The sequence below is a fragment of the Coturnix japonica genome, chromosome 1 (assembly GCF_001577835.2).
Source record: "Coturnix japonica isolate 7356 chromosome 1, Coturnix japonica 2.1, whole genome shotgun sequence".
Lineage (NCBI taxonomy): Eukaryota > Metazoa > Chordata > Aves > Galliformes > Phasianidae > Coturnix > Coturnix japonica.
The window spans coordinates 77,146,724-77,218,812 of record NC_029516.1 but is presented as its reverse complement, the minus strand read 5'-3'; the positions used below and the strand labels follow the sequence as shown (position 1 = coordinate 77,218,812).

Sequence of the window (72,089 nt, the reverse complement as noted above, 5' to 3'; positions counted from 1 at the left end):
ATAACTTCCAAGAAACAGACTACATTCAGAAGTTCAGAAAATAAGGTTCTGGGGAGTCCTTATAGCAGCTGTGCAGTACATAAAGGGGGGCTACTGAAAACATAGAGAGGGCCACTTTATCAGAGAACATAGTGATATGGCAATTACTGTAAACTAACCGAGTGTGGATATATAATAGACATTAGAAATAAATTCTTCACTAGGATGGTGATCAAACACTGGACCAGGCGGCCCAGGGAATCTGTGGATGTGCCATACCTGGAAATGTTCAAGGCCAGGTTGGTTGGGGCTTTGTGCAGTCTGATCTAGTGGGAGGTGTCCCTACACATACCACATACACATGAAGAGGATGGTCTTCAAGGTTCCTTCCAAATAAACCATCCTGTGATTCCATTTTAACAGGATCTATTTTGACATATCCAGTCTTAGAAATAAATGGCCTAGTTACTGAGTTGTATTTCAACATTAAAATCTATTTTCCTTGAACAGTTTTCCCTACAGTCTCCTTAGCAGGCAGACAGGACCAAAACAAAGCCTCTGACAGCATACATTAGCCAAGGTGAGACTTAAGATTTCAGAAAATGCACTGGAAAAACCCTCAACAAAATAAATCCAGCTTGTGGAAAAAAATTAATTCTATAAACGTAGAATTTATCTATTCATATATATAAAAAAGTACGCTATTTTATTACATATTTATTTAGTATTGATCTGAATCAAAATAATTTAGATGAGTGTCAAAACAAAAATCAATAATCTGATTCAGGTCAACTAACATGAAATAAAATAGCAATTTTAATTTTAATTCTCTGTCAGAAAAATATGACACTTAAAAAAATGCTATCATGCTTTTTTTTCTCTTTGGAAATTACACTTCACAGTGGAATATCATTTGGGTGAAAAATTCCCAACTACCTCTAACCAAAATCCATGTCCAGGTAATTAAATATGTTTCCTGATTTCACAGAGACAGGATGCTCATACGCTTCTACCAGAATGGATTTTTTCATAACACAGTCAGAAGGTACAGTCTTATTCATTAGTCTGATGTACTGTATGGCACAGTCAATAAGAGATTCCCTGAATTATGCTTGAACTACGTAAAATAAATAAATAAAATTGCAGAGATGAAAAGTCCACTACACTTCTTGGCAAGTTTAAGATCTTCAAAAGGTTAAATATCCTCACTGCTAAATATTTATAACTGATTTCTAGTTCAATTTTATCCTGTTTCAATATCTAGACATTAGCTTTCTTACGTGCTGATCTGCTAGACTCATAAATGTTTTATTATAATATTGCTGTTCACAAACTGTGATCAAATCCCACTCAAGCCTTGTTTTAGGATAAACACTACGCACAATCTTTGACCATATCGCATGTTTCGGATTGCTTTAGTAATTCTTGTGTCAAATATTTAGTGACAGCATGCTGCTGTTAACAGACTAAGAGCAGCAGATCCATAATTTCATCACAATTTTGAGTACAAAGCCTGCAGTGCGCCCCTTCATTTTAACAGAAAGATTCCAGCAGGACAGAAGAGGCTGGATCTATACAGCAGAGTACATACTCTTTTGTGAGAGCAGAGTACCAGCTGGGATACTGACTGCTCACCTGCCTGCCTGGGTTTCACCTCACCTCCCAGCTAAAAGATTCTCTGCAGCCATTTTGATAGTTGGTGTCCCACTGAGACTTTGACCTTAGCAGCATGCCCATTAGGTACAAATAAAAGCAAAAGAAAACACGTGAACTGAGCAGTCTCCAATGTGCAATTGTGATTGTTTTTTTTCTTTCATTGCTATAATTTAAGTGGAAGAAAGATTTGGAAATCTAGACTGAGAAACTTTCTTCCCCTAATTCATTTATGCTCATTACTTAAATGCTTTTGGTGATCAAATGCTAAACATTAATGCTGGTGGAAAAAAAGAGTATTTAACACATTCCTCAGCTACTTTAAAGTCTTTATATTGGCTGTACAGTTTCTGGGAAGCAGCTACCTTTAAGAGAAAAGATTCACTTAATAAAAAATAAAACAAAAAACAACACAACAAAAAACGAGTCTTAAGCTTGTGTCACAAACATTTCATCTCCAAGTGAGTTTCACAGTTTCAGTGACTGGTTCCTTGAAATACAGACAAAGTTCATTCACATCATTTCCATTCAAAATGCTGACAGCTGTATTACTGTTTTCTTTCTGGATTTCACAGTGCCTTCTCTACAAAGGACTTTGAAGAAATTGAATTATTAGGCTGCTTGTCACTGACAAGGGTTGATTTGCTACCAGTCAGGAGACAACCTTACTGGCCGAAGGATAACAACCCGAGTCAGTCTCTAAGTGAACCATCTTCACTGCATGGAATGACTTACTGGATAGAAAATGATATTTTATACACTTTTTTTTTTCCCCCAAGTTTGTGGGGCAACCAGCTTCAATGATACAATAACAGTCAAAATATGATAATCTGAACCAAAATCTAGAATCATATCCTCTTATAACCCAAAAAGAAAACAAAGATATCGTACTCTGACTATTTGCCACTATGGTTTTGGAAAATAATTGCAGCAGCTTTTGTGCCAAGAATCACAGGGCATGCATGTGCTCAACTTCGTTAAGTCAATGAGCTATCTGAGTTAATCAGTTCCCTCGAGCCCCACTCCTGGAAACTGTGTCTTTTCCACAAGACACAGTTGTGACATCAGCACTTTCATCTGTTGGCTGTTGAAATATGCATTTTGAAGTAGAAGGAGATTATTTTAAATTCTTTCTGTTGTTTGATAGCTCTGCAGTAGTTTCACTGCTCATCATGAAGCATCATGAGGTCATCTGATATCTAACCACATTCTAAGTCCAGTACAATCATGTGACCTGCTCCCCTCTCCAGCTGCCTCTGGAAGTGCAGTCAAACATCTGATCAGGCCTCATGTTTACAATGGATTTATGACATTTGGGTAAGTTAATCTCAAAAGTGCTCATTTTACATTAATTTCTCAAGGTATCAAATTGCAAATTGCTTTATTATAGCATGCTACATTCCCACCACTTCACTGTTGGATGTTCTTATTGATCGCTTTCATTTCAAACTCACAGCAGCAACCAGCTTCTTTGAATTGCTTTTGGTGGCTAGGTTTCCTTGGTAAAGAGGTATATAGGAAAAGGAAATCGTGCCTTAGAAATTTTTCATATTTTGAAATATTTCTGCCTTCAGAAACAAGCTCTGTGAAAAGAGGCTCTGATTATCTGTCAGTAAGCGAAGTAACCCAGCTCTTATTCAAAAGCCCCAAAACTGCCAATGCAATAGCAAGTTTTTGGCAGACTGCTGAGGAGAGAAAGGCCGGCAAGAAACTACTCCTTGCTGAAACAAAACTCTACCTGTAATAGATACTGTCAGATGCAGCTACTAAGTCAACATATTGCCTCACTGAGAGTTGTATTACAATTATCATGGGATCTTTTCAGTTGGAAGGGAACCTTAAAAGTCATCTACTGTCTAGCTCCTCTCCAATGAACATCTACTTCTAGATCAGGTTGCTCAGAGCCTGCTCCAGCCTGACCTTGAATGCCTACAATGATGGGGCTTCCCCATCTCTCTGGGCATCCTGTGTCTACCACATGTACGTGTATGTGTAAATATCAGCACCAATACATTCAACATAATTTCTCTTTCTCACAAAAACTTATAAAACCTGGAAGAAAAAGAGAAGGATAATAATCCATATTCACATCAGATAGAAATGTCTTTGAATACACTTACATGTGAGAATTCAACCCTCAAAGAAGTATTCAGCCTAAAAGCTCTCATCTTGCCCTCTAGCATGGATAGAAATAAATAAATAAATAAATAAAATGACATTTTTCAATCAAATGCTGATATTCAGCATGAGGCAGAAACATTGATTTTTACCCATAAACCTGATGCAAATTGGTTAAAATCCAGGCTTATACAATAACAGAATGAAAATACCTGATGGCTATTTTTTAGCCACTTTAATATTTTTCAGCATAAGGTGTTCTGCTGTCTTACTACAGTGAATTTAAAGGATCTGAGATTGGACTCCAACGAGCCCAAATATTCTACTGTTACTTCCAAGGTTTGATAAAAACCTTGAGACTTACCTTACAATGTGGACTGAAGGCAAGGAAGGCAGGTATGAAACGGACAAGTTGTATTAATTTGGAAGATGCACAGAAGAGGATAAATACATCTGAAATAAGAATTTAAGTTAACATACACAGAAAGAAGTACATAAGGGGGGTGAGGATGGGGGAATGGATCAAAAGCAAATGAAGAATTGTGTCCATGAAAAAAAAAAAAAAAAAAAAAGGAATTTCTAGGTATCTAATTGAGCAAATAAATTTAATGTCTCAGCCTAGACAAGATATACAAACAGATGGGGCTATGTACAAAAAAAAATAACTATGAGAAAACACCTCTTTGTTAATGCTGCAGAACAGATGCAGGCCTAGCATGTGTACTGTTCCAAAGAGTACAGACTGACACCAGAAACTAAATCCATCAATATATGTTTCTAATTTAATTTTCTTCATAGTCAAGACACACAACCACAGAGAGCATGAAGATGAATGCCAGCTAGGAATGAGAGCTGCAGACTTGTGTCACTTCTCTGATGACTATCATTGCTTGCAGCAGCTCTTGAGGAAAGCAGCATGTCTAACAAAAAGATATTCTCTTTCTCCTTAAAAGTGAACTGGGTTTAGATTGATGGAGTTACTGTAGTTGGGTAAATTGAGTTTGTTCTACTCTGGAATACTGAGCCATTTTGGTGTGAGGACAAACATCAGCATTCTGTTTATTTCTGGTTTTGGAGAAGAGGGTTCCTTATTGTCAAGAACGATGCATGTCATATTAACACACAAGTGCCTTGGCTATCACCTATAAACAGTGTGCTCTATGGGAAAAAATTTAGAGTTACCCTTTGTCCAAGAGGGCTTAGCATTTAACCAGGCATAGCAAATGGAATAAAAATACATTAACTCTGTTTAAGAAAAATAGCAAAACTGAATCTTCAGCTTGCTTGTCCAAAGTTATGTCTCAGTTTTTAAACTGAGACAGAATGAGAAATAAACCTAAGTATTTAGGATTTACTCACTAACCAAACTGTCCCTCCAAAGAAAACGGACACTATACGTATACAAGAAGCAAACCCTCATCCAGGATGGACTTTTACTTATAGGCACAGCTGGGGTCTGGTTGCACATATATGACAGGAAATAGAAATGATAACGTGATGATAGAATAGAGCTGCATCCACACCATAACCTGAATTACAGATACCATTCACTTTTTCCATCTCCCTGTCTCACAAATCCTCCTCTATAGAAGTATAAACTAGAAATGGAACTAGATTCAAGATGTTCCCATTCCTGGAAAAATGTCATTACCACTAGGCTGTAGAGTTGATGCTGACTCTCACATTTTTCCCAGCAAACTTGTAGTTATGTCAAGCAATATGAAACAGCTCCAAAGAGAAAATCTGAAAGTCCCTTTACTTCACAAGGCATTTGTAAGCTGAGTTAGAGTTGTCTCCTACTAGAAATGATATACAACCTTGAACACTTAGTCAGGAAATGAAAGAGCAATACAGGCATAGAGCCACAGATCTATTGGATGACAAGCAATTGCAGAGCAGGAATTTTCTTTCCCATCTTCGGAAGAAAAGCCCAAATATTCCTCAGATTTTAGCCTGGTTTACATTGTGCCTGTGAAAATGATCTTACACATATTGTGTGCAGGTTTATCCATTTCCTTCTTCATAACTACTTCAATGAGGACAATTTCTGTCAAATTCACTAAGTTGTAAGTGATCTCAAAAGTATTGAGTTCCTACAGTTTTTATGCAGATAAGAAAAAGCACGTTTATGCTTATCATAGAGAGAGACTGCAGATTGGGCTCATTCTTTGCTGGATACCAAAGAACCCATTCTAATGGGTTCTCACCAGAAAGAGCCTACTGATGCCCAGCTGTGACAAAGGTGTACACTCGCTGTTAATTGTCAGAGTTTCTGGTCAGAAAACTGCAAGGTGGGGGAAAGACCTGTCTGCATTTTGCCCTGTAGAACTTTATGTTTCATGAAATAACTTCAATGCTCAGTTCCAACTCTCAATTCAGGCTTACAACTGAGCACACTTGGTGAAGGAAGGCACCTACCCTCAGGCAGAGGTACCTCGGAGAAGAGTGGAATTTTGCAAAAGGCTTTTCAGGAACAGATTTTTGCTACTTTTGCTTGAGAGACAGGTGGCAAGAAAGGCAAGGTAAAAGGAAAGCAGAAAGCAGGTAAACAAATTAGCTCCAGAAAAGCAGTGATGTAATCCTCATCGGACAGACTATCATAATATGTCATTAAAAACCACTGGGATGTTTAAAGGAATTAATTAGTTTACAGTTTCTATAAATATATTCTTGAGTGGCAGGTGTTCTGGCATCCATATGCAAAGCTGACTGCCCAAATACAATTGTGAAACCACCCGCCAGGAAAAAAAGCCATGTTTATCTGCTGAGAAAATAGATATGTTGCAGCAATCTGTTCTTCTCAGAGCAGCATGCTTAGCAAGTCTTTTAACCCTGCCACATCCACAGAGTCACAGAGTGAAACACGAAAGAAGAGCTAACACTCTGCAAGGCTGTTGATGACATTATTATTTTTTCACTAATATTCTTGGTGTTGAATATTTCTCAAAAAATAAAAAATCGTTATAATTTACTTGCTCATCCTAAGACCCTGTAGAGCAGATTCCATCTTTACACTCACTTAGCTTTTAACTGATGTGAAAGAAAAGTGATTCAGCTCCCCAGTTAAATTTTTGCAAGTCTTTCTGTGGATCTAATCTATCGTTATTAGTGTTTGTGTACTATTTTGATTCAGATACAATATTCTAAATTTAAACTAACACAGAATTCAAAATTCTACCCTTTAGTATTTAAGCTTGCAAACTAACGTGCAATGCAAGAGTCTGCATTCCCTTGCACTATATGACACTGTTTACTTGATTTCAGAATCACAAAATAACTGAGACTGGATGAGGTCTTTGGAGATCACCCATCCCAACTGTTATCACTCAATCAGTGTTAGACATGGCAAGCTGCTTAGGGTCATGTCCTGTCGGGCTTTGATTATATCCAAGAAAGGAGCCTCCACAACCTATCTGGGTGTTATTTTTCACTGTTTAGCTAAAATAGTTTGATTAGATCATTCTTCCTATAGTTAGAGTAAAAAATAATTGATTTTTCAATAAGAACATTAATAATCAGCAACAATTGCTGTAGTTTAGTTCTCATTAGCTGCACCTGAAGCATGTTCAGTTGCATAGCTGAATTCACACAGTGACTGAACTGTTTTTTGCCTTACTAATAAACTGTTCACAGCCCACTAACAAGTTTTGAAAAGTACAAGGATACCTGAGCAAATATGTGACAATTTGTAATGAGAACTTTCCAATCATCTGAGTGATATTTAGATTACAGGAAGTTCCAAGTGTTCCCAGAGTGGTGATCTTCACCAAAGCCAGCAGCTCCTGGATTCTGTTATTGATCTAATTACTCATGCAACACTGACAACTTGATTTTATAAGGTGTGTACATACACACACTGGGGATTGCAAGGGAGTAGGAATAATACAGATTTCAAACAATGAGAATAAACAAAACCTATTATATTTATTTAAAAGGAGAGTAATTTATCATACAAAGCAAAAGAGCATACAACCATACAACATGGATGTCTGGCTTCAAGCCAATTGAAAGCACATCTCCTTTGCATGTGGTTTGGCTCTAAAGCTTCCCTCAGGATAAACCTGAAGGGGTGAGATGGACCATCATCTCAGACACGCTATATCCTCTCTGTAGCCACATCTCTTGGTTTATGGAAATCCCATCAATTCTGCCTAAAAGATCTCTGTGCTTCTCATATGAGAACCAGTCCCTCATTTTCAAAGCAACTTAACCCTGTTCTGACAAATACCTCCCCAGGAAACAACTGTTGCTGCATACTGCTCTCTTCCATATCATGCAACCTTCTTTTCCATCCACAGAGGGCTGGAAAAAACCATCCTTGTTCTAAACATGGTGCCCTCAGCCTATCACTGAGGAACAACGCTTGGCTATGAGGCACTAGGCATTAAAGGGGTTTTTCAGAATACTGGAGATCCACCTCTGTGGGGGTAAATAAGATTAAGCTAGGCCAAGCTAATACCAATTTGTCACTCTACAGAAATCAAAATGTACATTTGACAAAAGAGTTTTTGCCTTGTTACAAACTTTCATGAACCTGTAGATGCAGCTTTGTAGCTAGGAGGCAGTGTTGTGACTACTCACTGCTTCTCTTGTCAATTACACAAACCACTGAAGAATTTACCTAGAATTAAAATGACAACCCCCCTCCCACCCCATATCTATGACTGTAGACCCCTAATAGCACCATCGTTAATTTATACAATACAGTGAAATAAAGTGGCATTAATCTAATCATTTAGGTGGGAACACAGCAATGAACAGAGATGACTTACTTTCTTATGACCACTGTGAGAAGTTGTCTCTCAGCTTTCTCCAAACACTCTCAAAACAGCTGGCTTTTACACTAGCCTGGGAAGTCAGCACAGAAAGGCGATTTTTGACACTAGAACAGGCAGTAATTTCAGTTTGCTCACAGCCATCAAAGCTGCTCCCCTCTTTCATATTGAGAAAGCTCCAGTTTAAGGATTACAGAAGCTACAGCAGGGCCCAGAGAAGACATCTCTCTGTGTATCAAGTCCCAAGTCAAAGCCAGTGACTTAATTTCAGCTCCAGCCGCCCACAGTTCCTAGATCACATTTGCCTGTACAAAATGTTCCCTCTAATGAATAGCTGCATTTCTCACTAGTTGCAGTTTCCCAATGATTTAAAGCTTCAGCACTTTTGTAAAGGATGGCGCAAACATCTTAAAATGACAAAAAGAGGGGAAACTGTGCTAAGGGCCAAATCCAAAAGGAAAAGTTGTAGTCATCTATCCAGATGAAATTGGTAGGCATAAAATGGAAGTAGAAATGGCAACATGCACAGCATAAGCATTACTGTAAAGCACATCCATTGAGTGCAAGCAGTTAGTGTTAAAATAACTACTCTTGAAAATAAACATCAGGCTAAAGGACTTGAGCACCAATTTTTTGCTTTTTGTTCAAGGAAGATTAACCTTTGCAAGGTCACTTTAACCAAGTATTATGCAAAGTCTTAAGCTGCATAAGCACTGTCATTTCCATCAGAATCTAAGCAATTTTTTTGTCCTTTTGCCTTCCAGAACTACCATTGAGAAGCTGCATTCAGAAGTCCCAAGACAGCATTTTAAACACATTGCTTGTGATTTAGGAAAAAAAATAAAATAAAAAAAATCACAAAATACATGTTTTTGGAGCACTCACAAAGCCCAGGTCCTCTCTCCTGTATATTTGCATTTAAAGATCCCACCATTGCATGCTCAGCTGAAACAAAAAATGTCATTTGAGTTCCCTTTTTCTTGCCAAAATATAAGCAGGGATGGCAGTTGGTTTCTATAGTATTACTAATTTATAGATATAAGTATGGAGTTCGAAAATACTAACTTTCTATAGCATACAGAAAAAATATCCCATTTCATTATAGCCTGACCATTGTAATGCCATCACTCCAGATACAAGAAAAATAACAACAGAAAACCCCAGTGCCATAATTGGACGCAGATTCTTCTCTTTTGTTAATAAGACAGAGCTTTATCAAAGAGACTCAGAAATGTTGCTTGTGGGCTTTTCCTACATTTTTCACTTCTCTTCCACATCCATGAAGGCAATGGACAGATAGGGGTTAAAGGATTCAAGTACTCTCTTGCTGTCTTCAAGATGTATCCCTTCTCTCTCTGTTCACCTCTTTTTTACTTTACATTTATATCTTTCTAGCTTCTACTGCGCACTAGCAGCTGTCTTTGGCAGGTAAGTTATCAAGTAGATACCATTCTGTCATAGATGAAGCCTTTCTCACAAGATCTCCTTTGGTTAAATGTAGGTCTCACAGCAAACAATGTACAATATCTTCTGAAGGACAGATCAGGCTGCCTCTAGGAACAAAGAAAGCTGGTGTGTCCATTCATATTGTTTTTTTGCCACAACATCTACAGCTAAGGAATCAAAGCTTATCCCTATTCTGTACAGTAATCTGTTTCTGTCTTAGAAATTAAAAAAAAAAAAAAAAAAAAAAAAAAAAGAGAGAGAGAAGAAAATGATATAACTTTTTTACATTTATAGGGGAACATATATTGTTTCCACAGCTTAACAAACAAAAATCTGGTTAACTAGGAGATAAGAATACAAAGACCAAGTGAGTTCTGCTCACTGTTCTAATACAGGCCTTTGGCTTATTGCTAATAAGCAATTAGCATTGCTCAGTTGTAAATATGTATGGTACAGAAGAGTAAAGTACATATTTCTGCCATTTGCATCTGCTTGAATTTTGGTGAGAATGGCCGTGGTATATTTCTCAGCAATATCCCAGCCAACGAAGCATGACAGATAAGCAAAAAGAGGACAAAAGCAAAATGGTGAAGAGGAGTAATGCATCATATCCAGACCAAATGGTAATGAAAGCCACCTTTATCTATGCCTGTTCTCCATTTGGCAGAAAGTCACGATGTCCTTGGGGCTACGGTAGCAGATGTACTTCTACATGTATGTCTGTGACTGTTCAGATTTTAGGAAATGGTTGCTGGAACTCAAGGCTTTGGAACTTGCTGATTACTAAAGGACAAAGAATAGAGATGCATAAAGAAGGTGGAGCAGATTTGGAACAGCAGCTGACTGACAGCACATACAGGGGACACCGCAGGGAAGAAGTTTCTACAGGGTTTCTATTGATGGCCTAGAATAATGCATGGGCTGCATTGAGTTGAAAGACTAATCTAAAAATAGGACTAGTCTTTCTTCTGCACTGATCAGCAGACACAGGCATAGCCAAGGATTTTAAGGAGGATGACGCATCTGGCAACAACAGAAAGAGAAAGGTTTGTTTTGTCTAAAAGAATGCAGTGGATAAACTGCTTAGGAGCAAGCAACACATTGAAAAATGGGATTGTTTGATTGGAATGTTGCTAAGATCAATACCTGTATGGGCTCTTCAATCTGTCACTCATAGTTAATTTTGGCCACATAAATTGAAGTCACCCAGGAGCTAATTGAACTAACCTTCAGTTTTCTCTTGAATATTATCTGAGGTTTTTACTCTATTCTTGCTGTTATGCATTGAGAATACCATTAGTAGTACTAGAGGAAAAAAACATATACATCATCCTCTCATTACTGATGCAGAATCATTGATAGAGGAAGCTACAACACAGAGGAGGAGGAAGAGAAGGAAGAAGGAGCCTTGGTTTCTCTGCTATCTTGTGACATGGGTCTCAAGACTTCGATTTTACCTAGGGATACTTCAGTACCTTTAGTAACCTGATAAATCAACTGCTGAGAATCCTCACTTGAAACTAAAAGTAAGTTATTTAAGAGAGCAGGACCTGATAATCTTACATGAGTCTGAAGTCCCTGTTTCACTGCATAACTGCATCCATGCTGAGAAACTGATGCTGCCCAAACATCATTTTCCTGAGAAACATGGTAATATATTATTTTCAGTACTGTGTATCTCCCAAATGGTATGCAGGGATAACATCACCCACTGCTGTGATGAAACATGGCAGCTGCTAAACAGAAGACAGCTACAGATGAGGTCAGGAAAAGAGAGTGATCCTGGGTCACGTTGGGTCTCTGTTACACCTCTGAAACACTGCAATAGCTATTCTTGATTTAAACAAATCAAAACAGGAGCGTCTTCAAAGCCACTGCATACAAAGTTACAAAAGGAAGTGTAAATAACTGGAACACAATTACCTGTGTTACAAATTGCTCTGTCTGCTTCTTCCCTAATGGATTGATAATGCTTGCATATAGCTGTTTCCAGGAGACCTCACATCAAACTTCTCAACAACCTCATGCAAGTAATCAAAGGCTAACTGGGACTTGAATAGAAATAATCTTTATGATTTAACATAAAATGCACTGACTGATTGTTTCAGTGGAAGTGTCTATGAAGGCCAGGGTTGTTAGATGCTTGGCACACCATTATTAAATTGAGAGAACAAACTGCAAACAGTGTACGAGCAGCACTGTTTATCAATGGATATGACATCTTACAGCCACAAGATAGTCCACAATCTAAAATAAGAAGAAAACCACATTATTAAACAAAACAACAACAACAAAAAAACACCCACAGATAAATTCACAGAATAAAAATCCAAGAAATACTTTTCAATACAGAAGAAAATACCTCTACACAAGAATGTCTGTCCTAGAGACAGCTGATAAATGGGAGTATATAACAGGTACAAGACCAATTTCATAGAATCATAGAATCACAAGGATGGAAAGGACCTACAAGATCATCTAGTCCGACCATCCTCCCATTATCATTGCTACCACAAGCCACTAAACCGTATCTTTTAGCCCCTCATCCAGGATGCCCCTTGAACACTGCCAGGGATGGTGACTCCACCACCTCCCTGGGCAGCCATTCCAGTGCCTGACAACCCTCTGAGAGAAAAAGCTTTTCCTTATGTCTAATCTAAACCTCTTCTGGCACATCTTGTGGCCATTTCCTTGGATCCTGTTTGCTGCCTGGGAGAAGAGGCCAAACCCCTCCTCTTCATAACCTTCCTTCAGGAAGCTGTAGAGTGCAATAAGACTTGTGCTCCAAACTCCTCACTAGTTTTGTTGCACTTCTCCAGATATGTTCCAGGGCCTCAATGTCTTTCTGGTAGCAAGAGGTCCAAAACTAAACACAATACTTAAGGTGCAGCCTCACCAGGGCTGTATACAGGGGGATGATTACCTCTCTGCTCCTGCTGCTTGGCTGAACGCAAGCCAACCATCAACCAACACCCCCAGGTCCCTTTCCCCTTCACAGTCATCCAGCTGCTCAGTCCCAAGCCTATAGCACTGCATGGGGTTATTGTGGCCAAAGTTCAGGACCTGGCACTTGGCCTTGTTGAACCTCATCCCATTCACCTCAGCCCAATGATCCAACTTATCTAGATCCTTCTGAAGGGCCTCCCTACCTTCAGGCAGGTCCACATCACCTCCCAACGTGGTGTCATCTACAAATTTACTGAAGGTACACTCAATCCCCTCATCTAGGTCATCAATAAAGATATTAAACAAGATGGGCCCCAATACTGACCCCTGGGGGACACCACTTGTAGCAGGTTGCCAGCTGGACTTAAAGTGTATCACTATCAGAGACAGCATTCTGAGCTGCATTGACTTTTGGTATGCTTATACTTCAGTTCTTCAAGAATGAGATATTTGCATTTACTGTTATTATATATAACACATTTGTTCTATACAAGTGACATAGGAGATGCAATATTGTGCAAAAGTATGCACCATTACAGGGGAAAAAAAAAACAAAAACAAAACACCCTTATCGTTGAATCAATATCTCTACAGTAATTAAATTTGCCACTGTTTTATAAGGAAAATAATATTGCAGGTCTAGTGCAGAAATGTTGTTCATTATATCTTTAACAATGCACACCACATTTCTACTGTGCTTTGTACTTTGTTGCAGTTGAAGTAAAACAACACTTTAAAAAACTTTCAAATATTGATTTCCGTTCCTCCCTCCTTCTGTGTACTGAAAAATTCTACACTGCTTTAGAATTAAACCACTGCCTTAACTCAGCAAAAGGCAGAAATGCTTCAGACGGCACTGAAGCTTCAGACTTTCCCTCCCAGCATCTGACAATGAGGAGGTCCAAAGCAATTACAGATTTTTTGCTTCTTGGATATTTTTACTGTAAACTGTAACTACAAGTTGTTCATATCATCCTTTTTATTTTCAATATACAGAAAGATTAATTGTATACAAACTTTTGAGTAGATTTTATATTTTATAATTTCTAGCTAGCATACTGAAAAGCTTACAAGCAATTGCTAGCTCAGTAGTTCTATGATTCACTCGTAGAAGAAGGCCCAAACTCTAACCTTTCAGTTAATTACACATGGAAGGCCTTACTCATACATATATCCACACTGTATTTATGAAAATTATCTTCATTAGTGTTAGTCAGTCTGCATTTAACCAGTCAGATGAACAGTGCTTAAACTTACCATATATAAACCCAGTACCCTGTTACATTTCCTATTCTGAGTAAATAATACAAGGCAAGAAACTACCTATATTAAAAAGTACACGTAATAGACTTTTAACTAGTCCTCTAAAAAAATAATTAAAAAAATAATCAATTTTATGACTTCTGAAAATTTATCTGTATTAGTTATGAGTCTTATGTGGTTTCTACAATTGCTCTCTGTGAAATTTGCCAAGTATTTTTTTAACTGAAGCTGTGTATTTTATGTTAAAATTAGAAACTTCTTCCTTTGTGGCCTTTTCAACTTAATTATACCTCACAATTGTTCCTGATTTTAAAGCTATCACAGATTTAACCTCAAAGCTCTCTCTATTACTAGCTAACTCTTTACTGTCTAGCATAATAATGAAAATGTTAACAAAGAAACAGCAGAGGCAACTCAAAAGTTTCCAGCTCAAAAGCATTAAAGACAATCTTTTCTTCTTAAAATACCTTGCTAGACTTAACAGCGAAGATCAGGATTTCAGCATTGCAGCCCCTTTTGAGATAGAATTGAACATCTAACTGATCAGTCTTATTTGCACCTAATTGTATTGTCTCAATTTATGCAAACCTTGAATGAATCCAATGAAGTCAAAGTGGTTATAGAATAAAGCTGGTATAAGACAGGAACAGTCCATTCTTGTCCCTCCCTAAACATGCTATACTTTCAAAGATAGATTTGACCCTTCCCCAGAGCATAGCAGCTCACCACGCAACTAACAGCAGCACTGGTGCTTCTTGCTGGCGTTTACCTAACACATCTTGAACCAGAAGGACCACAGCTATGTCTGAAAGTCAAACCGTAGCCTAAAGAGTGAGTCATCTGGAATGTACATTTCAATAACATAAATAAGTGCCAGGTGGAAAGGTTACCAGCCAAATGGTTACCAGTCCAGCTGCATCCGTTGTACCTGTCAGGAAAACAAATGCATTAACAGAATTTTCCTTCTAGTGGCTGCTAGGGAGTTACCGAGGGCACTGGTGTCAGCGTGACCTTTCATTCTAGATGACAAATGAGAAGTAGCATGTCACTGAAAATTATACAGAATAGCTACAGAAGAACAATCCTCTTCCACTGTGCCAGAAATGTTCTTTATCATGCCCAAGTTGCAAGCCCTTTCCTTCAATCTACTGAGCGTATCACCTACTATTAGGTTTGCCTCCTGGGAAGCTGTAGACGAGGATTTGAATGGATGACTGCACATGGTAACCTCCTAGACCCTGTGTTTGTAACTATAACTCAGTTACACAAAGGTAAACATCACAAGGGGCAGGGTGTTTTGCTCGTATTTTTTTTTTTTTTTAAAAAAAGGAGCATATACCATTTCCTGCTTTTTCCTTTCCAAAAAAATTGTACAACATGTATCTTGGGAAACAAGGCACCACTGTAGTGGCTTTATGCCTTTTCATACAGGCCACCAGCCCTCTGCTGAGTCTTCCCCTCTAATATCAGGCAGCTGCTAAGCAAGCAGGAGCTGCAGATTGGACACATCTGCCTGTAACAGACAAGGAGCCAAGACATCAGACTTTCATGTTCTCATCTACTTGCCTAGGTGCTTACATCTAGGCTGAACATATCTGTACTAATTTCATGGTGCCTTCAAGAATAGAGACCAACATATTACATAGGAGCAAGCATAACACAGATATTAAAGGTCTTCTGTTACCTGGCAGCAATCTCAGTAGCATTACCTTGACCCTTCTCAACTAGAAATATAACTCTTACAGAAAACACTTTACTCCAGCAAAACTACCAGGTATAATACATCTGCAATCTCTCTTCCCACATAGGAAAGGATGGCTTGCAGGAGTTTCCCTACAAAACCCTCTCAAACATGAAATAGCCTAGATTTATATATTTATATATAAATTGGATCCAGTGTGATCCAAATATCTGATATAATTAGCAAAACCAGGTATGTTTCCATGTACTCCAACAATTCTTCAGGTCTGAAACAGGATCTACGAGAGAGAATGAAATTTGCCATCCTCCTGGGTCAGTCAGGTTTCTGTTTACTTTTCTCCTAATACTGCCTGTTGTTGTACTGAATGTTAATGCTACTTATAATGTTTCTGTAGTAAAACCTTTTTGAGCATCTCTGTTGAAGTCAGTGTGCAAACCTTGGACAGTGAAGAGAATAAGTTACTGGTTGGACAACTGGCATGGATTCTAAAACTACTGACATAATTGCAATTTATCTTCTACATAATTAATCATGCTAGGATATCAAAATCAATGATTCTAAATAAAACGTATTACTAAGTACAGTCTAATCCAAGTGAGGTTTGAAATCAGACTATCCAAGATGAAGCAACAAGTCTTTCAAATCTTTCCTTTCCAAGATATGCAAATGTTTGTTGTTTAGGAATGGACAGTGATTGATGACCACTCTACAAAGCTGTTCTTTCTTCTAGGGTCATTTTTTTATTTATTTTTTTTTTTTTTGCACATGGAACTAAAAAGATTTATCTCTGATTCATTCAGTTCAGAAAGTCAGGGGGTGGACATCCTGTTGAGAGAATCTTCTTGCTACTCTGCTGTTTTAACCTACATCTGAGTACTCTTCCGGAAAACTAGAGAAGGAAATATTTTTCTGGCTGACATACATTTCTATGAACAATCAACAAACATTTTGTTCTGAGCCTTGGTGATTAATAGTCCCAAGGCACTCTTCATAACATCAGGGGTTTCTTCTAAATGTTCTTGGGCAAAAGGTAGCTCAAATGTTTTTTCAGAAACGCTGGTGACACTCTGAGTTCTTTGGTTGCTAACCACTGCCTGAATAGTTGCTCTTCCCTTGTGGTGGGCACAGTGACTCTGAGAAACAGCCTACAGAGTAAGAAAGCTATGCAGAAATGTCAGATCCAACTTTTTTGCTTTGTTTTCCTTCTGTTTTTTTCAACAATTTTTACAGAAAAACAAACAAGTAGAACAGTAGAAGCAGCTCTGGATCATGATCATATTCTGGAGAACAAAATACACATCACCTTCATATTCTTTTGACAGTTCAATATCAAAAAGTCAGGTCTGGCTTGAAAAAAATACAGCATCTGCTGTGATGCTCTGAAGCTGCTGGGCAGCAGAGATGTCTGTGAATGAGTTCATACAAACAAGCTCCTACTACTCCAGCAACTTGCCATTAATCCTTCAGTGCTGTCACAGAAAGAGTTCACACAGCAAGGCTATGCTCTGAGCCTCTGTTTGGAGGGTGTCTGAGGCAGAGAGGAAAAACAACAAACAAAAACCTAGGAATAATTCAGGCTATCAACACCAGGTAACTGTAGTTCAAGAGCAACTCTTCTAAGGACTTGAACAATTGTTTTTCAGTTCTCTCTTTTCACCTCTCTGGTTTCTAAAACACCTTATTTCTCATAATCTCTCACATAATTTTCTTTCCAGAGAAGCAGAAATCTACTGTTATCTACTCTGAACAAATGCAGAATTGAGAAGCTAAGCAACCTTCTCAAAATCCAGCACCAGCCTTGATATGGAAGAAATAATTGAACTCATATCTCTAGAATCACAATTTTTTTATCCAGACCCCCCTTCCATCATTCCTCTGCTTACCATTATAGTCTCTGGGTAGATGTTATGTGTGCTTTTCTAATGAAGTAAAGCCAAGCAGCAGCATATCTTCCCACAGTCTCCCACAAGCCTATCTGTAGTGATAGCATCCAACATCAAGACAGAAGGAAGGCTAAGTTTGAAATTGGGAGCATTACATACCTCCCTTCCATTTATCCCAAGTGCACTGAAATACAGAGCAAAATAAATGGCACTTTCAGCCAATGGTGATTTCTTTTCCTAGTTTATACTCTGAGGAAGAGTGCACAATTGGAAAGCCCACATGGCCTTAAGAAGCCAGTTAATTCTAACTTTCTGAAACCTCTTTATTTTCTTTCTATGCTTATTTCAGTAATCACACTTCACTCTAGGGCATAGATTTGGAGTGTGCAATTCAAGCTGTGCTATACTGCATTATGCTACATTCTGAGGGACACTACTGCCAACACATGACTAAATTAAGATTCTGAAACAAATAATGATAAAGTCATAAAATCAGATGGTACTGATGTGAACATCACTAAGAAAATGGCAGAAAAATAAAACAACAATCAAACCAACAAAAGGCCCCAGAAGAATGAAGGGCAAAGCAGAAGTTATAAACGCTGTTGACAATTCTATAATACAAATCTTTTTGAAAGGCATTTCTTGAACTTCCTTCAAATTTTATTGCTGATAATCCTAAAGAGAAAATAAAGTCTTTTTCCCCTGCCTACCCTGCTATTTCTGCTCAGTATCTAATTTCAGTATCTCTAACAAAGGCATAATCAGAGTCCTGATTACAGATGTGGGACATCTACTCCCACTATATTTCAAGTTGAAACTTTAAGACCCACTTTTCACACACTAATGTAACTACTTTTATTCTGTATATATCTTTCTCTGTTCAAGATCTTCCATTGCTTATAAATGTTTAACTATAACGTGGGAAAAAAAAAAAAAGCTGGATAATAAGCTATCTAAAAATGAAAGTCACAGACAAAATAAAGCAACAGGTTCTAAGACAATAAAAATAATAATAAAAAACCCAACACCACAACTAACTGCACTCCCAGTTGGCTACTGGTAATTAAATCACTTTAAAATAGGTCTCAGTGAACAGAGATATCTGTTGGACCTTTTATAACCTTTCCCTCAATGGAGAAATTGGTGGATGGAATCACTGCTAAGACAGGTGGTATATATTGTTCCCCCATACCCATGTAGCCAAGCATGCAGCGGGTAATTGGCTTCTGTCACATTACTACATTTTAGCTCCAAAAACCTGCGTTGTCCTAATAGGAATAAATGAATAGCAGGTACTGAGAATAAACATTGCTACTATCTAAGAAAACTGTTCAAAATTGGACCAGCCTGGATCAACAAATTCAGGGAGACACAGAGTTTGGGTTTGACTAATTCCTTTGTATGGTTTAATTTGAGGCTGTCACCTACAGTACATTGAAATCATTGTATCTGCAGTTCCCACAGAGGAAATTCTGGCATAGGTTATATCTCAGCCAGAGACCTGTCAATCTCCCAGCTTCTTGCTGAACACTTGAAGACTGAAAATATAGAAGGAAGGGAGGCATTCATTAGCAAACACAGGCAGCTGTAAGATTAGCCCCAGAATGCTCACCAAGTCTCTGACTCTTACACTTAACTGACTACACAGGTATAATACCTACTGACGTACTGCTTAGCTGCTACCACATTGATGCATCACTTTGTGGAAATGAGCTAATTCCTTAACCTGCCACAGGTTGTATATTCAATAAAACATCTTATAACAGACAAGTCAGAAAGCAGTTTTGGACCAGCCTGGTTCCTACTGCGTGCAACTCTGAAGGAGTGATTTTCAGATTAGTATTGTTGCAAGCCTTAGTGGTATTTTTTTGGATCATCTAATTGACATCACATGCTGCAGGGAAATGATATACCCAGAAATGGATCAAAGATTGAGGACATGCAAATGCCTTCCATTTTACTCTCCTGCTGTGTCTCAGAAGCAGAGCAAAAATGATTTGTCCCATTTCTGTCTACAATATCTAGCTTGCTTAGCAATCATACTCGCATGCAAACTGTCTACTCTGAATTTGCTTGCAACTTTTCAGCTCTTAAACAATTAAACACTGGATTTAATGAGACTGATATGCAAAGAATGAAGAAGTGCTAAACTATACTCTTGGTCCTTGGAGGGACACGGAGTAGCGATCAGAGTGTGTGGGTGAAGAGAAAACTATATTACATAATCCAGTAGCAAATTAATGAATTCCTATCACACAAAAACTGTACAAGGTGCACATCGCTTCTGGATGTAGTGTTGAAATGGTCACTTTTTCCATCCAAAGACTGACCATCACAAGAAGCCAAATCCTGTGTTTTGCAAGCTGGCTGGGTTACTGAATGTATTGGCTAAAGGAAAACTTATTATGTCAAAATCTGTAAACTTCATAGTATCTACCTCAAATCTAGCTGGACCAGAATTTCTGAAATACCTTCTCATAACTATGTGAATGTAACACATGCAGTAAGAAAAAACAGCTTCTCTATATAAAATGAACAGATAGAAAAATATCCACTATCATTTTATATTCATGCGCAACTTGATTAGTTCCCATGTGAACAGTCAGGACAAGACATTTAAGAAAGATCAAATACCATGTTCTTTTTTTTTTTCCCCTGGCAAATGACATGGTCTCTCTAATTCACTCCAAGGTTTTGACCAAGTTGCTTAATTGCTTTGCCTTATTATTTTCATGTGCTGAATGAGAATAGTGCAAAGCTTTCTGTAATTTATAATAAAAGTATTTAGGAAATTCTGCATTATATTAAATTCCCAAAATGTCTATATGAATTCTTTGAAATTAAAAGCTAGTTCTTACTATCATTTCCACCACTTCTCCTCATTTACATTGTAATTTTAGATAAGGACGTGTACTCTAATTTACTTGCTGTTTACCATTTGCATAGACGCTTAATCTTTATCTTTTGATCACCAAAGATTTATCATCTCTGAAATTCAGAAGTAATCACAGATCTTAAGATTAAAGAAGGCTTCTGACACTAGTGGAATACTCTACAGTATTTTAGATGCCTCCCATTACTCATGTTTCACATACATAGTCCTTCTGGAGAAGCTTACAGAAGTGGATGTATTAGGTAACTAATCAGACATCACCATCAGTCATTGGTAAACCTTGGAGATACCAGACTGAGCTGAAAGGGGTTACTATCAGAATGAGCAGAATTTGATTTATTTTTATTTTTTTAGAGGATTTACAGAATGATGAATGCTATGTGGATGCTTAATATCACTCACAGTAATAGGAAAGCTTAGCAGCCCTAGTATTACTTGAGTACATGCTTAAATCTAGGCATGTTCTTTGGGCATATGGGCGATTATGGACCCCAAATAGCTGTGCAGTCCTGTATAAGCATGGAGGGAAAATATCCTTCCTGACCCCCTGTGGGCAATCATCTCACCTCCTGAAGCATGAAATTAGAGCAGCCTTATCTTTGCTTGCACACTGTAACTACAAATGTTATTAGTGATCATAAATTTAACAAGTCCTATTTTAAAATCCATCCACAGCACTATTACATGACTTTTGAAGAGAGTCGTTTTTGAGCACTTAGAACTTTTTCCTTTCCATCTTTTAACTTCATTTGGGTGAACTGAGGAAGGAAGGTCACCATCAAACCCGCTGAAAGGCAAATATTAACAGTAGTGCTTAGCTCCATTTCAGCTGCCTTAGAACAGCCACTTCCCGGTGTGTAGAAATAACAAAAATGAACACTGCTCTGTCCTTTCCTGTAGTCAATGCAAAAACTTCAGACCTTTCCACTCAGAGCAAAGGGAACTTTAGCTTCCAAATTATGAAATACTCTGGTCTTGCTGAAGTTGCCACCTAGCCAACTCAGGATCAGTCAATCCCATAAACAAGGTTTCTTTGTTTCTTCTTTAGTGGGAAAACCAACTGCATCTCAGCAGAAATGATTAACCCCCCAATACAGGTGAAATTACAGGCAAAGATGATTTCTCTTCAGAGCAGGATTCTTTGCAGGCATTACCACTATTTTGGAGAAAGAAGGCAAATGGCCGTGCTACCTCCCACACATGGTGTATCCATCTCTCATGCACAATAAACAACATGTGTTTTTCAGTCCAGATGATTTTGTACTTCAGCTTGAGGAAAAATAACAAAGATGGAATGAAAATATGCCTTCCACAACCTGGGGTGGAGTAGAGTATATTTCTCACTTGACCTTATTTGAAACCCTTCCCCTTGGCAGATGAGTTCCCACTGAGATTTAAACCACGAACTGCAAATAAACAGATGTTAATAGTATCTTTGATGAAACACCGTGCTGGCCCCGAACTCCTGCTGAAAATGCTACTGGGCTTTGTCCTCCCATACATAGGCAGCTATGCTAAATGAGGTACTGTGAAAATATTGCAATTTGGCTGCAGGCTCATGAAATAGGAAAAGCAGAGTTGAGGGGGAAAGCCTTTCAAACAAGCCTACATAATAGTCATGTGGAAGAAGAATGATCTGTTTACCTTCTAGCTTCCAAGCCTTTTCCAGGGTGAATACACCAAGATTTACATCTTATTCAAACCTTCCTCACCGAGACCACAATTTATCCTCCTAGCTACACCTTAGTTTCATTCTGTTCCTGATCTGAGTCCTTGGTAACACTACCTTAAGTTAAACCTTAATATCAGAAAGCCACTCAAGTAGTTGACAAAGATCCTATTTGTGCTTCTGAGTATTTTCAACAGTAAAAATAATCCTAGGGTACAAAGTACCTGATATGATATCTTCACAGAAACCTCTGTGGAGCAGCCACTTGTCCAAGACATGAAGTAGGGACTTTTAGAAGCAAGTACAGGGTGCTTAAACAAATAAGTACTGTAACGCATTCATTTTGTCTGCAGAGCAATCACAGAGGAAATTACATAAATATGTCACAGTTACTATGCCAAAATTTACATTCATACCTTTGTTCTGAAAAAAAAATAAATAAATAAAAAATCAAGGAGAACATTATAGCATCTGGGTACTCAGTAGGTGGAACTATTTTTTGTTTTAAGATTTAGGTTCTGGTTATGAGATCTTAGGTCAAAGAAAAGAATCACAAGTTGTTTCTTTTTAGTTGGATGCTATTTGCATGTATTCATGAATACAGTGAGGACTTGAAAGTTTTCTAGAAAACTAGATGTAAAAATATTTCTCAGCCAGCTCAGAATACAAGCAAAGCAAAAGGACCTCATGGGGTTTCTCTGATCTAACTGGCAGACTTTGGTCTAAAAACAGAAGAAAAAAAATAGTCATACAAGAAAGTGACACTAAAAGGTATGTAAAGAGAACAGGAAACCTAAACAAAATGTAATTTCTGAGGTTTCTAATTCCTTTGGATTGTAGAAAGTTAATAGATTTGAAGAAAATGAGGATGTGCACATAAATAACATCAAAATTAACCGTTACACCATAGAAAGAAAAGGACACAGAAGAACAGAGGCAACTTCACTCCATTCCCAATGGATTAACTTCCACATCAAACAAAATGGAATGACCCTGAATATATCTAGATTTTCTATACCTTGGGGTAGGTGTACAATGCGATCTCCTTTTGAAAAAAATAAAAAAGTCTACGTTTTTTTCTCTTTGAGACAGTATGTTTTCCTTCCTAACATGGTTGCAATGGAGGTGCAATAATGGATCCTAAATTTGCTAAAAAGAGGTCAACAGTAAGCAAGTAAATGTTTCTTGTATTTCCCTCCCTTTCCTCCCCCCACCTTTGCTGGTGTTTCTGGGCATAATTAAAAAACAAATGCAAAGAGCTATCACATCTCCTTATTCTTCTGTTGTCCTTCCTTTCTCCTAATAAGACCAAAAATAAGAAAAAAAAAAAAAAAAAGATATCTTTTATCTGTAGGACACTTACGTTAATGGAAGTTCCCATTCAGCTGAATTCAAAACCCTCTTCGCTTTGAATACCAAAAGAGAATACAGCCAACATTAACAGTCCCTGGGTGGTTTCTTTTTTTCAGGCATCAGTGACATTAAAACATTTAAGCACGTGAAATAATTTCTTACACACCTGAAAGAAAGAGAGCTGGGGTCAAGAGAGATAAGACATCAGCTGGTTAGAAAGAAAAAGTGAGAGGATTTCCACTGCTTTGTAAGAAGCACTATACTGAAAGGACAACAGGTCGGCCAATCTAAAACCTATGCAGACTCCACAGTGGCTTCCAAGTTTCAAAATCTTTCAAAAAAGATTTAAATCCACATCAAGAACTTTATTTGATGATTCAGGAGGTTCACAACACTTTCTGGAATTATCTAAATTGCTGTGATTATTATTATTATTACTACTACCACCATTTTTAAGTCTGAAAGGGCTGCTCTAAAAGTAATGTTTTGTGTTTTATTACGTTTGCTCACAACCACAGAGGCAGACAGTGGTGGTATGGCAGCAGAGATGTAACCCTGCAGAAAATACTCCCTCGCATTTTGTTGCTGTGTGACAGATGACAGCAGAGGGGCAGTCTGATAACATGGCATCTGACAGAGAAGCACAGATGAAACAAAGGTGTTTCACTGAATTCCTCCATGCAGAATAAACAGCACCCACTGATATTCACTGACACTTCCTGAATGTTTCTGGAGTCCAAACAGTGGATATAAGAACAGACGGTTGATGGGTGATCTGATAGCAGGTCACTTCCACCCGTACAGATTTTTATGAGTGCAGCATGCAAGCACTTACGCGTCACTAACAAAAAAGCACAGCTAATGGTGGGGACCAGGTTGAAAAACAGTGTTTTTAGCTGAGAATTTGTTCCATCAAATACCATTATTGCACTTACTCTATCTGTTGTAGTTTCCATAGAAATAAATGGGAGGCATTACTTCAGGAGTAACTTACGTAATAACAAAACTTGTCATTCCATGTGAGCAAAGAGACTGAAAGAGTGGAAATCACTTCAAAGCCAAAGACCTGCACCTAAAGATGAGAAAGTGTCAAAAACATGCTGTTTTGCCCAAGTGGAACTCATTTAACAGTACCTTGGGACTGAGAGTGTTGATGCACAGCGTGACAGGTAGTGATGGGAGTCCATCTATTACTAGCAAAATAGACTGATCAGAAAGCTGTAGGTCTGATATTTGGTAGAAGTTCAAAGTCTGAATTAGATCTTGAGGGAGTACTTCTATCGTGTTATAAAATGGGATAGTAAACTTCTTTAATTTGAAGATTAAGTGTTAAGGTTATTTGGTTTTTGGTCAAATATATATTCCTGCGTAAAATGGAGTATATTTAGGAAATACCTTCAAAAACTGAATAAGCTGAGAAGTATTGCTACTTTGCTTTTAAACGTATATCATGCAACAGTGTAAAAATAAAACTTCAGAAAACAAAAAATGGCAAAAAAGGAATAGAGCAGAAACACTACGCTCACAGAACATGAAACTCCAACTCAACAAAGTACCTGTGATAAAACTCTTTCAGGTAGGATATGACAAAGATAACTTATAGTTTATAAAATAAGTAGTCACTAATCTCGTTGCTGCACCTATACCTAAGTAGCCACTAGACTAAAAATCATACTCCCCTCATTTTCTGGACATAAGTAAATTTTGATGGCAGGAAACCTCATAGATGCATCGCAAAAATCAGTAGAAAGCCTCTTCCATGGCATGACGCACCAGGAAGGGAAGCCACAGAAAAAAACTAGAGAAAACCTTATATAAGCAATCTGTCCAACAGATCATTACTCATTAGACTGTTATACTGGCATCTTCACATTTAGAAGAAAGTAAACTAGAGCATCTGTAATGCTGAATAGCAGTTTCAAGGTACTTTCTGTGACCAGTACTGAGTGGAGAGACCACACTACATTGAAATTTCTATGCACCATCCTCTTATGAGCATAACCTGATTATAATGCAATGGAAAGCACAATAAGACAGCAGAGCAGCAAGATCCCAAGCTACAGAAAGCAAGGATCTGCTCAGACACAACAGCAGCAAACACGGCAGTAAGAGGAAAAAAAAACCACATACCCTCAGAAAGACTCAGCTACAAAGAAGTCTCCAGAAAGATTACCCTTACCTCCCTTACTGCCAACCCTTAAATGAGATCTGGGGAGGGTTGGATCCTTTCTCCACTCCTTCCAGTCAATCAGGTGCATTGCATGCACCTGAGCTCACCTGTGTTGGCTCTGCCTTCCTACCAGGTGCTCAATCACTGATTCAAGCCACGACTAGCTATTCCACTACAGTGAGAAACACACTTCTACAGTTTATAATTACATATTCTATATTAAAATGCTATATTAAAAAAAAAAAAAAAAACACCAAAAAACTTTTGTTGAATTTTAGCTTTATATGACTACATATTTACCTATGGGAAAACACTCATTTCCTATTGACCACAACCAATACTCAGTAGAATAGACCAGTAATATGCATACAGTGGAACATAGTAATACCTTTAGTAAGGACATGGGTAAGGTAGAATAAATTCTCAAGATGTATTCCACATATGAATACCAGTGGGCAAGAAAAATCCTAGTGCAGAGAATGTTAGGATGGATCAAAGCATAGTATGTAAACTAAACCAGTAACACAATAATAAATCACATCTCTGCTACCTGAAACAACTGATGATATCTGTCTTAGGCTCAAGTGTATGAAATCAGAAGATAATGCTTCACGGGTCTATATTATAATGTATTTACACACATACACACTTTGATGGTGCCACTGCCTCTTATGAGGCTCAAAGAAGGCCAGTGCAACAAAAGAAGGCCGAAGAAATAGGAATTTCCCCTTGTTTTTGCCTATGGATGGGACTACACTAGACTTAGCTTGTTCTCTGACCTCTGAAAGAGAGCAGGTGCTGGCCAAAGAGAAACTTCTACGTGAAAGGAGGTGACACTGCATGAAGGGAGGATAAAATATGCTTTCTCGCCCCTTCTCCTGCATAGTTTCCATAAGATGTGACTCCTGAGGAACACTGAGGTCTACCTGACCCATTACCATTTGACTTTCCAAATGCTTGTCCTTCTCTGTTGTGCCACACACAAGCTGATCACATTTCAAACAACCATGTCCAAAAAGGCATAATGTATGGGACAACAGGAGTACTTCTCTAGTTCCTTCTTTTTCTAAGTCTTTCTTGTTTAACATGAAGACAATGAATCCCTCCACACATGCTTCTAGAACTAACTTGTAATTCCTTTATATCATTAAAAGGATTAACAACCTTGGAAATGAACAAGTGAATAGAAGAAAGTTACACCCTGCTCTGAAACTCTACTCTGATTAAGGTAGAGAACACCTACACAGCTGTATGTATGTATGACATTTGGAAGCATCATCGACAGGACAACAGGTGATGTTGTCCTTTTGGCTCCATCACATTAAAGCAAAGTTACCTGGAAGTTTTCAGAAAAAAAAAAAAAAAGGTTGTTGTTGACCCTGATCTATTTTGTTTGCAACAAGTGTGATAGAAATTTCTGCCAGAGCAAAGCAGCATTTGAAAGATCCCAGATAGATTTGTCCCTGCTTCTGAGTCACTGTGGACCCTGCTTGCCAACTTCTGTCATCAGCTGCAGAATAACAGCATTCTGATTGCCTTTATTTATTTATTTATTTTAAATTGGCCTTGGAGTGCCAAGAACTGACAGGGGAAAAAAAAATCTCATTCTCCAAAGCAACCAACCTACACCCTCACGTACATATGGTCAAAGCTAAACTTTTTATTGCGAGCCGACCTTGATTTCTTCATCTCTCAGCAGGGAAGTATGACTGCACTGTCAGTTTTGGATGTTACTGATCTGAGATCACTTGGGCTTCTTCTACATAAGGAATTTACGCATGTTTTCCCACTGAGTGGTAAGTAGCAGAAGTAACAATAGCTGTTGCAGTGAATAAACTCCAGAGGCAAGATCTATGTTTTATTTGTCTTTCCAAATGATTTATCAGCTTCCTCAGCTGCTTGAATTCTTTTCTCATGAAAGAAAAGGGAGGACAAATCACTGATACTGCTACCTCCACTAAATCCAGCCCAATCTCTCACTTGGGATAAATTGGCACAAACACATTGAAAGCAATGAATTAATATTTATTCACAACCAACCTGGGGATCTGCATTTTCATACATGAATACAAGCCCATAGAGAAAGTAGAACCAGGCAACAACTGATGCTAGATTGATTTTCTCATTTTCTGAATTTGGCAGTATGTTACACATCCCAGAAGCAGATTTGCCACTGGCCTAATGCTTTCCTACATATGTAATATTTCAGATGATGCTGCTAAAGTCTGTGCCTTTACTAATTTAAATATTTGCTCATTTCACAAAGCTCTTGCTTCGTTTCCCTACCATTCTATGGCACACAGTGGCTTACTGCAAATGAAAAATTCCAACCATGCAAACTGGCAGATGCAGAAAAAAAAGCTACATTAAATTGTTTTTCTTAAAATTGAGTTCACCCACCCACATTCATGTTCATTTAACTCCAAGTTTTACAGCACTTTTAATGGCATCTCTCCTTCCTGGAAACCAGCAGCTGCCACACTGTTTTCCTACAGCGTGCACAAACGTGAGCATCTTTTCTCTGACAACACTTGCATTATTCCAATATGCTCCTGGACAACCCACTGATACAATGCAATATAAAAATACCAGTGAAATTAGTGGACGTGTCCTAAGAAACCTAAGCTTCCTTTCATGCGTTGCCCAAAAGGAAACCTTTTCTATTTGCAAATGACATGAAGAAACAGGGTTGAGCTACTTGTTTACTAAGTACATGCTGCTCCAGTGTGCTTGAAGGATAATAATTCAACTTAAACACATATATGAGAAGCACACGTTACAGCTTTTAATTGACTAAACAACTAGGTTTACAGAGAGGAGGTGAAACCCTTGTTGAGATATTCACTCAATATAGAATGACACAACACCACATACTGTCAGTTATCCCAAATGAATCACTTGTACAGTGCCTTTCTCAGTGTTCTTTTCTAAGTCAATCTATTCCCCTTGCTCTCGTATCCATCCTGTCAAGTACTAAAGGAAGCAAACTTATCCCATGGGATTTCACAGCATGTCACAAAAGCTTAAAAATAAATAAAAAGCAGAAGACATCATTCATTTCTGACATTTACCACAACTTCTGTTCCCAAAGCACACTATTACTGAACTTTTTCAGAAATTTTTTATCAACCATTTTATGTCTGTCATAATTCAGTCATCATCAATAACAGTACTACAGCCATGCTTGTTATCTCACTAATCTGGCATTACTTACCCTCCTTCTCTTGCAGTGTGCAAAACTGTTCTTATAACCTTGTTGCTTTTTTAGTTGCTATCAAAAAGCATGAAAATAAGAGTTCTCTCACCGTTCTGGCACCAGTTTCTGAGCTTCCTATCTGAGTGCTTTCTACCTGGTTTCACTTCAGGGTTCATAATTTCCCTCTTGCTGGCAATACCAATGGTTGCAGCTACATTTCTTCTGGGGTAACATGTGTGGACATTCTCACACTGGGATGACTTGGTCAGACCATTATGTCTTTCTTTCTTCCCCTTCACAGCTCATGTCTTTCTAGGAAATGTACAGCAGCAGAATACAGAATATGCATAAGCTGGGCACGCTGCATTCTAAGTGCCTTCCGAAACACATTTATTTTTTCTTGCAGTGAGATGTTTGAAGTTGTGGGAAGTGATGGAAGTCCCACCAGCCATTCAGGATCTTCTTTTTGGAAGTAAAAGTAGAAAAATGTGGCATCAGCATCTTGCATTACTCCCTCAGGACAGCAGAGTCGGTGATCCATTAAGCCTTACCCATCTTATAAAATCTTTGAGCAGCAAGTTAGTCTTGGTTTTGTGCTTTCTCTTCATCAAGCTCAATACACTTGATGGCTAAAGGAAAAATAACACCCCCAAAGCCTCAATATACTTATTTAGTGAATTTAAAATAATGTTGGAAACACACCAGTGTTTCAGTTGTTACTGAGCAGCGATGTACGGAACGAAGATGTTCCTGTTTCTCAGCTTTTCTTACTGTCCTGTCAGTGAGGGAAGCTGGGATGACAAAGAATCAGGAGAGCTGACCTGAACTGTCCAAAGGGATACTCCATACCATATGATATCAGGTGAAAAAACTATAAAATTGAGGGGAGATGGCCAAGGGGTGACTGTTGCTGTCTGGGTACTGGCTGGGCATTGGTCTGCCAGTGGTGAGTAATAGCTCTGTGCATTAGTCATTTTGTATGTATATATATGCATTTCTATATAATTGTTAATTCTCTCTTCCTTTTCTTTCCTAGTAAATAGTTTTTATTTTGACCTATGATTTCTACTTTTTAATCAATGATCTCTCACATGCTGCTGGGAGACAGGTACTGAACAACAGGATGTGTGATGTTCATCTGCCTGCTGGGTTAAACCATAGCATGAACTATGGTGCGATCCTATGTTGTACCCTCTAAACTGTGTGGTAAGTAGAAGATTTGAATTGCAATTAGTAAGACAGTATTGTAAACATCAGCATAAATTACTTCAAAATGTTCAAGGGTTTTTGCAATAGCAAATCAGAGTTCATGTTTTTCTCTGGAAATGCAGATACAATGGCTTTATATGGCAATACTTACCTACCTTTGAATTATAAATCAAAGAACCTTGAAACTTACAACAATGGTCCTGAGAAGAAACTTTGTAGTAGATGTAGCAATGAGATGCTTTGTGAGATATGGCTGCAAACCATTTCCCTAGATCTAAATACTGAAGGTAAAGAGAACTTGGTAATCATAGTCTAAATCTGTATCTGAAAAAACATAACAGATAATATGGTGGAGGAAGCCATTCCAAATAACTGAACAAAAATTCCCTTGGATCATTAGGAGTCCATGCTCCCCACTTTTCATATTTTCTAAGATGTTCTGTAGGCATACAATTATTTCAAAGGAAGATAGAAGTGTTGAGCTCTGAAAAATCACATCAAAAACTGTACAGAAAGCATAGCAATAAAGGTGCAGATATTATTACTCTCTGCCTTAGGGGTTTTAAGAAAGACAATTCACAATCTGTTTCAGATTCCAGCCAACATTTCAGATTCCATACAGCACAATCACATTAGTTATGTAAGCCACTTTCTCAAAAAACATTAGTAGTTAATAATTTTAGTAGTTAAAGATGCAGACCTTCTACTGTTTTAAAGTGTTATTAGGGGAATTGTGGGAGCTCAAGCAGGAAAAGTAGTTTCCAGCATTTTACACATGAAAAAATATTAGATAAAATAGAGAAATATTAAAGTTTAATGCTGAACATTCATCACTGTATTTTCATGATTTTACTCGTTTTCTCAATTCATTTGTTGCCATCAGTTAAAAGCTAACTTGTACATTTTCCTCAATCAAAGAATGTGCCTGCAGAGCTTCCCAGTTGATACATGTAGATTGCCAGCATTGTCATAAGTTGCATCATCTGAATGACTACAATTACTTGCAAAGCCATTTCCTTATTTAACAGTCCTTTGTGAGATGATAGCAATGATTCCTAAACCATCTTTAGAATGGATGATTTTCAATGAAAAACAACCGTGCAAAGTTAGAAAGGTGGGGAATGGAGCAACTGGCCTCCAGTGGGAGATTCTTCCCAAACATACATGAAAACAGAAAATCCAAGTTTCTTAGTGGAATCATCCTTAGGCTTCTGTACATCTCTGGATGACCTAGTAGCTCCTTCTCAATGATCTCTTCTCACTGGTGACAGGACGAGGGGAAATGACCTCAAGTTGTGCCAGGGTAAGTTCAGTTGGATATCGGGAAGAACTTTAGAGAAAGGGTAGTTAAACACTGGAATAGGCTCCCCAGGGAGGTTATTGAGTCACCACCCCTGGATGTGTGTAAAAACCGTCCGGAGGTGGTGCTCAGGGACATGATTTAGCAGGGGGTTGTTAGAGTTAGGGTAGTATGGGTAGGTTTTGGTTGGACTCGATGATCTTTAAGGTCTTTTCCAACCTGAGCAATTCTATGATTCTATCATAATTCAGGCATGCCAGAAAAGTGTCTAAATTCAAGGAAAAGAAAAATGCACCCACTCACAGATTAATGGAGGTGGCACAATGCAGCCAGGCCCAAGAACCTTTTTCCTTTTCCTTCCTACCAGATATTCCTCTGAACATCTGTGTCAGACATATTTTGCCAGATTTTACTATCTTTTCATTTTCATCAAACTGACCATAGGAATATGTGTTATGAAGAAATACAAAGGGTTGTGGATTTCACTCAAAGCAGTATTTATTTATTTTTTTTTTAATATGATCATGAATCTGTCCTGCAGTAACAGATCACAGGTCCATTTTAAACACCTAGGTTTCTTACTTGAAGGACTGATTATATCAGCATTTTGCATCATCATTTCCCTTTATCAGAGTCACTTGCATTACATCATTTTCTTCCCCATCATCTGAGCTTTACTATTTTATCTAAATAAATAATTTACATTTCTTGTCACCTATAGTCCTATTTTCTCTCCTTCATGTGATGAGAAGGTCTCCTGACCTAGATAAAAACAGTTAATAGAGTGCTGCTTTCTCCTCAACTAGCTAGGCAAATATTTGCATTTCTTTATATGAGTGGTATTAAGGAACAAAATGTTTTGGGAAGGATGACTGTCAGTCCTACTCCAGTGTCTGCCAGTAGCTATGCATACCACATCATGTATTTAGCTTGCCATGTCTACCCTTCAGCCCTTTTTTACACTATGTGTGGGTTCCCAATCATGCCAATACTTTCCATTAATTCTCATTTAGCAACATGTTGAAATCAACTGAATGTTCCAGAAATACCGGAGCCTGAGCTGCCTTATCCAAATACAAGATTGACATTTAAATGGAAATCATACCGCAGCCTTAATTACATGGCCCACTTGGCACAACCATTAATAATGAGTTCTTGCTTAGTTACCCATAGAAATTATTGTTCAAACAAGAGGCTTCTGCTACTGTGAAGTAATTTTTTTAAAAAAGAAACCCATCTTAACTGGTTTCTTGTTTTTTTTTAACTCAAAATTAACAGCCCAAGTCACCACATGTTTACACGATGGCAATTTTATCCTTTGGAAAAAAACAAAAACATATATATATGTATGTATTTCAAACAATTCAATGTAATTGTGAAACTCAGGACTGGAGTTCATTTGAAACACTTAAAAGCTGACTTGAAAAGTACCTTCCTACTTGCACATAATATGGATGTAATACCTGAAGCTATGAGCTTTCTTTACTTGTTTAAAATTTAAAATAAAAGAAACACAACACATTTGTAGATATTTCCAATGAGGTTAGAATACTGTATAGAATACAAAGCATAATAAGTTATACAGCATGATGAAAAATGCTTTCATTGAGCACATGGCCTTTTAGTGCCTAGACCATAATCAGCTTTTGATTTTAGATGTGGATACAACCTTTCTTTTCTGCATGATATGATCCAAATATCATGTTGTATTGAAAAGGAGAAATATACTGGTATTGCCTTGTAACTTTAAAGATACATTTCATTATGTAGGTTGCTATTACCTTATGGGTTTTAAAGCAAGGTTATCAGAAATCTTTAGAAACATAAGACCTTCTTTCAGCTTTTTAAATTTTTGGCTTATTTCTTGACTCAGGAATAGGCAATACTAATACAGGTACAAGGGAAACTGCAGTCTGCTGCACACCTTATACTCAAGCAAATACATAGCGTGACTCCAGCTTTTTACTGTTATGATTTGGATTTCATAACAGCAATAAGGCATTTCAGATGTAATACTCTTTAGGTGTTATTACTGAACATCCTGTGTGGTTACAGTTGCTCAGCCTCTAGGGCTCTGCTGGTCTACACAGACTAAGCAGCACTATGCAGTATTCTTAATAAGTATTTCTTTATGCTGATTGCAGCAAATAGTGTCGGGCAATGTGGACAGTCCACAAAAACAGGTTTCCTATCCTACCCCAAGAAGATGCTGGCTGCATATTTCTGGCATCTCATCTTGTCATCCAGCTTCCTCCCATCCCACAGTGGGATCAATTCAAAACCACATCAATTGAAAAGCTGTTAGTCTCAAAGGACTTTTTTTTTTTCTCCTGTGCTTAGAGATAGTTCTCTCTATTTATAAGAGAATATGAATATAAGTGTTTCAAAAAGTAAACCAGGATGATTTATCACATGAATACAGTTTGTGTGTTAGCAATTGAAACAGATGGAAAATATTGCTCAAGATATTTCCACGCAAAGTAATTTCACTTTGTTTTAGGCAGTGAGAACTGAATAATTCCAGATTGTATGATGCTAAATTGGAATTGCCACATGGTCGAAGTTCTTTTCTGAGACGAAAGGTACTCAAACCTTAGGCTCGTGCAAATTTGCCTCCATTCCTATCTCAAGGTGAAAGGCAGCTTAAGCATAGTCTGAACCACGCTCAAAACAACACAGTAATTGCATTTTTTATTATCCTTCTCCTCTTTTACAAGGCTCATTTATATGACTTTTCTCAACTGACACGTGTTTAAAAAGTCTCCCAGATTTAAGTATCGATAGTTGTTTACCAGGAGGATTCCTCAATTGGTTCCTCCATTACAGGGCATTTCTAGTCATTTTGCTCCCATCTGTGAAAATCTAAATGCATTTTGTCAAAATCTCAGAGTTAACTATTCCAGCCAGGTCACCTGGAGGTCATGCAGCAACAGGATAACATTAAAAGGGCATTTGTTTATCACTGTGAGTGGCCCATACCTTTATAAAATGATTACAAGCTCTGATTCATGACAGTTGCAGGCAGCTGGGTTAATTTTCTCCCTTTCTCAGCTTGATTGTGCCCAAGTGAAAGAATTTCTTTCTTGCATTCTCTTATCTTCACATAAATAAGATGAGATATTTCTCAGTCAGAACAAAGAATTACATGTCTCTGCAAGAAGACATGCTACCGCAGCCAGGTTGAGCCCGTGCCCTTTCTAAAATTCCTAATTAATATTGCCTATTTCAGAGACTCTCCCATCTTTTTCCTTTATTTTGTCTTCAGTCAGAAGGGAACTTTTCTTGGCATTTTAAGAATGTGAGATAGTTTAAGTGAGAATATCAGGAACACGTATCTCTTTCAATCACCCAGAATCATTGCTGTAATTTCCAGAATGCCAAATAGAATACAAATTAAATTGCTTGTAGCAGGACACTCTGAATTCTATACTTTAATTAACAGCTTCATTGTGGGTTTTCAAATCTGTACATCAACAAGTCAGTGTTTAAAGGTAGATACTACAGATACTACAAGTTAGACGAATTCCAATCACTAGTGTCTATCTGGAAATGCTAACCACACAGATAGCAAAATGGAGAAATACCATCCTAATGTTTATAGGAATTATCTTTTAAGCCACTAGTTCAGCATCAGCACCATGTGCCCATAACATGATTTTCAGGCAGCTCAGTCAGGAAAAAAAAAAAAAAAAAAGGAAATTCTCAGTTGTTTGTTTTTTTTTTTTTTCAGAAAAGTTGAAAATCAAATTGGGAAAAGCTTTCTGGAAAACATTTTCAAGCTCATGACTGGAAGTGAAGAAACTGATCAATAATAATACCATAAATGTAATGTGTTTTGTTTAGAAAAGCGTCTTGAAAAGATACAGTTGTCATAGATTTGTTGTATAAATCCAAATTGATATAAGCCAGTGAATCCTACACACTTGCAAATGGCAGGAAAAAAAAATAAATGTGGGGAAAAAAAGACTGAAACAATATTTGTGCCAAGCTCCCCCATAAGCAGACAGAATTTCAGATCTGAGATTTCATTGTATTTCAGACGTCTATATATAATTCCATTTTATTTGAAGTATGTTCAAATAACCACTATTCTTCTCAGTAACAAGGAGGAAAACAGAGAGAACTTCCCAGAAAACAAAACAAATCACATTAGACCTGCTTCCGAATTCTAATTTCTTAATGCTTCTGTCTCTATTTTGAAAAAGACAAAGGCCTGGATTTATACCACCGCTAAATCCCAGGAGCCCGCTTGTACTGGATTTTTTCTTTAACAGATGGAGACAAAGAGTTACCTTCAGAAGGTGACACAGCTTACCTACAAGTAGAAAAACTCTCCAGTTAAATGATTTAGACAGATGGAACGATACTTCATCAAAATGCCCCTGTTCTCTGATCCTGAACACAGATACACAACAGGCAGGTCTTTCCTATGAGAGGTGTGCATGCGCACATAAGCCACAGAATATCCTTCTGAAGGACTACCTTAGCATTTTCAAGACAGATCACATCACTCAGGACAGGGCACAGCCACTCAGATCTGACAGTCCCAAGGAACATGACAAAGGCAGCACACTGAGGGAAGAATACAAACTAAGCTGGACCCTTCAAATAAGCACCTTCAAATCTTACTTTCACCCCACTCTTCCTCCTCATGCAACACAGATGCAGATTTATTTAATCCATATTCATATTTCATAAGACTTAGCAGTAAAAGTGCTGTTAATTTTAAGAAAAGGTAACGTTTAGAGAAGTAGATTCTAAGTTGAATCAAATAATTTTTGGGAGTCTTTTGGCATTTTTGGTTCAGATTATTTTTGTTAAAGAATGCAGATTCAGCAAAGAGGAAGGTTTTCAGTCTGAAGAGAAATACATATCACAAGTTTCAGTTTCTGCAACAAACTTGGGGAGGTGTTTTGCAATTGAAATGGACTGCAGAAAACTAATTTCATTCATTTCTGTTTTATAAACATACACTGGAAACAGACTCTCTCGCATGACAGGACTCTCCTCCAAATACTGTTGCAGACAGAAGCATACTAAACCAATGAATTTGCAAGTGGCACATTCACACATAGGACAACATAGACCTCATATTCTAATTTGACCTGAGCGTATATGACTGGGCAGGGAATGAATGAATAACAGAAAACATCCTCCACATCCTAAATCTGTAATTGTTCTATAAGTTGCTTTACAGTTACCTTGAATCAAATCTACAAATGTTCAGGACACCTAAGAATAAATTAAGCCAGAACCCAGAAAACAATAATACCTCAGTAATAGTACTTAGCTACCTTCATTTTCACCAACTTTAGTTTCTGTAAGATCCCTCTCTGATGCTCTGCTCATTTTTGGTAGGGACTAGTTTTAGAATTGAGATTACAGAAAATGAGGAAGATTACTCATGCATACACCTCGCAGCACCACTGGGTGATAGATCTGAACAGGAATGCTTCTGTCCACAAAGGCCCCATTTCTAATCAGGCAGAATTCCAAGGCAGTGGGAGATCCTGCAAAACAAGAGCTCACCACAGATACAGAAGAGGGCTTTATCCTGGAAAAGTAAAGCTGCAGCGATACCCAGACTACTTTAGACAAGCAGCCAGAGACTGAGCAGCAACACCTGCGGAGTGATACAATACTGAGACAGCAGTGGGAGGGAAATAAAAAAAAAATAAAATGGAGCTCTCTCTTCTACTCCACATCTCCCTTAAGCTCAAGAGACCTTTCTTGAATGCAGATGCTCAAAGGCAATTGCCACCCATGACTAAGCAAGTGACAGCGAAGAGATGAGGCTGCTGGGAATGGGCAATCAGATCCTGAAACTGGCAGGAGCATCTGCTGGAGCTGCGACAATATACTAAGGCTCTTTTGTCCCTTTATCTGTGAGCATTTTCCATCATGATCATCTATTTGTTCCAGACTCCCCTTCAGAGCATTTCTTCCCTTTTCTTTCTCCTGCTGTTTCACCAACAACTACTTTATATACTTCATGCAAATTATACCCTTTTGGCAAACATCCACCTCAAATATTCCCTGGATCATTCGTCTCTTCCCCTCCTTCTGTATGAAACCTCTGCAGGCCACTGTGCAAATCACTCACTGTCCTCATTTGTATGCTGATTCTCCTTAAGCTTTACCTACTCTAAGGCAAAGCACTGGCTCTGCAGTACCAGCCCCATGAAATTCCACTGATCTGGTGGTTTCACTCTACTTCTGTATTTGGTGATGTTACAAAACAATTGCAATTACCACAACTACCCAGCCCATGGGTACCAGAGTATATGTAAATAACACTAAAAAGACTCTTTTCTGATGAAACGAGCAAAACCCTGTTTTCTTTTTTACACACATACAGACATTCACCTGCTTGTGCAGTAAGGAGCATCATTTTGTCAATTTCACACGCTGTCTTTAACCATTATAAACAGCTCTCAAAACAGCAACTAATGCAACCAAGTGGAATGGCTTGATAACAAAAGACGGGGAAAAAGAACGAGAGCAAAAAAATTCACATAGAGAGTTACATTGGCACCTACACTTATGTGATATGAAGTCTTTCTAAATATAGCTTTATAATGCATTTAAGAATGGTACTGGCATGGGTTAGAGAAAAGACTGTAGACCACAGAATGGAATCCTCAAGTTCTCTGCCACTGATGCTGGAGTAACAAGGAAGGAGGTATACACATATACAACACTAGGTAAAAACTAGGTTTAGGGTCCTGTTAAGTTTCAGCACCAACCACCTCCACACAGCCCATCAGAGTACAAAATGTTGGGCAGACCCCAAAGATGGACCACAGCCCACAGAGCGGATGTAACACATCCAGGAATCTTTTTCTCCTGATGCCCACAAGCCACAAAACTCCAGGCTAGCCAAACCATTCTGTAAGTGCATGAAACTTGCAGTGACGGTGCTGTGAGCTTTTCTCAACGCTTTCAGCTAGGATGGATCACATCTCATTTTCTGTAGCACGTAGCACTTCTAAGTATATTTCATTTTCTGAAATCACACTAGAGACTGGGACCCAGGTGAGTTTAATCTCTCTGGAAAATATTTGGCCTTTATATGAGCGCTCAGATTATAAACACAGCCTCATGAAGCAATTCAGTTTTGCATGTAAGTGAACTTATTGCTCCACAGTTATGCTGTGCAGTGACTTTGTAATGAATGTCTAATATTCCAGAGAACTGGCAAATGTTTTTGATTGCTCTTCTGTAGCTATTTCAGCTGGGCTTTGATGGTTTTCTTTATCTATCCTATTTATTAGTACCTTTGGTTTGCACAAAGGCATCTATTAGAAGCATTAAAAAGTTAGGACAAGGGATCTAACCACATATAAGTCTACAAAAAATAATTTTTCCTTGAGCTGGAAATTCTTTGAACTCAGTATGATTTCTAATCATCTGCTGGAACAAGGAACAGCAGTCAACACGATCTACTTATGCACTGAGAATTATCTACAGGAAACTTACAAATACTAATGAAGATTATGCTTAACTGTAAAAATTATATCACATAATAAAAAATAATGTTATTCTTAGGTAGTATTTTTATTCAAAATATATTTAAATAATATCAACAAAGTTCTTCAAATATTAGTAGCAAATTTAAAACAATCATGAAAAAAAACACCAAGGGCTCTCATAGGAGATGCTCTGAGGGTATCTTCAATGGACTTTAAACACTTATGCTACTAGCTACTTATTTAAATCCTTTCTAAATCACAATGACTGAAATGAATTATCTACTGCTATCAATACCAGCACTTTTTCTATTTATGAGCTCTCTGTAAATCATTATTCATCACATATGAATCATAATTAAATCATATAGAAATCCATGTTTTATGCATTGTATTGGCTTATGAAATGTTTGCAAATTATTTGTTGTTCCTTCTTTGTTTTTCTTCTGCAAGTTTCCTCACAGCCAAACACAGCAAAACACAACACTATTTTTCTCATGTGTTCTGTGGTCTGTTCTTTGATTTAAAATTAAATAGATGACTTCTACAAACAAATTAAAGGAAAAAAAAAGCAGTCACATTGAAAGTTGTTTGCAGCTACTGTACGAAAACTATTCAGTCTGAAGAGAAATACATATCAGGATAGAGATAATTTTGATATTAAGTGCCTAGCTTTCAAGCTACACAGAAAGAGCACCTAGATCTATTCTTATACTAAGATAATAAGGAATCTATTGTTCAATGCAATATACCATATGACTGAAATTCAGCAAAAAGACAGACATATTTGATGAGATTTTCCTGGAGAAGTAAGTGCTGTAGATTGAAAAGTATACTGTGTGGGCTTAAAAGCAGAACAGTCATGAAGAAGTAACTGTGACACAAGATGTAGCTTCTCAAATTCAAGAGATAGTAGAGAAAAAGGTGTATGAATCTCCAAACTAAAGGACAGCATGTGACACTGAGTTCAAGAGAACCTGTCTTTTTGTATATAATTAGACCAGTCCCCTCGCTCCTTCTTTGCCAAAATCTTTCTGGAGGCATTTACTTCTCATCTGCGTTCATGACAGACACTGGAAATTCATTCATGCAATCTGTCCTACACTGAATCCAACACTTCCACAACCAACAAGTCACCAACCTCATGGGGGGAAACCGATAGCAGGAGAGAGGTCATATGTAAACTACATCAACTTCTTAAAAATCACTCTGAAAACTGAAACAGCTTTATATAAGTTTTATGGATGTTTCCAAGGTATTCTCTTTCTATGAGCATACTAGTAAATCATTTATATGAAGGGGGGATCAGAAAAGGCCAAAGAGATAGCAGAGGATTTCAAAGAGAATTTCAAGTTTCTATCTGACTGGGCAGCTAGCTGGGTATACTTTTTCTATTAGTTGCCTGTTCATCATAGAAGAATTATCATAGAATCACAGAATATCCTGAGCTAGAACTGACCACACAAGGATCACCAAATTCAACTCCTGGCTCCACAGAGGACCACTCAAAATTCAAATCAAATAGTTCTCATCTAATTGCAACTAATAAAGATTACTGAAATCAGTTCAGCCAGAAATACAGTCCAATGGCTTAGCAGCATCTGAAATTTATTCACTGTTCTGATTCAAGTACAAGAGAGTAGGTGAGAAAAGCATTGCAACAAATCAAAACCATTCTGAAATTCAAGGCTCTTAACATTTCATTAAAAATTCAAAAATTGGTCTATTTTTTCCTAGATAAATGGGACAGGTGTCCAGCAAAAATAGATTTATTTGCTGAGATAACATGGTTTTACTATCAAAAACATAGCAATTTCCATTCAGGCATTTTTCTCTGTGAAAATAGCTATCCTAATGAAACTGTGAATGAAGCCTGATTTAGAAGAAGAGTTGGAAATGAAGGAAAAAGAAAAAAGAAACTCACAAGCAAACAAAACCAAAAAACAACAGCAAGCCTAATGTTAAAGTCTGCAGAAATACCTAAATTTTGCAAAGCACCATATAGGACAAAGCCACCATTAAAATGTTATTTATTCTAGCAATTTCCAGGAATTACTGGAAAAAATCCAGTTTACATAAGTGATACACCAGGTCCCAATAACTTTGGGATATTAATCATGTTTTGACAAAGAAGTAAATCTTCATCAAACGATAGATACGTGTTTGTCAGTTTCTGAAAGCTTGCACATTTGTTGCTTGGATTGTATTTAAAGGAAGAAGCTTATTTATTTCCCCCACTTAGTTTTCTTAAAAGAACCTGAAGATCTATCTTTAAAAGGAAAAACTGCTACATAAAGTTCCTTTAAATGCACCTCACTACACCATTCTTCATCATGAAATCTTCTAATAGGTGATAGAAGGCATAGGTAACCCTAAAGCTACACTCAGGTGGAAAAAGTGATTTCAGTGCTTGAAACATGAAAGAATGTGACAAATTAGATCTAGTCAGGTAGTACAAAAAGTCATTTATTAGCATATGCACAAAAAGAAAGTATGAAGTTAGCTCTGTCATTATTCAAGGAGGACAAAATTAGTCTTTTATGTACATTCATTTCAGTGATTTTTTTGCAAGAACTGCGAATCTTAAGAAATGCAGTAATTTTAGTGTAAGTGATTATCTTGAGGAACTCTACAAAATCCATATTTTTTCTTCACTCCTTAGCCCTTTTTATTTTTCTTCTACTCCAAAGAGAAAATACTCCATGCTAGGAATTCAGTGGTTTCACAACGGTAGAGATGACCAATGGCTAGACAAAGGCATAAAATATAGTCTTAGTTATTTGCATTTTTCTCAGTGATCACTAGACATCATATCTGAATTACCTGTTTGTATTACAGATGAAGAAAGGTCTGTTTGGCTAAAATTGTTAGACAGTATTTATGTGACTAAGACAGAAGAGTTTGCACACTGGATTTAACAACTGATCTAATTGATAACCCAGTTTTGACAGGTACCACTACCAAAATGATCCTCAAATTTAAGTTTCAAAAGGATTACCACAGATGGAATTCTGCAGTTAGTTTGGACAACTTGTGCCCTGGTAAGTGCTTTTCTGCATTATAATAAAAAAAATAAATTATTACTATTTTTTTCTTGCTTAATATATGTATAGAAGCACTCATGATCCTTAAGGAAATCTACTACATAAAGATAAGTGGACTTTGAAAACAGCAAAACATCTGAATAAAGTGAAAGTTGTTTGGTTTTGTTTTAGCAACAAGCAAACATTAGCAAGCTAAAGAGATAAATTAATCTGATAATATAGGCACAGTTTAGTCATATCTACTTCAATTGTATGGTGTAGCTAAAGGACTATAGTCTGCTTATCAGCAGGAAATAACTCAAACACAGAGATAACCCTGGATTCCAGAGAAGAGAGGATGAGAAACATGGGTGACTGGACAAAAAAAAAAAAAAAAAAAAGGCTGTTCTAAATCAAACTGAATCTGAATTAAAAAGGAAAAAGAAAAACTGCAGAGTAGGGAACAAAAAATAAAGGTAGTTATGCAATCACTGTAAATGCATGTCAATCAATACTGTTAATTTACTTACTGAATGGACAAGACTGAGAATTCAGAGACTACAGCCTCCTCCTATAAAACATGATAAATACATCTCACGAGGTGAGAAGTAGGAGAAAGAGGTAATAGACAATAGACAATAAGAGATAGTCCTACAAACATCTGGAATATACTTCTGAAATCTGGCCTGCAGTGAACCTCCAAACCCAGGAACAGTAACAGAGAACTGAACAGTTTTAATTCAGAGCTTAGATCCTACCTAAGCTACCGATGCCTTCCTCACATGAGTCATCCATTCTGCCTATAGTGGCAGTGGATTAGACAAATTAAATTAATATTTATGATCTAAAGGTAAATAAGTAGCACAAAATTGCTTTAGTTATGCTTTCACAAAAATGAAGATAACAAAGGATAACCCACCTAAGATTTTCTTAGGATACTAAGATCATGTACTAAAAGAGTCATGTCAGCCAAGACTCATGCAAAAGAATCTTGCAGTCAGCACATGTAAGACATTTATTATTGATTATATTTTATATTATTTGTATTTTTTATTAAAGATTATTTAATCATATAGTCCCTCTTTTTTTTTTTTTTTGTTTGCTTGTTTAAGCAGGTTGATTCCTGATGGAATCAAGGCTTGACAGGCATGGGACATGATTCGCATCAGGACAGCTCCATCAGAATGACTTTATCCCACACGATAGCCAGCCATAACAAGCCCCATACACTATGGAGAAATATCTAGGTTGTCTTTGTGAGAAAACTCAGGAACCCCCAAGGCTCACCACTAAATGATATAAATCTTTTAAAAGACACTGGAGTTTTATGAGGGAGTAAGGACATTCTTCAATCTTCAAAAAAAAAGGAAAAGATAATTGAAAAGCATGTGCAAGAAAACTGCTGAAGGAGAACAAACAAAAACACCATCAAATACCACTCTACAAAGCTTTTCTATGTGAGGAATTTACCATACTGGCTATTAGCATAGGGTCCATTCCTTCTAGAATTTATTTTCTAGGCTGGATATTGAAACTGCATTATTTCACCTTACTGCTTCTTTGAGCTGTGGGTGTTCTGCATGATTAACAAAGACAAATATCATCTTTCATCAAGGTTTATTCCTATCTAGACAATTGGATCTTGTCCTTAACAGAGAAAATCAAACACGGGATTAGGAAATACCATTTTTTCCACAAGTACAAGCTTGTCAATATATGGAATTTGTGTAGAAATATATTCAGATAAACATCTGTAGAACTTCGAACACTGAATGGCAACTTTTATTTATTTGGAAGTACATTACTTCTCAGAGAAAGTAGCTAATAGAGTTGGCAGAAGGCAGCGTGTACAAGCAGTCACTGAACTGTTTAATAAAGATACCTTAGTCTCAACCACATCTTTCTCAAAGTTACATTACCCCAGGTTCTTTTAAAGGGACTCAAAATTGCCTTTCTCAGTAGATGAGTGCTGACCTGTAATTCTGAAAAGTAATCCAAGGGACAGAGCCCCTCAAAATGATAACAGGGGATTTTCATACAACTGTCAATGATATTACTTGCAGAAAGATGTTCACCTAACATGGAACTTTGGCCATAAGCTGCTCACAAATTACAAGATCTTACCAATACATTACTGAACAGTGGAATCAAAACTTGTAAGTAGCTGGGTTTTCTGGCATTGTTTGCCTAAAACTCAACTTTTGGCACACCCAAATCTGCTGTAGCCTTTTAGCCCATCTTATATCTCCTAAGCTTCCTAGAGCACTTATTGGACTAGCACCTCGTGAAAGGCAGATGTGATAGATATTTTGCCACAGCCTAACATCACAGGAGGATGTAGGATTTATCCATTACTCCTTTGGTCTGAATCCATTACAACATATTAGTTACTGCTAAAACTCATAATGAAAGTGCCTGAAGTTGGCTGTAAACACTCCTCTTCCTTCTTTTCTATCAGAAAACCACATTTCCAGTATTTGTGGGTTTGAGTACAGCTTTAAAGATGGAATCCTTTGCTATAGTAAACAAGTAAAATTCAACTGCTCTAACCACAAGACAGTACTGAGCATTTAGCATTTTGTTTTACATGCTGGCACAGTTAGCATGCCAGCCAGGAACAGATTCCAGCCTTTATCCAGACTATCTTAACACCTAGTGAGTCAAAGACTCTCCTGGTGGGAGTTGAGAGCTAAGTTTGAATTCCATCAAGATTAAGAGGGAGGGAAGCAAGCTTAAGTCTCCAGATCCTGTGTGAGTTTGCTAACAAAAAGGCTAAGGAAAGAGGGATTGGAAAGAGGTGTGGGCAGCACCATCTGTTCCTGTTTTTAAATGAAAAACATTCTCTGCTCTAAGCTGCAAGGAAAGGACGTGAGAGCCTACTTCACAGAGATGTTTTCATTTGTCACTTCTAATGGAGAAAGGATCCCATTTTTCTCCATGCAACTCAAATCCCAGCTCCCTCTCAGTGCTCTGAATCTTCCATCAGCTCAGCCTAAGTGATTTCTCATCTGAGCATCACAACATCGTAGTATTTGTGTCCTACCCATGAGACATTTGCCTCTCCACGCACAAAGGAAGAACCCTCCTCCACAGAAAGAGCTGTGATGCCTCAAACAATACTCCTCTGTTCAGTTTCTGGCATGGCCATAGCCCTGGCATTTTCTGTGATCCCACACAAAATATTCGCTTTTGGTGAGCTATTGACTTGTTTCCACCAAGCAACTTTCTGCAAAGCACTCAGTTAGCAGCCAGCTAACTACTGCTGAATTCTAATTACACACAGCCCCTGCTGGAGCTCTGCGGGAAGTCTGTCTATCCATCACAGAGTAACAGGAAGACTTGCCTTTTCTCATTGAAGTGACACTATTAGATGTGCCCATCCATATCACCGGCTGCAGGACCACGCTCTTGATTAGGCAGTTAGGAGAGCGTTTGTTTTGTTTTTCAGACATTCCCCTGTTGGTGTAAACATCTGCTGTCCTCAGTTATGACAGCAGAGAAGCGGCTGTTACAAATCCAACCACGTAAATTGTCAACAGTTAAGATGTCTGTGCCTCTAACCAGTTACAAAATAACAGCAAGAGCTGCAGCATATTTTACTATCATATGCCAACTACTACACAGTTGTAGTTTCCACACTTCTCTCTAACCTCTTCAAGAGGATGAGAAGGCAAAGGATGGTCTGCCTCTCAATGATAACGGTTTTATTTTATACACACTGACAAAAAGAACGAAGTTTCAATAAAAAGCAGCTGCAATGCCGTATCAATTAGTTACTCACTAGTCACTAGTCCTGTTAGTTAACAAATACTCCGTGTTTCATTAGACCCTTTGACTGCTGCTCCTGTGAATAATTTTCCTTTGAGGGTGAAACAGCGAAGCTGGCATTTCTGCTTGTTCCGCTCTATGCTACCAAAGGGCTTAAAAAAAAAAAAAAAAAAAAGCCCAAGCTCCCACCAGAACAAGCCTGAAATCTCTGGCTTTTGTCTGAAAAGAGTTAAATACTTCACAGAGAGATTAGAAATTGTTAACATCAGTCGTTAGCATTCCATAGGTATCAGCAGCAATCACACTCCCCAGAAGTCAGTGTATATTTTATCGTATACCAAGGCACCACTGTAAACGTTATTTAAGTTTTGGCTAAGAAAAGAAACAAGCACAGATTCCAAGAGGGAGGCGATAGAGCTCAACTTTCACATATGACACTACAGTAATTTCTTAAAAAACAAGACAATCTGCTCTGCTCCCTCTCCCGATATCTAACATGCAACACAAAAGCATAAAACAGAAGCTAGTCTCAACTACTATTTGTATAAACTGATATTAACCAGTAGATGTCCATGTTTGAGGTGTGTTAATCTCTCTTACAAAGGTGTTATTTTCTCTACTGTTTCCATTTTGTGCCACTATGACTTAAAGAATCAGATAAATTCTTTTCTTCTGTGCTTCACTACTTTATTTTTTTTCCCCATTCAGTAGCATTAATTTAATGACTTTATGGTTCTTTTGTGACAAAAAGAAACTTTAATCTTACAAAACCTTTAAAAGCTTTGCATTCATTCAATAACGTTTCCCTTTATTTATCTGAAATGCTGTTCTAACTGTCTCTAGTCAAACACCATTGCCAGAAACGCAGTTATGATGCATATCCTTTTGAGCTGAACTAAAGAATAAAATTGTTCTTCATATGTATTTTAATGTACTGGTATAAAGACTAGAGACCCCACAATTTATCAGTCTCTGGAGTTAAGAAAGTGATGAAATGAGAATTAGAAAATACCTTAATTTTTTAAATTCTAGAAAGACCCTCTCAGCATTCTAGGCTTTTACTTTTACATTACAGCTACTGTACCTGCCTGTTTTAAAGAATCATCCATAATTGCTCCCTCTCAGGCACATAACTAGGCAGAGAAAATATACATACTGAGAGTGAAGGAGATATACATATGGTGCACATTCTTACTGAAAGACTTGACTCTAGACTTTTTAGAGGCAGGATGAGAGCACAAGTCTTATGAGGAGCAGCTAAAGGAAACTGCTCAGTCTGCATAAGAGGGGGCTCAGAAGATACACCCTAAAAGGAGGTTGTAGCAAGGTGAGGGTCAGCCTCTTCTCCCAGGTAACAGCAATGGGACAAGAGGTAATGGCCTTAAATTGTGCCTGGGAAGGTTTATGTTGGATATGAAGAAAACATTATTTTCAGAAAGAGCAGTGAGGCTTTGGCACAGGCTGCTCAGGGAGGTGGTAGAGTCATTACCCCTGGAGGTGTTCAAGAACCATGAAAGAGTGGCACTGAGGGATGTGGATTAGTGGGCATAAGATGGTGACCAGCACATGGTTGGACTAGATGACATTAAAGGTCTTTTTCAACCTTAACAATGCTATGATTCATTTAATTTAGCTGAAAAAGATTAAATCCTGAATTAAAAGAACTCGTACAAGTTGTTAAATAATGATATCTGACTTCTATCATTTTCATTTCATTTTCGGATGATGTGAAAGAAAGACCATCAGACAGATATTAGTTTTGTTCTTTTTTCATGAATGTGACCAGAAGGAAAACCAAAAACAGGTAGGGAAAGGGACAGGAAAATTGGTCACTAAAAATAAGGTGGGTATTTACTAAGGACAGGATACACGACAGCTAGCAGAAAAGTAAATTCATGTAGGCTCTAAGTAGAACTCAAGAAGGAATGTTTAAAGTAAATGAGTACAGTGGGGATATGGAGGTTGTGGTATGCCCCTTGGGAGGTTTTCGAGCCTTCGGTAACATCTCATTCTGGAAAGCAAATAGATGGACTAGATAATTTCCTAAGACCCCTGAGCTCCTTTTTTAGGACTTCATGTAGAGTCACTGAGTGCCTGGAGAACAAGACCTTGAGAGTCACAGTTTTAGCTCTCTACACCACTCACTCAATTCACAAACAGAAATTGGATGTGATCCGAAATATTAGGGGATTATTCCACTTAATTTATCCTTCACCAAATACAAAACTTTTTCACAAGTTTTCCATAGAAGACATTATATCCAGCAAAATTCTCTCTCATGTATCCAGTGTTATTGTTAAGGACTACAACAAAAGACAAAGTATTTTTGGCTCAGCAATCAAATTGCTGTATGTTAATGAGCAAATCAGTTTATCTACCCACATCTACAAAGTGAGGAATGCACTGTTTACCTCATTCATACAATAGATGGAAGAATTTCGTGAAACAAACTTACATTCTAGCATGATCTAAGATCATTGATGGACAGGAAAGTACAAAAAAGCACACTGACATAGAAGACATCTTCAATATGGACATAGCTATGAGAATGGTTTGCACATAAAAAGCAAACTGTATAACTGGAAATATTAATGCAATGCTGCATGTTAGTTTCCTGTGCTTAAGACTTTATTTTCATGAATATGTAAATTTCATTAACAACTATTCAGATAGCACTTTGGGGTGGGGAAGGGAGATGGAGAAAGAGAGGAACACCACATGCAAATCTTCCAGATGCCCTGCAGTGTGCAAAGAGAGGTGAGATCAGGTCAGTGATTATTTACACAAGATAGAAAAAAAAAATAGAGGAAATACTGGATCAGCAGGTGATTAAAGGACACAAAGGAAAACAGTATAAAAGCACTGGGACCATTGTATGCCTGTCAATAGCAAATTATGCCTGCAGAGAAAAAGCCAAAACATTTATCCTGAATTAAACCCAACTAGATTGAAGTTTACATTAAACAGTAAAATCTATTCTTTCCAAAGGAGATTTAAAAACAATAACTTCACATGCAGATCAAGGAAAGGTCTCCTCCCTTGTCTGCTCAAACTATTATTGTAAAGCTGTCCTCCTGAAATTGGGACTAAAATTCTTTTAATCTTTGCCCAGATGTCATCTGTAGTACATTTAACAGACTCAGACATTAAAAGTGACTCACTAAGAAATTAGGCTTCTTAACAGAGAACTCTTTGAATTCAAATGCAGCAAGAAATGTTTTGGGGATGCTCTTTCTTGTGAGAAATATTTCACCAAAGAAAAACAAAATAATCATTCAGGTGGTAAAAAATGATGTTTAAACTTCAAGTATAGAGAGAAATGATGTTCTTTACAAAATGTCAAAAGCAGCATCCTTGCACAATTAAACTGGAACAGGGAATTGTATGCAACCTAATTATATTAACAATCTTGCAAAAATCCAGAAGCATAACAGCTGCTTCGTATCTGAGCTGTGGTAAACAGAGCCTCAGCAATCTCTGCCTGAACCATTCAAACACCAGACAAAATTCAAAGCTGCTTTAGATGCTTATGTGGTAAATACACTAAGAAAGTTAAAAATACGGATCTGCTCAGCTGCTTTTCCCTACCTAATTAAATATGCAGTAAAAGATAAATGCTTATGTCCCTTCTCTGGTGCTATACTTCCCATAAAACTATCTCCACTTCCTCCCAAGGTGCTGTGCTGATCCTAACCCCACACACGACAAGCAAGTTTTCAACAGCTGGATAGGGTGCACTTTGTGAAGAGCCAGCCTACACCAGTATAGCTGGGTCAGGATTTGTCCCCCAGGCTGCCACTGCTGCCAGGATTACCTGCATGTCCTTACCATTCTGCCAGCCCTACTAGAATGGGATGAGGTATAAGAAACACACTTGTTCAGTGCTTCTCAGCAGTTACCCAAAGTACCTAAAAATACCTTGCTGAGAGTACAGATTTGTGCAAAGTTTGAGTCTTCTCTGGAAAAGAACAACAAAAACAAAGAAAACCCCATGAGCATCCTCCACTGGCTCCAGCCCTAAGCCTAGTGTTAAATTCAGTTCTGTTGAACAATACAAGGGATTTATGTGTTAGTGTATTTCAGCTCCAAAGATTCCCAAAGGAAAAGCTTCCTCAAGAGCTTTCAGTTGTCTGAGAACATGGGTAGACAAGGGCTGGAAACAAGAGCAAAGATAACAACCAGAACTTCCCAACTCAAGGTCAGGTGGAACACCCAAGCACCTCTCTGCCAAACTCAGCACTGGGAGCAGATGCTCCCCAGCTTTCCCAGAAGCGCTGCCTTTCCAGACTCATTGGAAATTGAGGAAATGATTACAGAAACCAGGAAATGTTTACAGATCTCCTGTTCTGAATTGCTGCAATTCTTCATAAAATAATTAGTTTTTTTGCTACTGAGGTTACTGTTTTGAAGCTATACATTTTTTAACCACAGGGAACAGCAGAAGGTCCATGATTAATAAAATAGGATTAAATGTTATGATATTCTCTTCCCTTTGTGTGTTTTATATATTCCCATAGTTAAATTGAACACTTTCCAGCTGTCTTGAAAAAGTTTCTTACGCTTCACTGATTTGCATTCCCAAAAGCCCCTTTCCTATGTCTTTGCTCCTCTGTTTTCCTCACTTCCCATTGGTTTAATTTGTGTTTCTTCCTTGAGCTCAAAACTTTTTTGAGACAAGAGAACTCATCTACCAATAGTAGGTGCTGATGCTTAATAAGAAGCATTTTTTTTCCTCTTTACTATAGCATTAGTAAATACAGAGTCCAACTAAAAAAATAACAGTCTTTAAGCTTTCCACCAACAAAAATTGAATACATGCAAAAGCAACTTTAATTTTTGTAAACATGGTGTGCTTTAGTTAAGCTTCAGTTCACCTAACACTATGCAACTAGCTAAGACGAGGAGAAAAATAGGGAGGCAAGGGGATGGCTTTCTATGATTTTTTCCCCCCCTCTAAGATTACTTTCTAGCAACTTATAAACTTCTGATTTCTGTGAAATTCAGGAAAATATTGAACAACCCTTATAGAATATAAAACTCAACTCAAACTTCTAGCAAACATGACAAGAAGATAAAAGTTTGCCCCAATTTTATGCACAGAACAAACGTAGAACAAGATTTCCAATATCCTACCTACAAAAAAACTGAGGCAATGGCCTTGAGCTAACCTATAATTAGTATAAATCAAATACATGTTCATAATACTTTTACTCATGTATCATTTATTCCCTAGGACCTATTACTTGTCTGTTTCCTCCCACCCCCAGAAATCTTGAGGTTCAATCCCATGCCCCAGCCCTGCTGCATGCCAGGACTGACTCTGACTTACAGTGACTGCTGTAATGTATTATTCCCCAGCACAGTCTGGCCCAGGCACTCTTTTGACCTTTGGAGGTCTCAGAGAACAGTACTGGAGCCCTGGACACAGCAGACATGCTGAAGCCCATGATAAATTTGCCTTTGCTGCAAAGGAATTGAACAGCTCTGCATTTATCACTGCAGTGAAGGGAAAGACATCCACATGCATAAAATAATAAATGTTTGTGAACCTATGGAAATTGGTGAACATAAGTGGAAAAACAAAAACAAACACAACGAAAAAAAGCACACATTAAAGCTGTTCAAATGAGAGTCACCTTTCCTCCCCTTCAGTACTTTATGATAAGCTGATGTAGATGATTCAAACATTCCAGTCTGGAGACCTCATATAACAATATCCAACACCACAAGATTATATGTACAACTGATAAGATGGATATTCATTCACTCCAGAACATTTGAGGAAGTCCATTTCTAAGCAAAGCTCCCATTCCTAAAAAGCTTTCTGTGCAAAAGAAAACCACCAAGAAACAATTTTAACTATGTGCATCCAACTCTGGCCAGGTGATTACACTTCTGATCAGTCCCATGTGATATCAACATTTCCAAAATAACATGACAAAGTCAGTAATTGGGAAACTTAATGAACAATCCACTCCCGCTCCTTCCATCAACAGGCTTTCTTCTACTGCTCTGGTAGAGCATCTACTGCATCTTTGAGCATGGCCCATGACAATTATAATCTGTTCAGGCAGTAATCAGAGACTGCCAGTTTCTACTCCAGTGCCTCATTAAGTCCTATAGAAATTGCAGAAATATACTAAGAGAGAATGTCCTTCACTGCCAGGCAATACAGCACTGAATCTGATGTTTCTTCACACAGGGAGCCCAACATGCTACAGAATGATGTGCTTTCACATTTTCTGCAATCACTTAATTAAGATTGAAATATTTAACTCCCAACTATCTATTGTTTACGAGGAGAAAGAAATCACCCTGGATTGACGATTGGTGCCAAAACACACATCACCACACTTTTCTTGGAAGGACATTATAGTATAATTGCTATACCTCAATAACATTGGCAGCTCTACAAGCACAAAGTTTTGCTTTTGCAGAGCTGGAAAATACTCATCCTATGCTGAGAAAGCACAGGAATTAATACAAACCATAAGCAGGCATGCTGAAATAGACAGAAGGAAATGCCTACCAGAACATTTTCCAATTAGTCAACAAATATTTTTTAATAAATCAGAAGTCTGCTCCAGTTCAGGCAAATATTTACTGTGAATCCAGACAGCACAGCTGGCTCACATATTCACATTGTTCCAGAAACGTTTAACATACCATTATTTGTAGCCACTCCTCAACAGATTCACAAAGCGATGAACAGAAGTAAATAATTTGCACAGAGCACAAACCACCTTTGTGGCAAAAAGAAAACACAATCTACCCTCTGCTCCTGTTTCAAGTGATCTAGGTTTGCTTAGATACTGCAGGAACGTAATGTCTTCTGACTTCCTTATATCCCTCAGGGCATTCAGTGTGCTACAGACAAGAGGTACTTTTTTCTGGTGAGTATTTTCAGAGTCAAATAGCTGATACAACTAGACAGTTGATATTTCAGTATTTTAAAAGAACACTTTTTTCCCCTCCCATCATTATAAATACGTGTTAGTGATTATTAATATTAATTACAGTCCTAATTCTTATTAGCATTTATGCCATGGTTAATAACAACATTATGTTCTCTCTGTCTTCTTCATTTCTGTTACCACTATTTCCATTTCTGAACTAAACGGTGCCTTCAGACACCGCATGAGAGTAAAAGGGCGATGCACAAACTGCTACTGAAGACACAGCCCTCAGAGGAGCTGTCACTCAAGAAATACTCACATTTCCTCTGTAAAAAACTGCTAGAAGCAGGGGACCTAACAGCAGGGCAGCTTTCTTGGCTCCAAGCTTCTTTCTGGTTTACACTGGGGTTGATGTGTAGACAGAGAAAGGGTACTACATTCTCCCCTCTTAAGTACTTCTCTGCATACTTGCCTATAAGCATATATTTAATTCCCACCTATTAAACAGGACTTAGTTTTGTTTTATGTGGCTGTGTGGATTCATGGAAGAAACCTTACTTCTCCATCTAACCTACATGGCTGAGCTAGCACGAGACACTTCCTTGCCAAATTAATCAGTTATTATTATTATTATTAAAAAGAACTTAGGATGTTTCCTTACTCAGAGAGAAGACTGGCAGTACAAGTTGCACCTCAAGAAATATTTGTACAGGGCTGGGTGTAACAGCTCAACAGTGACACATGCCTGCTGGGGGCTCTCCTGGTAAATAACACAGAGGTGGTATCAAACACAGTAGTACAGTTTTACAAGTACAGACTACATTGTGCTCAACACACGCTGCTTTGGCTACATTACTTTAGATATAAAATAGCTTTCTATTTCTTGCCATTTACAGATCACTTCTAAAATACAAGGGTTGCTCCAAAAATACTATCTCCTGTTATACTGTGCTGCTCACTTCGTCACGGGTAGATGTTAGTGGCATGGTGGTAGAGGTTGAACCTTCCCACCAATATTCGCTTACATATTGTTGCTGTATGTATAACCAACAAACATACACAGTGGTGTGGCTCAGCTGTCATCAACAGACAGTATAACTAGAAAGATCATCACAGTGGAAAAGAATAATTGAAAATGAATGAAATTGCTCACCTGCATCCTGGGCTCACAGAAAATCTACAAAGGAAACAATCTCCAGAAAGAGACCCTTCTTAAGGGCAGTCAGCCCTTAAATGGGGTTAGGAGAGGTGCAGCCATGCTCCACCCCTTCTAGTCACACAGCTGAATTGTCTTCACCTGTGCTATCACAGCTGACTCAGTGCTTGCCTCAAGTGGTCAATCAGATGTTCGGGCCATGACTCAACAGTTTCCATGCACTGTGTGACAGACAGCAGCAGAGGGGTATTCTGGCAGAATGGTGTCTGACATGAAAGTGCACATAGAGCAAATGTGTATCTCTGAATTCCTCCATGCAGAAAACAATGGGACATACTGACATTCACTGATACTTGTTGAACTCTGACAGAGACCAAACAGTGGATGTGAGCACAGCGAGGAGGTGGGGATGTGGTTCAGCAGTGGCAACAGTGACAGTGGGTCACCTTTGGTGGTGCCGATTTTCATAAGTGCAGCATGTAGGCTCTTGTTCATCGCTGGTAAAAATGCACAGCTAATGGTGGTGCTCTATCAAACAGTGTAATTGTGTTCTTTGTATCTGTTGTATTTTCAGTATAAATAAACTTTCAGAGCAACCTAACTAGATTCCCACATCACCTTTAAAATAAATTCCTAGCTGCTTTCCCAAATCACCTGAAAACAAGTACGTACATAATTTTTAAATAAACACAATTCCAGAACAGAATAGTAAAGTTATTCCAAAATTGGATTTGCTTTTGTCCCACAGCATCAATAAGACTGAACAACAAATAAGACAGCTTGACACTTTACTGCTCCAGCTTTCCAAATACTTTTCCATGTGGCCTAAAACTTGTCACAAACCTGACTTAAAAAAAATTCTTGGCAGTATACGAGTTAAATTAGTAATGCAAATTGGGCATGGAGGTGAGAATCTAGGAGAAGATATAGCTGTGGATATAAAGAACAAAAAAGGAACAAAAAGCAACCCTGTTCTCAGTCTAGAAGGAGCAAATGATTTCCAAGAAAATGGGTCATTTGGAGTTGCTGTGAATGGAATCAGCTGTGACTGATTCATTAGGATCCAGCTAATCCAGTCACTTACAAGCAATGACAAGAATTCACAGAAATAACAAAAAACTTCTGTTCATTAAAATCAAATGACCTGTAGAGGCTGAAGGATTAATCAGCAGGACTTATTAATAGCTAAAAGCCACTCACTTTTAAATGTGGCATCTCCATCAGATTTCTGCCCACCAGACTTCCTGATAAATGAAAACTACCACACGTGTTAGCTAGAGGTGTCGCAACACTGCCCTGAATTTAGGAGCTCTTTCACAAAGAAAAAAATTAATCTAACCATATTTTCTTTTCAAAAAGGTTTAGCTGGTGAGCTCAAAGCACCCTACACATTTTCTGATGGGAGGATGAAAAGAGGTACCTTTTTCAATCTCTGCTTCAACAGATCTTCCTTCAGCCAGAAAGAGTAGTCAACAGCTTCATTAGGAAGCTGTAAGACAGCAGAACGATATCACAAACCACATAGAATATTTTTTGATCCAGCCCACAATTTCAAGACTATCTCCAATAGAAAATTCATTGTATTATACCTATGTTACAAACTACACAGCACTATAGAAAGAAATTTCTTGCTTGATCTTCTTGTTTAGGGATACCAAGTCAGATACAACCTATATTATGACAACTGGGCTAACAGTAGCCAAGGACTACAATTCATAGCTCTCTGTGAGATATCCCGGGCTTTAACCAAATCCCCTCAATCAATGAAGTTAGAGAAACTCAGCATTTTAAATCTGGTTATCTGTTCTTTTCAACAGATCTTGTGGTTGCACAGTATTGATGATATATCACATATTTGTAGTGTGACATCCCAACAGTGGTCATTTAAATCATCATTAGGTCTGAGAAAATTATTTCTGAGTGGGGCATTGACATTTCTTTGTTAAAGCCTCTCACCCTTAGGGGAGTTTCTGTCACCATAGATGTTAAAAGTGATCTGGACCTAAATACTATGCTGTATTATCTGCATCTAGATGTCATAAAAATGGAAATTTCTATAAGATTCAGTCTTGACCTTTGGATGAAAACCATTCTTTTCCTAGCTACTGCCTGCGGTACTCTGAGGTGTTCCTTCTCAAGCATAAAGGCAAAATGATGATTTATGATTAGCATAAGAGAAAAATATCTTGCCCACAAGTTTATGACAGGGTAAGTCTATTTCTATGTCATTATTCTAATAAATCACGATACTGCTACCTACTCATCCTTTCATAGTTAACATATCTGGTTGTTACTCCTGCACTAGCATTTCATTCTCCTTCTCTCCCTAATTTTTTTCTTGATGTATACATATGTATATGATGTGTATAATGTGTATTTTACATGAATTATTATACACATTCTGCAATTCTAAAATGCACACACAGTAGTAAAGGTAACCTCTTTGTGGTTTAAATATTTAATTTTTGATGTAGAAGTAAAGTTTCTGTTACATATTTAGTACAAATTGCTAGGAAGGTAAAACTCACCCTTTAAAATGAAGCACAAAGTATACGTGTCACTTCATTACTACTTCAATATCCACTTTTGAGGGCTAATCTGTAGCTCAAGTTTTATTTGCAGCACTCTTCTCACAGGGTAAAAATGACAGGGACACATTATAAAAGCAGTTAGCTTTTCTTGCAACCCTCAGTCTTGCTGTCTCAGGCTGTGTTTCAGTTTCCCTTGTGGTCTGACTTGCAAGTGAATTTGTCTTTGTGGAGTGACTAAGAGAATAAAGATATAAATAAGGTTGTATTCCTTTGGTAAGCAGAAACATCTGTTATATCTAGAAAACAAGTGTTTTTATGGAAGCCTTTTGATTGATGTCATAAAATGTATTCTCATCATAATACTAAAATTCATACAACCATGTTGTATGTTGTATGAATACTGTAGGTCAACACAACCAGGTTTGGGCTGGAATTTGAAGAGGTACTGGTTTTATTTGAAGTGGGAGAAGAGGGTCCTTGCACACTGTTGCTCATCATGAACTTGTTCCAGCTCTCATTGGAAGTCCTACAAATCTTATCAAGGGTACCAAGAGTAAAAGTCTAGTCCAAGTTCAACATGTTCAATAGGAGTCTTTCTTGCAAGAAGAATACAGGGGTAATCTTCTGCTGATGCTGCCACTATTATGGCTATGTTGAAGCTACGCAAAAGACATTAAAAGTACATACAGATATCATCCAAGATTCAGTATCATCCACAGGACATAGATCTTGCTTGGTATGTACCTTCTAACAATTTCTATGTATTTCTAGTTTTCACAGTGTATCTCAAGTAAGCAAAATAGTAAAGTATATGCTAATATTATAAATATTCTGTTTTGCCCAATTTGATAAATGTGCATGCTTTAATATCTTGTTGAAGTCACTTCTTGGAGGTAGGGATCATCTAACTAAAGAAAAGAAACCTTTTTTTATTACTGTAAGCACCTTGTGTAAGTAACTGTATATGAAGTTTTAATACACGCTGTATGATGAAATCACTTTTCTTTCGCAGCCATTACATGTCTCAGTTTTATAAAGGAAATTCAAATGAATAAAAATATGACCTATTCTATTTAAACTACTTCTGTTGTATACTAGTTCATGCTTGTTTTCTATACATTTTATTAATTTTGGTCCTATCCACTTATAACTCAGTTAATTTTCTCACTAGTGGATTTTGCCAAACATCCTTTTCTATTCGGAATCATCACAACTATGACTGTGACTACCTAGGAATAAAAACAAAGTTTTAATTAATCATTGTAGAAAAAAAAAATCAACACATAAAATGTAACACTTACTGACAATCCCTTACTTTATTGTAGAGATTCATGAAAATTCAATTTAATGTATTTAGACTATTTACCTAGTTAATGTCATCCTCAGAGATCATTTGGTCTGTGTTATAATATATAATCAATACAGCCTGTAAGAGCAAGTTGAAGGTCTATAACACATAAACCAGGAGGTCACAGAGATACACAAGTATTCATTTGATTTGATTTAGTTTTTAATGATACACATCAGCACAGAGCTAGCTTGAAGTCAACTTCAAAAGAAAATACTGCTTCAAAAGAAAGTACTGAAAATAACACCTATGACTTCTAATGGATTCAAGGGCTCACACGTTTAAGTAAAATCTGTTTTATTTAGAAAGCTGGATAAGAACTTGAAAGAAGACATATCCTTACTAGAAACAATGAATAATATTAATGCATGACTTTCCAAAAACCTAGAGACAATATTTTGAAAAGAATTCTTGTCTTCTTTTTTAGAAACAGAGAAGATGGCATTAAGAGGGCTTAAACCACCTCTTTCATATGAAGAGTTACAGAATCACAGAATCACAGAATTATCAAGGTTGGAAAAGACCTAGAAGATCATCTAGTCCAACCATTACCAATACTTCCTGGCTAAATCATATTCCTCAGCACCACATCCAAGCGTTTCTTGAACACTCCCATGGTCGGTGACTCCACCACCTCCCTGGGCAGTGCATTCCAATGCCTGACTACTCTTTCCGAAAAGTAATACTTCCTAATGTCCAGCCTGAATCTCCCCTGACGCAGCTTAAAACCATTCCCTCTAGTTCTATCACTGATTACACGAGAGAAGAGGCCAACCCCCAGCTCACTACAAACCCCCTTCAGGAAGTTATAAGAGAGAGCTATAAGCCTCCTCTTCTCCAGGCTGAACAATCCTAGCTCCCTCAGCCGCTCCTCATAAGGTCTGTGCTCCAGACCCCTCACCAGCTTTGTAGCCCTCCTCTGAACACGTTCCAGGGCCACAATGTCTTTCTTGTTAATTTCTTGAGTTAATAACAAATCTAGAGATTCATGGTCAAAATCAAGAGTAATGTATACAGTATATTCTTGCAAGAGAAAAGTGATTCTCCCTAGAGAATCTACAGTTTTACAATGGGTTACCTATCTGGCTGTTTTAAACATATTAGCCTCATCCCTTTTCTTAATTATTTGTAGCATTTTAGCACAGCACCCTACCCCACTGGGCAATAATAATAACAATAATAGTAAGACACTTGTTGTAAAACCAAATCTTTTTGAAAATAACTTTGTTAGAAAGGAAATACCTGCTGAAATGTAAAGTCTGAACAACATCTTCTGCTGGATTGTATTAAATAAAGACATTTGCCAATAGGGTGGAGTAGACTGATGTAGTGTCATGATCATTAATGCTGGAGTAGCACTGAAGATGGATATCATCATGTTCAACCTTGTATTAGCAGCATCCATTATTCAATAAATTATTAAATTGACAGACGGTAACAATGGGCGTATGTCCTCATTTAATTAATTAATGAGAAGGAACTCAACTTATGGTCATCTTGTGCCTATAGATTTAATAATTTATGGAATAATAATTTATTGATTCCCCACGATTTCTACAGGAGATAGAATTCTATTTCAATAATCATCCATTCTTGTCGGAAGCTGTTATTACCAATCTCTCTGGTGGCTATATACACACTAATTGCAAGATGGACTAATCCTTCTGGAACTTCATTCTAAATGCTTGGACTGGAACACGTTTAAAGAAAAAAATCCAATACTGAAATAGCCCTAGAGCAGCACAGTGACAAAACTGACCTCTAAAGAAATGAATGGATGAAAGGAGTAAACGGTGTTATGTTTCATTAGTTTGAACAGAACTAATTTGGTTCTTGTTGATTAACTGAGCTTTTCTAATTGAATGAAGTGCAGATTTTAAAAAAGTATAGTTTTGATAGACATTATTGAAAGTGGAATGAAAGCTTTTTTTTTTTTTTTAATTAAAAATATTCTTTTTATATTAAATCCTGTGGCTTACATTGCAATATATTTTGATATAGCATCAAATATCCAAATTGGGAAATATTCAGTGCAATTACTCATATATAATAGCCATTTTCTTTCTTCTGAATTTTATTATTCAAGAAATCATAAGTTCTCTGAAGACAAATGACACCTTCTCCCATCCTTCACTTTACAGAAAGATCTGAAAAAGCTAGCTAAAATTGATGATGTTTTTGATTTAATTATACACACTGTCTGAACTAGTTTAGGATGCATAAAATGATAAGATATTGCTGGTTGCCCATTTCAGGGTATTTTTCTGAATCCATAGTGATTCATACAAGTGGAGAAGTGAATGAAAATGTTGTTTTCCTCTCCAAAGAAACAGAACATCCAGAAATCACATTCATAGCATGTCTCTAAAGTAAAGTTCCCTCATTTTGAAACATTCAAAGAGAAAATGATTTCCCCAAAGAAAGAAGAAAGCATGTATCAGCCAACTACAACAACTTAGGGACAGGTGTACTACTATTAAAGGCAGAAAAGCACAAAATGGTTAAGAAAGACTGAAGAACACATTTTTGCTTAGACTGACCCTTGCTGTTATTTTCCTTGAGGAGGTTAATGAAAACTTTCGAGGATTTTATAAGGCTTGGCCTAAATAATTTGAACAGTGATCTATAATATGCAGACTTATGTGTGCAACAATGCAGGTCAGTTAGAAAGAAGCTAACAATAGAAGAAGCCTTATTAAGTTTTTTTCCCCACTGTAACCAATTTCTGAAGAAATGTTGCTTCAGCTGAAGTAAACTACAGAAAACTCCACAAATAGAGAAGCTGAAGGCTCCAGTAGAAGCAAAACTCTCCAGAAGCAGGGGAGGCAACTGAGGAGGATTTAAATGTTTCTCCCTTTGTCGGTGAGCAGTAGGTGAAAATAGAAGAGTTGCCTTATTTCTGACAATAGTTGATTCTGAGGCACTTGATGATTTTAATAGTTTCCAGTTAACTCGGCAGAAGAAACTGTATTGAAACTGTATAACAGAAATTTGAAGAAAACTGCAATCCATATAAACAGAAAGGTGAGAGACGTGTTTTTAAATGGAAAATACAAAAGGTACAGAAGCCTATTTTGCTGTTTTAGAACTGTTTACTGAGTTCTTTATGAGAAATTCTGTTGCTGTTGGGATAGAAGCAGGATAAAGCCTTCAAATATGATGGACGGCTCAGAATTACACTTTGAAACAGCCAACTGAAATTAGCTTTGTAATAGCAGGCATTTAAAGCAAACTGAAGTTTCCATATTACTTTAGTCAACGTGCTCTGACACAATGTTTTGACACCTTCACTGTGATGAAGAATTCAAAATAGATGGAAAATTCAAAATAGTAGAGGAAGATATCCTAAGGAAGAGTAACAGAGAGCACTAAATCAGCTCTGGACAAAGAAAACCTTCCCTCCAATAGCTTATGAATGGCAGGCAGTGGCAAAAAGCAGAAAACAAAATAATACTACATATCAGAAAAAAAACACAACCTCAATAAATAATAAAACTTTTCAACTGTTTTGAAAATTAGCAAGTAAGTGGACAGCTATCACAAAAGATATTTGCTAGAGCAAATATCATGATTCAGCAGGAGACAAGTAATTAATAAGGAATTCATTAGTTGCAAATCAAGATGCGTTTCCAATGGAAATAATGTGGCAAAATAAACAGTGTTTGTAAAAGCTATAGGAGCACAAGCACAGGAGAGAGATCTTACTTCCATGTGTTCATAGGTGGATGAAGTAGAAGAGCATATAACAACCACTATTCCACCCCCATGGAAAAACACAACAGCACTGACTACATCCAATATTTGATTATACTATATTATGTCTTTCATTTCCTGAAGAGTCTGAAACACTGTAGGGGAAGGTAGCTAAAACCCCTGAGAATTTTAAGGCCATATTTTTCCATAACATGGAAGACTTCTGCAGAAAAACGGATAGAGGTGAAAGTGCCTAGATTTCCAGGTCTCCAAGAGAATTCATTTTTATCAGAAGACTCATATGGGGAAAAGAAATTAAAGATTTGATCACGTGATATCTTAACAGTGTTAATGCTTTTTACTTAGTAGGTTCAAATTTATTGAGAGGTAGCTAACTTTTATCAAAACACATCCTAAAAATACCACTCTTTTTTCCATTGTTATTGCCTAAAAGGCTTAAAAAGATATGAGATGAAGTTGTGAGAGTTCTGTGTTAAGCAAAACACCCATAGCACAGAAACAAACCAACAAAAACTGAAGAAAAACTGAACAGAAGTAGGTGTAGATTTGTCACTGATGTTAATTGGAAGTAAATAAATAAATAAATGAAACCCAGCCTGCCCTCGTTATTCCCAGCTCTTCTATCCCCACAGTGTAAACAAAATAAGCAAAAACTAAGCAACAGGCAAAAAGAAGAAGTTTAACCAACTACTTAAATAAACATCATAAGAGTTTCTCTAGCATGATTTAAGACCCGCCTGGACGCCTTCCTGTGTGACATGGTGTAGGGAGCTTGCTTTGGCAGGGGGGTTGGACTCGATGATCTCTAGAGGTCCCTTCCAACCCCTACAATTCTGTGATTCTGTGATTCTGTGATGATATTATCCTTCTCGGGAAAGAGGTAGATGTTACAGAAATTACTGTCCATCTCAAATGTGCTTTCACTCTTAATGTTACAACTATCTCCATATACTTGGCCACAACTCAGTTTAACATGCATGACTATGACCAGAATGAAGGTTTAGACATGTCACCACCATTATCCATCTAAAGCATTGACAGAAACTAGCTTCAAAATGCATGGAAGTTTTGCACAGGCTGCAGAAACAAACTGTAACAGATATTTAGGTCACATATTTACAGAACAATTAAAAAAAAAATAATTGTGAGTTGGCCTCTGCTGACATTCTGTTCCCCAGGACTGGTTGTATTGTTAGATGTTCACACCACAGTCCCTAAAGATAAGAAGCAGAAAATACCCAGTTGGATTTGGGGAAATGGCCACAGGTTTTTCAGCAACGTTGTACAAAGTCATAGCCAAAAATATAAGTGGAAGCAAAAAGGAAAGGCTGTGGGTGCTGTGAGATCTTCATCCCAGCCTTATGATAGCAAAACACATTTTTCTTCAAATTCCAAAAACACAGAAGAAATCAGGCAAGAGCTGATTGTCTTTGGCAAACAGCAATCACAGCAGGCTGGATGAGAATCCCGTGACAAAAGCACTCCCACAAAGAATGCTTAATGCTTCCTCACAATACAATCTCTCTTAAGAGAGATCCACAAGCTTGGAACCTCAGAAATTAATAAAACTTTCATCATGAGTTTGATGAATACAGAGGTTACAAGCATTACAAATTCTGTATTATATTGTGTTTAACTGGCAAAGAAAAACTTCAGTTTTTGTGAGTGCAGTTGTTAGAAACGGACTAAGTGATTATGATTTCAAATCAACTTAAAGCAAAACTTAAATCATTTCTGTTCTGAGAATAGAAAAAAAAACTGTCAAAAATCATTATATGTGCCCAGCGCTACACATTCTCAAGTGACAGAGTAACAGCACATCGCTTTTTCTTTTCTCCTGGGGTCTCACTCCCTTGAAGAGCTGAAAATGTACACGCTAATGGTCAGGGGTGATTGCTGTGACATTCCTTTCTCTGTTGTTGTTCTGAGTGTCTATATCATTACTACACATACAAATTTAAATGTTTTTAAAGGAAACAGAAACATATTCAGAACCGTTTCAAGTGCATTTAAATTAGTGTTATTATAAAACTTCTTTTTACTTAAAGTTGTTAGCTCTAACATAAAAATAAAAAATAAAACAATAAAAAAACCCAACACTAACAACAAACATGAACAAATTTTGAAGCATTTAGCCAGGTGGCTAAAAATAAATAAATAAATAAATAGGCTAATTAATTAATTTTCTTTGTAAGACATGGTGTACATCTTGCATTATTAAGTATGCAATTACTATGTAATGCAGCACAGCTGTAATGCTTAAACTGCTTTTCCACTAATTTAGTTTGGCAAAACTGCAAGGTTTCTGATAATTCTAGCATTGTTAACATGATGGGGTAATTCTCCAACATTTGGAAAGGATCCTCACACAATTACCAAAAACTTTCCTTCTCCTTTTCTTGATGAGACAGGCTAAATTTCCAGAAGTGCCCATACTAGTTAGGAGTATGAATCTTACTTTGAAAGACAGATTAGCTGCTAGTAAACTTAAGGTTATGCTGATAATCAAAAGTTTATTTCCTGACAAACAGTTTATTGACATTTTCTGTCAACTTCTTTCTCTATATCCAGTTGTTTCAGCAGTCAACTCTGTCTGCATATCACAAGAATTTCTATGCCACATTCATCAGAAAAGAATATGCACATAGGACTCGGATACTCCTGTAGCCACTTGAGCACCAGCCATGTGCTCAGTCTTGGTTTATGCCAAGAAGCAATTAAACAAACAAGCATGTTGAAAATATAAGGGGGAATGTCTTTCAGATGAGGAGGGTAATTAGCTGCCAGTGCATTTAGCCACTTAAATAAATCAGCCATAGTCAGATTTATCCTACGCTTCTGTACTGCTTTCACTGTGTCTTGACTACTTTACAAACAGAAGATCAGCCACAAATATCCTTAGTGTAGATTCCAGCCCAAGGACCAGCCCATATAATCCACTGTCATTCTCCCCAGTAGAATAAAGTAAGTTACTTCAGTTTTGCCAGAGTAAAGTCACTTACATAACTTTTTTAGCCAGATAATTAAAATCTTCCAAGCATCAGCGTGTGGATGTAGGAGTTTCCTCCCTCCTGCTAGCTACATCTATTTAGTGCAAATATCACTAAACAAGGATGAAAAGACACATCCCCTATTCTCTAAACAGCAAGGATAAATTATTACCAAACACTACATCATCCTATCAGTATAAGGGCATACACAGTGCATACAACAGGCCAGGCCATTCTCTGGCAATTTGAATACTGGTCTGTAGTTACTTTGCACACAGTTCAAAGGCAGAATCACTCCATTGGCTGCACTAATATGCACTCCCTTCTAAAAAACAAACAACCATACAAAAAAAATCATCGTTAAAACAAAAAATGTTTTTAACAGGCATTTTTCAAGCAGAAACAGCAAAAAACTTAAAGTTCACCAGCAGTTTCATCTGACTACTGGCTGCTATATCAGCATTCTAATCCAACTTTTAGTCTGAAAATCTATATATACATTAACAAATTGTTAGAAAAATGTAATGCATCCTTCTTTTGCACAAACTGTGTAAGCACACAATACAAATTTCTGCCATATAGATTCAATATTTTATTTCTTTTCTAACACCAACAGTATTAACACATAGATCTAATTTCTGGCTGTGTTTCCTGACATATTAAATTCCTCCCCTCCCCACACTCCCGCACCCCCAAATAGCAAGTATGAGAAAAGAAAGATGTCTAATTATCTGAATTTTATCTACATTCTTTTCCGAGTCAGAGTTTAGAGAAAAAGTATAAACAGGGAAGATAAAGGAAGCAAACATGAGCATAAAGCTCAGAGAGAAATATAGAGAAGCTCAGTCAGAACTAGAAGCACAAAGTTCAACAGGCAAAGCAATTTATATGCACACAAAGTCAGGTGTTCCTGCATTAGATATGTGTGTGGAGTAGACTTGCTTCACACATTGCTACAAAAGAAAGAAGGGAAAAAACCATATTGCTCATTAGTGTCCCTTCCAGCAGCCGGAAGGACATTCATAGTCTTTGAAGATATTTGCATTTAGTCACTCAAGAAAATAAGCAGTAGCCACTTTGCAATAACCTGAAAGTAAATGAAGAAGACATTTAGAAGGGAGGACTGGAACAGCATGTCAGGAACATGAGGTGATGAGAACTGTGAAGAAGATCTAATAGACTTCCTGTAAAATACAGAACAACTCTGAGATAAAAGTCTCTAAAGTGAATTTGAAGTTCTTTAGTTTCTCAGCAGCTATATGATGCACAGGTTGTTCTGAAAGTGATGCCTCCTATTTATTGCTTTGGAAACTACAGCAGACACAAAGAACACAACACTATTTCATAAAGCAAATTCTCAGCTACAAAACAGTATCATGTTGAAAGGAAAGGTTAGGTATTCTTCTCTGGCCTACGTTTGAGCCATCGGGTTAGGCAGCATTATGGTATTGCAGTTAGAGTTGATGATTTGTCCAGGTTTCAGGAAATCTAGAAGGACTGCCCTTTCTAATCACATCATTATACACATCATTATACCCACTGAGGGTGGCACTTTGAACTTCTTCAATGGGGAATTTATGTCATCTCTCCATGAACTGCCTTTTACTTTTGCCTACTGACATCACTCCTTGTCACCAGTAATGATGGGATCCAGGATACTCTCACCATCCGCGTTGTTGTGGATCTGTATGTCCTGACAAACTTGTATATGGTGTTCTGTTCTCACATGAGGATTTGTGGGACCCACCTGGCACAGACTTTGTGATATTCTAATGTTTTCACTCTAATTTCCAATGCACTGAAGCTGATAATCAGCTCTGTACACAGTTCCCTGTTGAAATCTGTAAATTTGAGTGGATCTGTTGATCAAGACACTCTATATCTTGTGGTGTGACACCTGTGCATGGTCACCCGGAACATGGCTTGTATTTTACATTGCAGTCACCTCTGCTGAAACACACTACCCACCACCTCACTGTGCTCACACCCACTGTTTGGTCTCCAGAAACACTGAATGTCAATTGGTGCCATTTTTTCTGCATGAAGGAATACAGTGACACACATTTTCTTCATGTGCGCTTCCGTGTTGGACATCATGCTGTCAGACTGCCCCTTTGCTGCCATCTGTCTCACGGCAACAACATGTAAAGGGAATATTGATGGGAAGGTTCAGCCTCTACTGCTATTACACCAGCATCCACCTCTGATGTCATGAGCCAGCATAGTACAATAGGAGACATTACTTTTAGAGCAACCTCAGATAATATCTGAAGAGAAAAATCTTCCCCATTGTATTCTGCACGTCACACAGTCCATAACTGTTGGTGACATCTGAATTAAGCGCATCAAAAGCATAGTCAGCAATTCAGTATAATCTAGGCTGAAAAAAAACCCCAAACAGCACTCTCCAGCTATTGTAAAGACACAAAGGATTATTATTCTTCTTTAAATACAAAAAAGAGCTGGAGTCTGGGGGATTGGTCAAGATCTCATTCTCTCACCCTACAAACCAAATGTATCCTTCCTTTGCTTGCTGTGACACAGGCAATATACACATATAATGTAAAACTTAGATGACAGAGGCATACAAAAGAGATGCAACATACCCTGACATGCTATTACAAAAATGTGGAAAACTCTTTGGTGTAGAAAAATCATGATTAAGAAAAATGAGAAACCTGAGAGAAGCCACCCACAGAATGGGTTGTTTTTTCACTCTGCAATGTCCATCCCACCCATCCTCCAGCCTCTATCACTTTCAAGAGATCTCAAAGATACAAAGCAAAACTTGAAGAATTACCTCTTCAGTAGTCTACTTGTAGAAACAGGGTTCTTTAAACTAACTTACAACAGCTACTGCAAACCTCTCTTCCTTCACATGAAAAAGAACAACAACATTGCTAGTGACTGCTTGTTGGACAATGCACATTATGTTTCCATAATGTCTTTACATGATTTTTAATAATGGAAACTGCTGAGTCATATCAGCAGAGGAAGATGCTAATGATTTGCTACAGAGAAGAGATATTGTAGGCTGCACATTTCTGAGGCTGAGATTCCCTTTGTTTACTATCTACAAAAAGGAATAGGAAGGGATTTTGTTGTCCCTCTGTACCTTGTTAACAGGACCAGTGTTTAAATAACTTCAAAATTGCTTCTGGTAGTTTGCAGTAGGCATTTCAGTATGACACCACTTCTTTCTTTCTTTTTTAATAAAAAAATATACTTTATGTAGAGAAAAAGAAAAATCACAGCAAAATATCATATAGAGAATTTACCATGGAAGTAATGTCTGTCCTTCCTCACCAGTGGCTGGTGAATGATGGAGACTGGATCCTGAGCTGGTCAGACTGTTTGCCTAAGAAAATATGATCACTAGTAGCATTACAAGAAAAGTGGAAGCTGATTGAACATTTATCACTTTGCTTTTGTTGTTATTGTTGTTGTTGCTATTTCTACCTCATAGCAGAATATACAGATAGCCAAAACCCAACAAATGACCAATGAGAAAGTCAGAAAATGAGGATTTATTGTCTCTGAGGAGATGGCAATAGTTTTTATGATGTGACACAAACGCTTCCCTACTCTTACACAAGCTCCTGAATGCTTAGAGAAGCCCAGTCATAAAGAGAGAACAAACATTAATCAGAATAAATGTTTATTAAGCATATCCTAGTCCCTGTATTAAAAAAGAAAAATCATTTATGTTTCCATTTCAGTTCTGTTATTCTCTCCAAACAATTCTTTCCAACAACTGCATATATATTGCTTGCCAGCTTGGTCTTATTTAGAATACATCACTTGTTGCTTCATATATTCTTATACCAATAATTGGCATGCTCTCAGGTTACTAGTATATTCTTGGAGCAGAGTTTAATCTTTCTTACAGGCTTGGCTTTTATTACTGTTTAATTTCCTAATTTCAAGACAGCTAGTGGCAACCTGATCTAATAGGTGGCATCCTTGCCCATGGCAGGGAAGTTGGAACTGGATAATCTTTAAGGTCCCTTCTAAACCAAGCCATTCTATGATTCTGTGATTCATTCTGTGGTTCTACACAAAACTGTTTAGAAAATAAATGGGGATGCTCAGAGCACATTATACTAGACCTGCAGAACAATCTCAAAGAAGATCTTCAAAAATTAGAAATCTCAAAAGCTCATATGATTTTGATTTTTAGACCAGCAGTTTTCAAAATGCCTAAACGTATTTTTTATTGCTACAGAAGCACAGGAGAGATGACACATACTGTGCCTAAGTAAAGCTTTATTGATTTTTGCAGACTTAAATAGATGCAGCATTACAAGCAGCTTCTTTTGTCGCTCATTTCCCTGCATGTATGTGTAGTAAAAAAAAACAGCATATAAATGTAATATTCACAAACATCAGTGGCTCATTTAATGAGCAGGTGGTTGTTGCTCTATTCTGGGGATCCTGGGGAAATACATGTTGACCTTTACAAAATTAAATAAGTCAGGACAAGATATTAGTTTAAATACAAACCAGGGCTAAAGTCACATAGGTTGTTCTGAAGGTATTGAGTTCTAGCTGGATAAAGGAAGCTCTCTTACTTTGTTTCATGCTGGAGATTATTGTTGTTGGATTTAGGTAAGTGATTGGCAGCACAGATTATCCAAAGAGCACATGATTACAAAGCAAGGTGAAGGCAAGTTACCTAACTAATCCTCTGAGCAGTGCTTAGCAAGGATGCCATTCAACAGTCAGACAAGACATGGCATTTCCAAGAAGAAATGTATGGAAGGGCATATACATAGGCATACACCTTAGTATAGTTAAGAAAATAAAGCAGCTTTCTCATCTGCTGCAGACAAGGCCTGCTTGTACAATAACATTAACAGAACAACAGACACCAATGGGATTCAAATATTACTTAGGGATATGAATGGAAGACATCAAGTCTCCATGAATCAGTTTTTCTGGCTGCCTGAAGACTTTCATAGAATCGTAGAGTCATTTATGTTGGAAAAGATCCGTAAGATCATAAAATCCAACTGTCCACCTAATACTCTCAAGTCCATTGCTAAAATGTGGCCATAAGCACCACATCCCCAAGTTTCTTAAATACCTCCCTCGATGGAGATTCCACTACTTCTCTGGGCAGCCCCTTGCAAAGCTTGAACACACCTTCCATGAAGAGATTCTTCCTAACGTTTCATCTAAGCATCTCCTAGCACAGCTTGAGGCTTTTTCCTCACATCTTATCCCTTGTTACCTGAGAAAAGAAACTGATACCCATCAGGCTACAACCTACTTTCAAGTAGTTGTAGAGGGCAATAAAGTCTCCACTAAGCATCCTCTTGTCCAGACTAAACAACCATGGTTCTCTCAGCCACTCTTCACATGCCTTGTTTCCTAATTCTGTCATCAGTTTCATTGCTCTTCTCTGAACACACTCCAGCACCTCAGTGTCCTTCTCGTAGTGAGAGACCCAAATGTGAACAGAGTATTGGAAGTGCAGTCTTCACCAGTGCTGTGTACAGAGGGACAATCACTTCCCTGTCATGCTGGTCTGCTGGAGACTCTTCTTAACCCTTCTTTTGTTGTTCATATATTTATAAAAATATTTTTTATTGTCTTTTAGTGCAGAAGCAACATTAATATCTAGCTGGACTTTGACCCTTCAAATTTTCTTCCTGCATAACCTCAAGCCTTTGTAGCCCTTCTGAGTTGTTTACCCCTTCTTCCAAAGGCCATAAACTATTTTTCTTCCAGGGATCCAGAAAAAGCTCTCTATTCAGCTCAGCTGGTTTTCTTCCCTGCCAGATCATTATTCAGCACACAGAGATGGTCTGCTACTGTGCTTTCAAGATTTCCTTCTTGAAGAATGCCCAGACTTCATAGACTCCTTAGTCCTTTAAAACTTCATCCCAAGGGACTCTGTCAACAGGTCTCTAAATAGACCAAAATGTGCACTCTGAAAGTCCTGAGTAGCCATTCTTCTGACTACCTTCCTTGCTTTCCCAAAGAAAACCTTAGCATCCTCTGATTGCTGTGACAGAGATGGCCTTCAACTATTACATCACCTATGAGACTTTCCCTGTTAACAAACAAGTGAGGCACCTTCCGCATTTGATTTCCTTACTACCTATGTCAGCAAATTACCCTCCACATGTTCCGAGAATCTCTTAGTCTGTTCCTTCTTGGCTCTTCTCTTTCTTTGGAGAACTTCCTTTCACCTTATTCTTCATCTCTACAGTGGGACAGGCTTTAAGCACTTGGTAAAAGCTGAGATACTGGCATGTCAGCTATACACAGAGCCCTTAACTGAAGTGATTACTATAACCAGCACTTCCCTCAATCTTAAGCTTAATGAGGCCTCAGTGTGTGTAATTCTAGCTATTAAACTGATAACTTGTAAAAGGATAGCTTGTAAAAGTTTATAATAAAATATGGAAGACACTTCCCTACACGTTTACATTCAATAGGATCTACTGTAAATATACCTTGTTTTAATCTTTTAAAACGATACCAAATTCCATGAAATCTCTTACAAACATATCGCCTTTGCCTTTCTATTACATACGTAAGAATATAAGGAGCATAAAATCCAGATAAACAGAATTAGAGACAGCTGACTAGTAAGTTCATATCTGAATTACCAAATTCTTTCTACACAAGGGGGAGAAAAAGAAAAGAAAATGAAAAACAAACAAAAAACACTAATAACATGGTAGTGAGAAAGACTGGAACTCTGGAACTTACAAGGCACTGCTCTTTAACTCAAGGTAAAAAACATTACAATCATATTGGGTGTCTAAAAGATTTTTCCTAATGGAGTGTGCAATTTGCAGATAGAATCAGGATAAATCCAAGCTTGTTACATACCTGAACCTGAGATTTATTTTGGCACTGGAAGGTAGCCACTGACTTTGGAAGTGTGTGCTAAGGGATTAGTGAAAAATAATTTCTCGTGGGAAACAGCTCATCTGTTGAAGCAATGTTATTTAGACAAGCAAAATACAAGCATCTTATTCTCCTCTTTCTGTATCTGTAGTTCTGTAGAGCACAGGGCGAGCATACAGAGACCTAACACTGAGGGGAGGTAAGAAATAAATACAATCAAAATTGCTGTCACTTCTGATGAACAGCCCTCCTCCTACTCATGGAAAGTAGACGTGGTCCCAGACTCCATTTAAACACATCACCTGAGATTCATTATTCCACCTGAAGAATAAAGCATATGCTAGTACTTAATCATTTCTACAAAATGTGGAATATATAATTCATTATATACCACCTTCATCCCATGAGATTTTTATTTCATTAATGTTAAAACATATATATATATACACACACACACATATCACGCTGCTCAGGACTTCCACTGAAGAAATACCTAGATCTTACAGAAGGCATCTTCATCAGTTCATATTTATTGATAACTTTCCAATAAGATGGATAAAAATATATGGCTCTGTAAGTGACAATTTAACCATTGAATTAAAATTCACCTTTTTTCCCCCATCTTTCACTCTATTCCCTCCCCTTTTAGGTATTTGCTTTTCATTTCTTTCTGCTCTGAACCTTTTAAGAATAATCTGATGGAAACAAAGCTCAAATCCACCCCAGGAGGAAGGATCCCAGATGCCGCTTGCTCACAAGCTACACCATTGCT

The 72,089-nt window shown here is 37.6% G+C and overlaps 1 long non-coding RNA gene across 1 annotated transcript; it reads right to left on the bottom strand.

Annotated features, from left to right (window-relative positions):
- Positions 1–21,666: 21,666 nt before the first annotated feature.
- Positions 21,667–24,756, bottom strand: LOC107321028. The gene is made up of 3 exons (XR_001558432.2): positions 24,678–24,756; positions 23,694–23,849; positions 21,667–22,677 (listed from the first exon to the last, which is right to left on the bottom strand). It is a non-coding gene; the product is annotated as an uncharacterized LOC107321028 (long non-coding RNA).
- Between the last annotated feature and the right edge of the window lie 47,333 nt (positions 24,757–72,089).